The sequence below is a fragment of the Pelophylax lessonae genome, assembly GCF_965119305.1.
Source record: "Pelophylax lessonae genome assembly, chromosome: 1".
Taxonomy (NCBI): domain Eukaryota; kingdom Metazoa; phylum Chordata; class Amphibia; order Anura; family Ranidae; genus Pelophylax; species Pelophylax lessonae.
In genome coordinates, this window is record NC_138768.1 from 881,428,681 (window position 1) to 881,482,421 (window position 53,741).

General features: G+C 45.9%; 1 protein-coding gene across 2 annotated transcripts; it reads right to left on the bottom strand.

The window, feature by feature from the left end:
- Positions 1-18,294: 18,294 nt before the first annotated feature.
- On the bottom strand, positions 18,295-53,168 carry LOC309562271 (uncharacterized protein). 2 transcript variants are annotated; one of them, XM_082266391.1, is made up of 6 exons: positions 53,019-53,168; positions 41,126-41,254; positions 39,672-39,761; positions 37,985-38,410; positions 31,192-31,337; positions 18,295-18,393 (listed from the first exon to the last, which is right to left on the bottom strand). In XM_082266391.1, exons 1-5 carry the CDS (start codon positions 53,086-53,088, stop codon positions 31,243-31,245), a joined length of 810 nt encoding a protein of 269 aa, XP_082122517.1. In that variant the 5' UTR covers positions 53,089-53,168; the 3' UTR covers positions 18,295-18,393; positions 31,192-31,242. The 2 variants fall into 2 exon arrangements, with proteins under 2 accessions (XP_082122517.1, XP_082122518.1); XM_082266392.1 differs by lacking the exon at positions 39,672-39,761.
- Positions 53,169-53,741: the final 573 nt, after the last annotated feature.

The following is a 53,741-nucleotide window of genomic DNA, read 5'->3' on the forward strand; positions in this document are numbered from 1 at the left end:
TGAGTCACAAAATAAATTTACCTACACTAGTTGCACACTAGAGGATGCTACATACATAAATCGAAAACCTCCATATACAGAACCCTATGCCAACAGTGTATCCAGACGTAGGCAATAAAGAAACAGTAAAGCATGATCCAATTTGCTGCAGTTAAGGAAAAAATGAATTCCTTCCTGATCCCCTGAAGACAGTGGAATCCCGCACTCTGTTCTGTTTTATGATTGTATTCTTATAATTATTTTTTTATTATTACTCTTGTCTGTGTCACTTGTTGCAGATGTTCAGGTTTCCAGTGATTTCCAGCAGGCCTTGACCTCTCACCAGACTATGATCAGCAGTCTGACTCAGAGCCTCAGGAGTGAAGAGGAGCTCCTGGAATCAGTAAAGAAGAAGCTGGTGAGCACTAAGAGTGAGCTAGAGGAGACTCATCAAGAGCTGGAGAAGACCCAGCAGAATCTGGAGAAGGTCCACCTGGAGCTGGAGGACATGGTAGATAACATGCTGGATCTGAACAGCAGTCATACTCAGAGTGTCAGTAGGGGAGAGGAGCTCCTGACATCAATGAGGAGCAATCTGAGAGCCACCAAGACTGAGATGGAGAAGGCAGTACAGAATAGATCGGACCTGAAAGGTGTCTTCAGGATAAAAACAGATCCTCAACCGAAAGACAAAAAGCAGAAGTGACACTGAATGATGTGAAATCAAAACAGGACCAGTGTTTAGCGGAGCGGAGAGGTATTATATGTTATCATTCTAATTCTGTTCAAGGTGTTTTCTAATAATCAAGTCCTCCCTTGACCTTTCACGAGCTATAAGGCAATACTTCATTATAACACTTTAATGACCAATGGATTTATATGGAACTCCCTCCTCTAGTTAGGCTGCTAGGCTATACTGTATTCAGTTAATGGCTTCACTGTAGTGAGTGGAGCAGTGATCTATTGGTTTTGTCTGGGTTTTCTAAGCTGGGTGTTTAATTCCTCACACCTGCTTCTAGAAAAAGTTTCCAGAATATAGGGCAGATCGATTCAAATGACCAGCATTAATACTTACCATCCCCCAGCCAATCTCTGGAAGGATACATCCAGAAGGTGGCTGGGTAGGTGATAAATGATGGGGCCTTGGCAGAATGTTCTCTCCCTGCCAGGGATGGTTTCAGTTCTCTTGTTGCCACGACCCCTGGAGGCAGCTTTACTGAGATTGCAGTACGGGCCTTAGCAGGAGCTGTAGAGAGGGCCTAGAGAAGATTGCTAACAGTGGCGGCCCACCCATAGAGGGCGCAGGGGCATCCACCCCCAAACGAGGCAGAAAAAAAAAAAGATTAAATAAAAAAAAAAGTCAAGTTTTCGCCCACTATGGGCGCCGGACTGTGTGCTGGGTATGGGGGGGTGGGGTTTTTGACCCCACCCTTGCCCGGCAGAGGCGCCGATTGGCGCTCTTCTGGGGGTGTGTTGGGGCGCAGAGCAATGCTCCCTGACACACCCCACTTTAACGATGTCCGGGCTGTGATTGGTCCAGAGTCCAGCCTGGACCAATCACAGGAGGACATCGGACCTGGTGACGTGATGCCTGGGGGCGGTGCACCGCCCCGGCATCACGTTCACCTTCAGTTCCCGCCCGCTGGAGAAGAGGAGACAGGAGAGCAGCCGCTGCGCGTGATCGCACCGCATCCCGCCGCCGCCCCGGGCTGAGCACAGCACGCCGTCCATGACGAGGTAAGTGTCTGCTTTGAAGGGGGCACGCACGCTGATCTCTGCATTGGGGATGGGGACATCGCATGTACACTGGTCACTGGCTGCATTGGGGGCACGCACGCTGATCTCTGCATTGGGGACATGTACACTGGTCACTGCATTGGAAGCACGCACGCTGATCTCTGCATTGGGGACATGTACACTGGTCACTGCATTGAAGGCACGCACGCTGATCTCTGCATTGGGGACATGTACGCTGGTCACTGCATTGGAGGCACGCACGCTGATCTCTGCATTGGGGACATGTACACTGGTCACTGGCTGCATTGGAGGCACGCACGCTGATCTCTGCATTGGGGACATGTACACTGGTCACTGCATTGGAGGCACGCACGCTGATCTCTGCATTGGGGACATATACACTGGTCACTGTCTGCATTGGAGGCACGCACGCTGATCTCTGCATTGGGAGATGTACACTGGTCACTGGCTGCATTGGAAGCACGCACGCTGATCTCTGCATTGGGGACATGTACACTGGTCACTGTCTGCATTGGAAGCACGCATGCTGATCTCTGCATTGGGGACATATACACTGGTCACTGGCTGCATTGGAGGCACGCACGCTGATCTCTGCATTGGGGACATGTACACTGGTCACTGGCTGCATTGGAGGCACGCACGCTGATCTCTGCATTGGGGACATGTACACTGGTCACTGGCTGCATTGGAGGCACGCACGCTGATCTCTGCATTGGGGACATGTATGCTGGTCACTGCATTGGAAGCACGCACGCTGATCTCTGCATTGAGGACATGTACGCTGGTCACTGCATTGGAAGCACGCACGCTGATCTCTGCATTGGGGACATGTACACTGGTCACTGGCTGCATTGGAGGCACGCACGCTGATCTCTGCATTGGGGACATGTACACTGGTCACTGGCTGCATTGGAGGCACGCACGCTGATCTCTGCATTGGGGACATGTACACTGGTCACTGGCTGCATTGGAGGCACGCACGCTGATCTCTGCATTGGGGACATGTATGCTGGTCACTGCATTGGAAGCACGCACGCTGATCTCTGCATTGAGGACATGTACGCTGGTCACTGCATTGGAAGCACGCACGCTGATCTCTGCATTGGGGACATATACACTGGTCACTGCATTGGAAGCACGCACACTGATCTCTGCATTGGGGGCATGTATGCTGGTCACTGCATTGGGGACATCTACGCTGGTCACTGCATTGGAAGCACGCATGCTGATCTCTGCATTGGGGACATGTATGCTGGTCACTGCATTGGGGACATGTACGCTGGTCACTGCATTGGGGGCATGTATGCTGGTCACTGTATTGGGGGCATGTATGCTGGTCACTGCATTGGGGACATGTATGCTGGTCACTGCATTGGAGGCATGCACGCTGATCTCTGCATTGGGGACATGTACCCTGGTCACTGCATTGGGGACATGTATGCTGGTCACTGCATTGGGGACACGTACGCTGGTCACTGCATTGGGGACACGTACGCTGGTCACTGCATTGGGGACATGTATGCTGGTCACTGCATTGGGGACATGTATACTGGTCACTGCATTTGGGACATGTATGCTGGTCACTACATTGAAGGGGGCATGTACTCTGGGGTTTGTGCTAGGGGGCTTGTACTGTGGGGTTTATGCTAGGGGGTCTGTACTGTGGGATTAGTGCTAGGGGGCCTGTACTGTGGGGTTTGTGCTAGGGGGTCTGTACTCTGGGATTAGTGCTAGGGGGTCTGTACTGTGGGGTTTGTGCTAGGAGGTCTGTACTGTGGGGTTTGTGCTTGAGGGGTTTGTGCTGGGGGGCCTGTACTGTGGGGTTTGTGCTAGGAGGTCTGTACTGTGGGGTTTGTGCTAGGGGGCCTGTACTGTGGGGTTTGTGCTAGGGGGCCTGTACTGTGGGGTTTGTGCTAGGGGGTCTGTACTGTGGGGTTTGTGCTAGGAGGTCTGTACTCTGGGGTTTGTGCTTGAGGGGTTTGTGCTGGGGGGCCTGTACTGTGGGGTTTGTGCTAGGAGGTCTGTACTGTGGGGTTTGTGCTAGGGGGCCTGTACTGTGGGGTTTGTGCTAGGGGGCCTGTACTGTGGGGTTTGTGCTAGGGGGCCTGTACTGTGGGGTTTGTGCTAGGAGGTCTGTACTGTCGGGTTTGTGCTTGAGGGATTTGTGCTGGGGGGCCTGTACTGTGGGGTTTGTGCTGGGGGGGTCTGTACTGTGGGGTTTGTGCTTGAGGGGTTTGTGCTGGGGGGGTCTGTACTGTGGGGTTTATGCCACTCTCAGTCAGTGTATCCCATAATAGGGTGTCTCTCACAGTATATCCCATAATAGGGCCCCTGCTCCCTATTATGGGATATACTAGTACTGATGGACCCCTTAATATGTGATATATTGGGAGAATTTGTTCACGCAAGAAAAATACAGGGGACGAAATGGGTGGAGTCTATAAGGGGTGGGGCTTCTGATAAATGGGAGGGATCAAAATGGAAGGGCGGGGTCTTGTGCCCCCATCTTAAAACGTCACCAGCCGCCACTGATTGCTAAAGAGAATTTTTGTTACTGTCTGGAAAGACTGTTAAAGCATGTGTGTGGGAAAGCATTGCCTGAAGTCCTGGTCTGGAGAAGGATCTTTTATCTCCCTCACTGATGATCTCCTGGTGGAACCTGGGTGGTTGTCAGCTCCTGGGATGCTGTGAGTAAGACCTGATGTAGAACTTTCATGTGTGACTGCAGTGATAAGGATTTAGAGTAAATATTGTCCTCCTATTGATTGATAATTCTGTTTTGGAGTATCCTGACCCTAAACCCTTCTCCTGTTTCAAGTTCTTCAGCAACAAATAGTAAAAAAAAAACATCCCTATATGGAGCCATTGTTGCCAGTGTGGGAGAGACCGTGTCTGTGACAGACAGCCTCTGTACTAGCAAGGGAGGCCTGGGCATATTGTTAGTGGCCTCTCTGTGGGTGAGCGCTCCTACTAGGCTGCACAGGTCAATGACTTCCATTGCAGCAGTACAGCTTGTTCAAGAACATTGCTCAGAACATACCCCAGCCTATCCTCAATAATATTTACCATGCCCCAGCCTATCCCTGGAAGGATGCATCCAGAAGATGGCTGGGGAGGGGATAATTGTTTGGGAGGCCTTATCAGAGTGTTCTTTCCTATCCAGGGAAGGTTTCAGTTCTGTTGGCGCTACTACCCCTGGGGGTAGCTTTACTGATATTTCAGCATGGGCCTCAGCAGGAGTTGGACAGAGGGCCTAGAGAAGATTGCTATGGAGGATTTTTGTTACTCTCTGGGAGGAATGTTAAATAATTTGTGTGGGAAAGCACTGTCTAAAGTCCTGGTCTGGAGAAGGATCTTTTATCTCCCTCATTGATGATCTCCTGGTGGAACCTGGGTGGTGGTCAGCCCCTGAGACCCTGTGAGTAAGTCCTGATGTAGAACTTTAATGTGTGACTGCAGTGATAAAGATTTGGAGTAAATATTGTCCATATGTCCACCTGCACACCCCACGGATGCAAGGCCAGGCATGAACTAATGTCATGTTCCTTTCCCTAGCCACCGCGTACGTGTGCACGTACACATAACCACTCGACCATACCCACACTCTCATACACGTGCTAGTGTGTCAGATTATCGTGTTGACTTCCAGCTCCTCATTGAGCCCTCCTGGGGACATAGATCCAAGCGTGAAGATCCAGAATGTTTCTTGCTCGTTCAAGCTCATACAATAACATTTTAGTCTTGTCAGATATCAGGACATTATGTTAAGTTTACTGCCATAGTAGGGTGAGTAGAGCCGGACATATAATATACATATAGGCATGCTCTGGGCGTCGCCTCTGATAGATATAAATAATTGCCGTATGGAATAATTGGATTGGAGTAATGGTTGAAATTACATATAGTCTATATAGAGTAATATCCTCATATTGAATTTATTGTATTGAATTTTTTTAGAATTCTTATTTGATACAGTATACAGATGAAAATGGTCTCATATGCGAGATTATACGGAATACGGAATTATACGGAATTTTTATTTGTGGATGTTATAAGAATGTCTATTTTATTTACTATATTCATTGGTGTTTGTGGGTAGCACGAAAGGAAGAAGATGCTGATGTAGATTAAAGTCTTACAAGTTTAGAGTCCTATACATATTTATATATATATATATATATATATATATATATATATATATATATATATATATATATATACTTTTAATATATATTTTTAAGCTTAACCACTTAAGCCCCGGAAGATTTTACCCCCTTCCTGACCAGGGGGTATTTTGCGATTCGGCACTGCGTGACTTTAACGGACAATTGTGCGGTCGTGCGACGCTGTATCTAAACAAATTTGGCGCCCTTTTTGTCCCACAAACAGAGCTTTCTTTTGGTGGTATTTGATCACCTGTGCGATTTTTTGATCATGCGCTATAAACAAAAAAAGAGCGACAATTTTGCAAAAATAGCAATATTTTTCACATTTTTTTATATGAAATTCCCCCCCAAAAAAATGTAAAAATCAAAATTTTTTAACATTTTCGGCCAATTTGTTTTATGCTACCTATGTTTGGTAAAAAAAATAGCAAAAAGCATATTTTGATTGGTTTGCGCAAAAGTTATTGCGTTTACTAACAAAGGGAAAGATTTTTGTCATTTTTGTTGTTTTTTTTTAACGCGTAATGGCGGCGATCTGCGATTTTTTTTGCGGTACTGCGACATTGCGGCGGACAGATCGGACCCTTGACTGACATTTTTGCCACTTTTGGGGTTACCAGTGACATTTCTACAGTAATCAGTGCTATACATATGCACTGTTACTGTAAAAATACACTGGCAGTGAAGGGGTTAACTTTTTTTGAAAGGGAGGGGCTATGTGTGTCCCTAGGGGCGTGCTTTCTACTGTGATTGGCTGTGGCTTCAGATGTATGAAGAGTGATCAACGGTTCTACATAGTAGAACCGTATGATCATCCTTCATACACAGGGGAGAATGACAGGCAGCTTGTTTACACAAGCCGCCTGACTTTCTCCCTCTCCCCCGCCAATCGCAGAGTGACCGGCGGACATCAGGTCCGCCGGTCACACGCGCGGGGGGGTCCGTGACCACGCGGGAGCGGGAGCGCGCCTCCGGTGGCGCGCGCTCGCTCCCTAGACCCTCACAAGCTAGTGACGTAGCCCTACGTCACTTTGCCTGTGAGGGGCTGACCGCCGACGTAGATAGTCGTGCGGTGGTCGGCAAGCGGTTAATGTGTTTACAAGCAGTAGATAATTAATGCAATATATGGTATGTAATTCTTAATAATAGCTTCTAATTTGCAACAGCTTTCTATAATATCTGTGCTTGTATTGCAGTTTTAAAACGGATAGCCCCTTGCTCCTCCTCTCCTAACCGAGGTAGACAATGATAAGTGGTTACTGGCCCTTTAAGAGTGTGAAACGAATTAATTAATTAGGGGCGAAGGTATTCTGGATATATAGGGAAGGGGTGGCAGCAGGAAGCAAGGTGGGACCTGAGAAAGGAGGCTCCGCCTCCGAAACGCGTTGTCCATAGCAACAGCAGTGTACCCGTGGTTGTACCCTCCACTTTGAAGCTCCCTGCAGCTTGTGGTTTCGGCTCCGGCTTAGGCTCTCCCGAGTCGCTGTGGAAGCCGGCGGTATAGTGCGCAGGCGCACTGGTACAGGCACTCGGTGACCCGGTGGTGGAGCTGCACACAGGAAGTGGAGGAGAGCGGGGTCATAGCAGCGGTAGTGTCATCATCTGGAGGGACGGGAGGAGCGAGAAGCTCTTGTTGGAATGCCGATATGCGAATGCCAAGAAGATAAAGTGTGAGTGCATTTTAACTGTACTGTGTAATTTGTCCTTAAATAAAGCTTTATTGCCCGAGGTCTGCGTGCGCTTCCCTCTATTATAGATTGGAATTGCATATTGTTAGTGACCTCTCTGTGGGTGAGCGCTCCTACTAGGCTGCACAGCTAGGTCAATAACATCAACTGCAGCAGTACAACTTGGTCAAGAACATTGCTCAGAACATACCCCAAACTACTGACTGGACAAAGAAGCATCAGGACACTGAAGAGGCCAGCACTATGCTCTGTGCTTCTGTCTGCATGTTCACTCCTCCTAGCCATAGGTGTTCCTTTTCCAGTGCTGCTGTGCAGGTGATAACAGGAGGCTCACATTGAGGCAAATTAGGTATTTAAACTAGTTCATTCACCTCACAAACAACTATGAATAGAAGACAATTCCCCTGACTTGTGGTCATTTATTCTATGACTTCTAGAAACACACTAAATGCGTCCTATACAAATTTTAGTAACTGCAGCATGGGATTCTGGGAGATTTCTTCATTCCAGTTCTCACACTTTCTGAGGTTGTTTGATCCATTGATACTGTTACCTGAAGTATGGTTGCATACACCCACCCCAAAACCCAAACCTACCCCCCCCCCCCACCATTACTATACTCAAGGGGTGCTTCTGCCTGCAGTGTATTGTGATATATTGATCATTGCAATATAGCGCAGCTGTGCATGGCTCATGTCTGGTTGTGACCCCAATAAATGCCTACATGCAAGGCCAGGACAAGGTGTGGGCAGGAGAGGCATCTGCCCTGGGTGCAGTTGTATACTGCAGTGATGGGGGTGCCATCATTCTCACTATTGTATATGTCTGACCAGGGCCGGTGCTACCACTAGGCAAACTAGGCGCAGCCATGGCCAGTGCCCCATTCCTCCCCTGTCACCTCCTCATCCCCAGGGGAGGTCACCTCTAGAGAGGGGGGCACTTTGTATATGAAGGGGTGTGTAGGGTTACAGGGGGGCAGTGTGTGCAGGAAGGGGGGTGTAGCGTTAAAGGGGGGCAGTGTGTGCAGGAAGGGGGGTGTAGTGTTAAAGGGGGGCAGTGTGTGCAGGAAGGGGGGTGTAGTGTTAAAGGGGGGCAGTGTGTGCAGGAAGGGGGGTGTAGCGTTAAAGGGGGGCAGTGTGTGCAGGAAGGGGGTGTAGCGTTAAAGGGGGGCAGTGTGTGCAGGAAGGGGGTGTAGCATTAAAGAATGGCAGTGTGTGAAGGAAGGGGTAGTGTGTACAAGAAGAGGTGTGTAGGGTTAAGGGGGGGGGCAGTGTGTAAATGAAGGGGGTGTAGGATTAAAGGGGGGCAGTGTGCATATGAAGGGGGTGTAGGATTAAAGGGGGCAGTGTGAGCAGGAAGGGGGGGTGTAGGATTAAATGGGGCAGTGTATACAGGAAGGGGAGAAAAGGGGGAAAGGGGAGGCATTATGTACAGGAAGGGGGGCAATGTGTACAGTTTTTTGGGGGGGAGGGGGGGTGCAAGGAGCTGGTCTTGCCTAGGGTGCAAAATAGTCTAGCACCGGTGACAGCGGCATCACTACTCCTATCAGCCAAGTGCTGGGAGCAGTGAGGAGAACATTAGAGAGCCAGGAGGCTCCAGCCCTGCCACGGGGTCTCCCACCATGCACAGCTTCAGTCAAGGCCACTGATAGGGGGGGACTACTGTTTCTCCTGTAGACACACAGTGGGCCCGGACCTCATAAGGATCGGTGGAGCAGAGAAGGAACAATGCCCTCTGTGTGTCTCAACCAGCAACTAAAAGCCAATTTATCCCCTTCTCCCTCCTGTCGGCTTTCAGTTGCTTGGTGAGAGACACACATGACTGGATTTAGGGGGTGCTGGAGTAGTTCTGCCCCCCTGGCCAGCCGCCGCTGAGCTCAGGGGGGGGGCCCCGTCATGTAGGCTGTACGGGACCCTGTGATTTCTAACAGCAGCCCTTGCTTCAGTTCTTGCAATGACTCCACTCTTAATAAATATCCTCCTTTTGACAACCGAATGACTGCAGGGGGTTGGACCCCTAAGCTTGCATATAATGGGGGGGGGGGGGTGCAGTTTGGCATATTTGCCCTGGGCGTTGGATGACCTTGTCCCGACACTGACTACATGTCCCATCTATCATCTTTCATGGGGACTATGCAGAGCAACCCAGGAATCCTCCCATCCCCTGGCTCTGCAGGTGGCGCTCTCCACAGCAGCACTGTTGTTGGAGAGAAAGTCAGCAGGAACAAGGTTCCTCTATGGCTTCTGTGGTCACTGGGGAAGCTATCCTGTTGGATGCTGCCACCCGATTTGACTCTTATGGCCATCTTGGGTCAAGCAGAGCCTATTTACCAATTGCTTGCTGGGCACTTATACCCTCCTCCAGACCAATTTTCCGCTTTCAGCGCTGTCACACTTTGAATGACAATTGAGCGGTCATGCAACACTGTACCCAAATTAATTTATTATTTTTTTCACACAAATAAGAGTTTTCTTTTGGTGGTATTTGATCATTGCTGTTTTTTTTTTTTTTTTTTTTTTGCTACATAAACAAAAAAAGACAGAACATTTTGAAAAAACAAACAAAAAAAACATTTTTCATATTTTGTTATCAAGTTTTTGCAAACAGGTAAATCTTCTGCTTCAGTGATGGGCACTTATGAGGTGGCACCGATGGGCACTGATCAGGCGGCACTGATGAGGCGGCACTGATGGGCACTGATGAGGGGGCAATGATAGGTGGCACTGGAGAGGTGGCACTGATAGGCGGCACTGGTGGGCACTGATCAGGAAGCAAAACTGATAGGTGGCATGGAGAGGTGGCACTGATAGGCAGCACTGATAGGCGGCTCTGGTGGACACTGATCTGGAGGCACTGACGAGGCTGCACTGATGGATGGCACTGATAGATGGCACTGATGGGCACTGATAGGTAGAATAGAGAGGTGGCACTGATAGGCGGCACTGATGGGCACTGATAGGCGGCACTGGTGGGCACTAATCAAGAGGCACTGATGATGATGTACTGGTGGGTACTGATTAGCAGTACTGATGGGCACTGCTAGGTAGCACTGATGGGCACTGATTATCAGTACTGATGGGCACTGCTATATGGTACTGGTGGGCACTGATAGGTGGCACTGGAGGGCACTGATTGCCAGCAGCTGGAGGGCACTGATTGCCAGCACCTGGAGGGCACTGATTTTCAGCACTGGTGATCACTAAGGGGACTGATGTCCCTCTAACAGAAGCCAGTTAACAGCTTGCTTTTTTTCTGACAGCATAAGGGGAAAAAAAGTTGGAAACCGGCTTTTGTTATACCATGTGGTAAAGGGCCTGCTGTGATTGGTCCTTTACCCGATCTGTGATCAGCCATGTCCCAAGGACTCGGGAATTACAGAGAGCACCAAGCATGCACCTCCTGGGGCGTGCGGGCCGGGCAAGAATGAGAGGACGTCTATGTACGCCCTCCTGGCTGTTGCTGTCTTTTGGTTATGGCGTGGGTGCAAAGTGGTTAAGAACCTGACTCCCAGGTTTTGGCATGCACTTTGCAAGTGGACAGTGTAAGGAAAGTAGCCCCACCTGTTGGGGACAGTGCTAGCGGTAGGGAAAGGTTCCTGATGAGGAGGGAAAGCGTAGAGTTTGCAACTCCTTTGGACATCTTCCCGATTGGGCATGAGACAGCTTTTGGGATTCTGCCCTCTTTCCAGGCATGGTCAGTTTGACTGAAAACCATGAGTGCACCCAGTTGGGCGGTCTTCCCTCCGGGTTCTGTTGTGAACTGTTTCTGCATTACTTCAATACAAGCTCTTTATTGCACCCGTCTGTGTAAATTATTGCCGCCGCACCCTACCTACGAACTCTTCCTCCAGCAGGTCCTACCTCCATACAGACGTAAGGCTGGGTGAAGACAATGCTAGAGCCTGAGCATTGCACCCACACAGCCCTGATCCAGGGCGGACTGACCATTCGGGGATTAGGGCACTGCCCCGAGGGCCCAGGGTCAGTAGGGGGCCCCATAAGAGGCTACACACTACAGAAAGAAGCCAGGAACTTCCATGCAGGCTATGCTGTGGTAGATATTTAAATGCCCACTCTATGTGGCTGAGCTGCAATTTGTAGGTGGGGCTTTATGTGGCTTGAGTGTGGACACAGGTGGCCCCATGACCTCTGATTGCCCGGGGGCCCCATGAGTTGTCAGTCCACCCCTGCCCTGATCACAGGTGCAATGCTTTCCAGGCATGGTCAGTTTGGCTGAAAACCGTCTAGGGGGATCCGGTTGGGTGGTCTTCCCTCCGGGTTCTGTTGTGAAATGTTTCTGCATTACTTCAACCCAAGCTCTTTATTGCACCCCACCTACATGTTCTTCCTCCAGCAGGTCCTACCACCATACAGACTTAAGGCTGGGTGAAGACAATGCTAGAGTCTGAGTATTGCACCCACTCAGCCCCGATTACAGGTGCAATGCTCTGCAGCCTTCATTGCAAAAAGTAAGTAAATGATCATGTGATCAATGGCGCTGCATTTACTCATTTTTGCAAAGGTCGGAGTGCGCCTTTAACCCTCGCTGTTCAATGATGAATTCTCCAGACTCAGCGGATCTCCTGCCCCAGGATTGGAGTTACAGGAACGGTGGGATTTCAGATTGATGACCAGCAGGAAGTTTGCGCTGTAGTTAATATGATGTTCTTCTCACAAATCCATCTGTTCTTGTATGTGTTATAGTTGTTCAATTGTCCATTGCTGATCCTCCAGGGATTACTCCACCTGTAACGTAAAGATGGAGACAGAGGTGAAAATCATGCTATAATAGGTATTTGAAGTGGAACTTCACTCTCCCAATCATCGTTTATTGTTTTTAATCCTCATGCTGCTAGCATTAGTAAATAGATAGGAAAGTGTATCATATTTAGGGCCCTTTCACACGGGCGATCCGAATGTCTGTATATCATCCTATTTTTTTGCGGGTGATATACGGACATAATGTATGTCAATGGCATTGCGGAATACCATCCGCTGACATCCGATTTTCGCCCTTTCAGTTCTGTTCCGTTTTTTGGAACGGATGCAAAATCGGATGTCAGCGGTGTCATCCGCTGACATCCGCAATGCCCATAGACATACATTATCTCCGTATATCATCCGCAAACGGATGGGATGATAAACGGACATACGGACGGGATGACACAAATGTCATCCGCTCCATGAAAAAAAAAAAAAGTGCCGGAGCGGATCGCAATGCGGTCCGTTCCGTGTGAAAGAGCCCTTACTGGTTTTAAACTTTTTTTTTTTACATTTCTTTAGTTACTTCCTGGTTTCTTGCCAAAGCAAATGATGTCATACATCCCAGGAGTCTTCAGGAGGGGAGGAGGGGTTTTCTCGGCTAAGAAAACAAACAGAAGGCGCCTCTTAAGTGCAGAAAACAAAATACTTTTATTACCAAAGGATAAAAATGCACCTTCTAGCATTGAAATAAAGCAGGCTCAACATAGGATGTGGCAAGGAATCCAGGTGGTCCCAGGGGTGGTCCAATGTGCAGCTTGATGGTGGAGATCCCAACCGACCATTCCCCTCAGTATGTATTTTTTCACATATAAATTGTATTTAGTATTGTTCTGCATCTATATTTATTTATCTATAAAGATATTAATTAAGTCCCCGTTCACACCAAGGCGACCTGTGAGGCGACCTGGTCGCCTCACAGGTCGCCGTAGGTCGCCTTCCATAGGGAAGCTGCGGACCCGTTCTAATAGGTCGCTCCGACTTAGAAAAAGGGTCCGGAGCTTCTTTGGGGCGACCCGGAGGCGACCTGCATTGACTTCAATGATATGAAGTCTGTGCCGGCCGCTCCGAGGTCGCGGCACGCTGCTCGCACCGCGGCCTCGGAGGTCCCCCCCCCCCCCCCAAGTTGGATCACGGCAATGTGAACGGGGCCTTAAACCCGTGCTCTTTCTCAAAGAAATATATAAACAGTGAAGAAATAAATAAACTATGATATAAAAAATGGATAATCTCAATATGATGCAGCTGCTGTTACGCTAAGTAAAAACTTAGATGAGTTGTGAGATCAAAATTAAAACAGCGCTAGCATAAATACAATTGAATATTAAAAACTAAAGCATTACATTTATAACGTGCAAATAAATATATATATTTATAAATTTATAATGTGCAAATAAATATATATATATATATATATATATATATATATATATATATATATACACACGTGTATAAATCAATTTAGGTAAAAAATCACTATAATGAAAATATTTTTTTACCTAAATTGATTTATACACGTATATATATATATTTATTTGCACATTATAAATTTAATGTTTTAGTTTTTAATATTCAATTGTATATTTATTTATTGCCTATTACCTATGCCTTTTATATATAAATCTACATTCCGGGCTGCTGCTATCCCAGTTCCCACCCATAGTCCCACCTATGACCTCGCCCACAGTGGGTATATAAAGACACGGCCATGTGTCTGAATTATCGGCATGAAGAAGGAACCAATCGATGCTCCGAATTGCGTACCGCCCTTTTGACATCACTTCCTGGAATTTGTGTTCCACGCTGGTCCGGGCAGCACAGCCGTCCTTTCTGGTTCTTTCTCCTGCGTCCCCCCCTCTGGTGGTCGGTTGGGATCTCCACCAGCAAGCTGCACATTGGACCACCTGGATTCCTTGCCACATCCTATGATGAGCCCGGTTTATTTTAATGCTAGTAAGTGCATTTAATGCTAGTAAGTGCATTTTTATCCTTTGGCAATAAAAGTTTTTTGTTTTCTGCACTTAGAGGCGCCTTCTGTTTGTTTTCTTTGTACCAGAGTTTGCTTCCCTCTTGGAGTTGCTGAGACCACTGCTTGCCTGTTCTGTATCCAATCCATTGCGGACATCTCCTCTGCCCGGAATCCACTATCCAGAGCAGCCCCACATCTCCTCATCCTGGTTTTCTCAGCTAAGCACACTCTCCTGCATTGCGTACTTGAGCTAAGGGAAGGAAGTAAATGCTGCATCAATCATTTGCTCATACTTAAAGCGGAGTTCCGGCCTCAAAATCGATAAAATCGATTTTGGGCAATCCGCTTGCTAAGGGGAACCTGAAAAAGAAATGGATACTGGCGATTTATTTTTTTGGTCACTTACCTTATTATAGAAGAAAATATACTCACCTTCCTTCCACTTCCTCCCTCTGCGGCCATGGCCCGCGCCGTCACTTCCGGTTTGCGATGACTCCTGGGAGCTGAACGTCATCGCTCCCAGGAATCAATGCGCCTGCACCGGCATCGCTCGTCACTTCCGGTGCAGGCGCGGTATTCACTGCTAAACAGCTTCTGGGCATGGCCAGAAGCTGTGCAGGGATGACGCGCATGCACTGGAAGTGACGAGCGGGGCCGGTGCAGTGCATTGTGGGACTCCGACATCACGAAGAGGACGCGAAGAGGGACGCTGCGGCTTCAGCTGCCCACACCTGAGATGGCAGCGCTGGAGAAGAACTTTTCAAGGTAAGTATTTCTTCTTACAGGTAAGTTAAACAGGGGACAGTTCAGAGGCTATCCATTGTGGAATGTACTAGCCCTGACTGTCCCGGGGGTATTTTTAGCTCAAATTGACCCCCGAGGCCGGAACTCTGCTTTAAGATGGCCACAGCCAAAAAAATGCTAGGTGGAGGGGGGGGGGGAGGGGGGGATGTTTTTCAAGGTGATTTCTCACCAATATAAAATATGTGGACATGGATGGACAGGGGCGTTTGCTTTGAATATCAAAAATTAATTAAATAGCGTTTTTCGTTTGTGGTACTCAGATGCAGATCCACTTTAAAACAGATGTAAGCCCTAAGTGAGTGACATTTATCTTGCTCTGTTCATTGTTCATTTATAAACTATTGCCAAACATTTTGTCAGTAACACTAATACAGTGACCTGACCAGTGCTAAAAAAATTTGCACTGTCACTGTACTAATGACACTGGCAGGGAAGGGGTTAACACCAGGGGCGATCAAAGGGTTAAATGTGTTCCCTGGGAGTTCTTACTGTGTTGGGGATGTGCTCTGACTGGATGAAGACAGAGATTCGTGTTCCTGCTTAGCAGGAACACAAGATCTCTATCTTCTTCCCTGTCAGAACGGCGATCTGCCTCTCTCAGGACCGATCACGGGTGGCCTGCGGACACTCGGGTCCGCCGGACCCACTGATTGGCTCCCTTTCTGTCCAATCGTGCACGATCTAGTGGCTTTTGCACAAAATGACGTACAGGTATGGGATTTTGCGCAGTAGAGCCACTTTGCCGCAGTAAATGTACATTAGGCAGTCGGCAAGTGGTTACAGCAGAACTCTGGGATAAGTAAACATTTTCTAAATCTATTGGTCCTTTGTATTCTTCTTGAGCCTGGGTTCACACATATGCGATGTCAGATATTGCATGTGATTCACACCGCATTGCTGTGCAGGTTACATGTGATGTCTGTGCAAATGCAAATTCAGCCATACAGTTGTACGGCTGAACTCGCATTGGATTCACATGAAAAAGGTGCAGGAACCTTTTTTTTTTCCTGCACTGGAATTGGATTGCATGGGTCTTAATGGGTCGATTTCTGTCCGAATCGAAAGTTCGCACTGCGATCTGCGAATTGATCTGGGCGTGTCATTAACTTTGTATTGACACCTGTAGCGGTTTGCAGAGGGCAGTGGGAACTGCCTGTGGGGGAGATGCGATGCGGGAGCCCGTACTAGAATGGCGCTGGTTCCTGCATCGCACTAGTGTGAACCCAGGATAAATCTCCTTGTACAGGGTGACTGGTCTTGTCTCCACCCCCTCCTGTAGTTTTCTGTATGTAAGCTTTCTTCTTTCTCTGCAGGTGGCGCTCAAACGCATTGCAGAGGGAAAGGAAGTTGAGAGAAGCATGGTTCCTTTATGATTTCCTGGACTGGGGCAGCTATCTAATTGGATGCTGGTGGTGGCCCATGTGACTCTGGTGGCCATCTTGGTTCAGGCAGTCTACCCCAAAAAAATGCCCAAAAAAACGCCTGCAATAACACACCTGGGCAATTTTTTTGGCGCAGGCGTTTTTTTGGGCATTTTTTTGGGGTCTTTGGAGGCAGGCAAAACATCTGACCTTCTGTATAGGGGTATATATACACACACACTTATATGTATATATACACCTACACATATATAGGTGTGAAAGGAGCGGAGACATATTCCTGTTAATTATTTCATTAGCGCAAGCATAGTGTTCTGCTACTTTCACACCTATTTATGTGTATGTGTATATATTCATACATGTGTGTGTGTATATATACCCCTACACAGAAGTTCAGATGTCATGCCTGCCTCCAAAGACCCCAAAACAATGCCCAAAAAAACGCCTGCAATAACACACCTGGGCATTTTTTTTTGGCGCAGGTGTTTTTTTGGGCATTTTTTGGGGGTCTTTGGAGGCAGGCAAAACATCTGAACTTGTGTATACGGGTATATATACACACACACTTATATGTATTTATACACATACACATATATAGGTGTGATAGCAGAGAAGCCATATGGGTGTTAATAATTTCATTAGCGCAAGTATAGTGTTCTGCTACTTTCACACCTATATATGTGTATGTGTATATATACATACATGTGTGTGTGTATACATACCCCTATACAGAAGTTCTGATGTTATGCCTGACTCCAATAACCCCCAAAAAATGCCCAAAAAAACGCTTGCTACAAAACCGGCAAAGTGTGAAAATAGCGGAGCCATATCCCTGTTCTATATTAATTCTAATACAAACAAACTTTTTTTCTGGTTCTGGACATGCTACAGAGCTGAAACTTCACAGGTACACTTTTTAGACCCCCCCCCCCCCCGACACTAAATCCAAAGAAATCTCTTTTTTTTTTTTTCAATAATTTTTTCAATAATTGGCTCTCTATCAAAAATGACAATTTTTAAGAACTTTTTTTTGTGTGATTAATAGTCCCTGGGGCATGACCCAGAACCCTAGGCACTTTTTAGGGGCATTTATTGGGTTTTGGGGCTTCAAAATGGTGTTTTTTGATTACCGAAGTTCAGGTCTCATTGATTTCAATGGGGTTCTGAAATCCGGGCCGAACTTTCGGGAAGTTCGGGTGTTCTGGTCAAACCGAACTTTTGAAAAGTTTGATCATCCCTAATGACCACTTCCACTAGGGTTGCCATCTTTTCTTCAAGCCAAACCACGAACACTTTAGCGGCTTGGGACACCTTTGGGTGCCCGAAGGAAAGTAGTAATGCGGTGCACATAGGGGGCTGCAGCAAACAGTGGGTGTGGCCAAATTGCTCTTGCTGACATTATGGCCCTGCTCCCCAGTGATGCTGAAACCTGCCCCCAGACAGCCGCCTGCAGTTCCCTGATGTCATCAGATTTGTGTGTGACTATCTTGGTTACTTGGGGAACCACAGCCTGGTCTGAATAATGTGTCTGGGTTTAAGTCCACCTAATGAATCCCGGACAGGTGGCAACCCTAACTTCCACCTGCTTACAGGCCCCTCCCACTGCTCTGCTCTCTGCACAGTGATGATGCCACTGTTACTTTTACAAGGTGATATCTGGGCTTGCAAAGGCTTTTGATGCTCACAATGTGGATTATCCTTTGTGATTATTGATGAATATATTTAAATTAAAGTTTTTGTGCCAGGAGATCAAATTTAGGCATCTTACCAAAAGGAATTGTGTCATACTTGCCTGCTTGATGGATAGTCCTTGGGCCATTCCCAATCTTTATCCCGCTTATTCCATTCCATACCAACCCAGTAGCTTCGTTTTTTCTCCCCTATGAATTTCTAAAAATAAAAATGGAAGTATTAATGCAAAAATTAACAGATCAGAGCAGATACAAAGGGCTTAATTTACAAAGCACTAATGACAAGGAATATTATTTTCAGCCAAGTGACTGGTATGAATTTCCTGGGGGACCTCTCATTTTTTTTTTTGTATGAGGTACCCCTTTAAAATCCATACCCGACTCAAAGGGTATGGTATGCATTTTGGGAGGCAATCTATATCTTCTTAGAAAAAAAAAAACAATACACAGATCCCTCCAGAGGTCCCCACAATATATAATGAACCCCTAGTGCCCAACCTATGGCCCCTTAGTACTTGCTATGGGGGCCCTTTGGGGACCTCAGCAGTCAGTAATGGAAGGATTCATTTGTAAAAAGGCAATAATGACAGTGATCTAGCAGTTTCATGTAGCGTGTCTCCAGTCTTTCCCTATCTCCTGTGATGTGTCTTCAGTCTCCGACCACCACTGTTGCACGTCTGCAGCCTCTGATCACCGCCTCTAATTTTTCTGATGTCTCTGACAGTCTTCTGTCATATATTGAATATTATGTGTGGCCCTTAGGTGCTCTCAGGGGCCATAATTGAAGCCCCCTACACTTTCTTAGTTGACAGCCACTGTATAGACCCTCTGGTCCTTTTTTCCTTTGTAAATGTCAGTGCCAGTGCCATCTTAAGAGCATTACATAGTTACATAGTGAGGTTGAAAAAAGACATCAGTCCATCCAGTTCAACCTATGATATGTGTGTGTGTTTGCTGTTAACCATACATTGTATACCCCTGTATGTTGTACATTGTATACCCCTGTATGTTGTACATTGTATACCCCTGTATGTTGTACATTGTATACCCCTGTATGTTGTACATTGTATACCCCTGTATGTTGTACATTGTATACCCCCTGTATGTTGTACATTGTATACCCCTGTATGTTGTACATTGTATACCCCTGTATGTTGTACATTGTATACCCCTGTATGTTGTACATTGTATACCCCCTGTATGTTGTACATTGTATACCCCTGTATGTTGTACATTGTATACCCCTGTATGTTGTACATTGTATACCCTGTATGTTGTACATTGTATACCCCTGTATGTTGTACATTGTATACCCCTGTATGTTGTACATTGTATACCCTGTATGTTGTACATTGTATACCCCTGTATGTTGTACATTGTATACCCCTGTATGTTGTACATTGTATACCCTGTATGTTGTACATTGTATACCCCTGTATGTTGTACATTGTATACCCTGTATGTTGTACATTGTATACCCTGTATGTTGTACATTGTATACCCCTGTATGTTGTACATTGTATACCCCTGTATGTTGTACATTGTATACCCTGTATGTTGTACATTGTATACCCCTGTATGTTGTGGTCTTTAAGGTGCCCATCTAATAGTTTTTTGAAACTATCGATGCTCCCTGCTGATATGACTGCTTGTGGAAGAGAATTCCACATCCTTACCGCTCTTACAGTGAAGAACCCCCTGCGTATTTTAAGGTTAAACCGCCATTACTCTAGTTTTAGTGAGTGGCCACGTGTCTTATTGTATTCCCTTTCTCTGAATAGTTTGTTCCTTATGCTAGGGTCATCACCAGTACAGTATTTGTACATTGATATCATATCCCCCCTCAATCGTCTCTTCTCCAGAGAGAATAAGTTCAGTGCTTGTAGTCTTTCCTCATAGCTGATGTCCTCCATTCCCCTAATTATTTTTGTTGCCCTTCTCTGGACTCTCTCCAGTTCCAGCACATCCTTCCTGAGGACCGGTTCCCAGAACTGGACGGAATACTCCAGATGTGGCCGGACCAGAGTCTTGTAGAGAGGGAGTATTAAAGGGCCCCGGGCAATGCAGTGCCAGGCTAATGACCGCTTCCAAGTTGGGCGGCTGGGTCCGGTGAACACACACACGGACGAGAGTCAGACTCGGCTGTCCTGTGTGTGCCTGTTCCTGTGGAGGCAGACAGGCATTTCTGCAGTTGTGGGCTCCCCCTCCACGGCCCAAGTGGCCTGATAGCAGCATGGGGCCAACAGTCGCTTGCCACTTGCTAAGTTAGACGGCAGAAATGTACACGGGAATCGGGACTAATGGGGCTGGGTCAATAGGCAGGTGGGGCCCTCCGGGCAAGTGGGGCCCCCGGGCAACTGCCCATTGTGCCCATTCGGTAAGATGGCCTTGGTCAGTGCTATAAAAAAAAAACTACTGCTCCTGGTCACAATAATTCTTTTTCTTTTTTTTTTACATTTTTTTCCCATTAGTACATGTTCCCCAGGGCAGTGCCCAACCCCATGCTATTTTTTTAGACAACCTACCTATTATCCCAGAAAATGGGCATTTTTAATTTGATATATTTGGATCCTATTGATTATAATGGGGTTTGGGTTTGACGTCCGGACTTTTTTTGAACCTCTGCCGAACAGAACCCAGGGCAATTTGGCTTATCATCACTGTTTTATAGCCCAGATTAATATTATTATTATTTTACAGGATTTATATAGCGCCAACAGTTTTCTCAGCGCTTTACAACATGGGGGCAGACAGTACAGTTACAATACAATTCAATACAGGAGGAATCAGAGGGCTCTGCTCGTTGGAGTTTACAATCTCAGAGAGAGGGTTAAGTGATGCAAAAGGTAAAAAACTGTGGGGAATGAGCTGATGGAGAAAATAAAAGTAGAGTTGTTAAGTGTTAAGTGGGGGCCAGATAGGCTTCTATGAAGAGAAGAGTTTTCAGGGATCACAAGTGGACAGAGTAGAAGATAGCCAGACAGACTGTGGTAGAGAGTTTCAGAGGATGGGAGAGAGTCTAGAAAAGTCCTGGAGATGAGCAGGGGAAGAGGTGACAAGGGAACTAGAGAACAGGAGGACTTGGGAGGAACAAAGAGAATGGTTAGGTTGGTATTTTGTGATTAGGTTTGTGATGTAGCTGGGGAGTTGTGGATGGCTTTGAAAATTGTTGTTAGTATTTTGAATTTAATTTGTTGGGAGAGCGGAGACCAGTGGAGGGATTGGCAGAGAAGAGCAGTGGACACTGAATGGAGGCCAGTGGAGGGATTGGCAGAGATGGGTGGAGGACACTGAATAAAAGCCAGTAGAGGTATTGGGAGAGAGGGGTGGAGATCACTGAATGGAAGTCAGTGGAGGGATTAGCAAAGAGGGGTGGAGGACACTGAATGGAGGTCAGTGGAGGGATTAGCAGAGAGGAGTGGAGGACACTGAATGGAAGTCAGTGGAAGGATTAGCAGAGAGGAGTGGTGGTGGACACTAGATGGAAGCCAGTGGAGGAATTGGCAGAGAGGAGTAGTGGACACTGAATGGAAGCCAGTGGAGGGATTGGCAGAGAGGAGTAGTGGACACTGAATGGAAGCCAGTGGAGGGATTGGCAGAGAGGAGTAGTGGACACTGAATGGAAGCCAGTGGAGGGAATGGCACAGTGGGGTGGTGGACACTGAATGGAAGGCAGTGGAGGGATTGATACAGAGGGCTGGTGGACACTAAATCAAAGCCAGTGGAGGGATTGGCAGAGAGGAGTAGTGAACACTGAATGGAAGCCTGTGGAGGGATTGGTGCAGAGGGGTAGTAGACACTGAATGGAAGCCAGTGGAGGGATTGGCAGAGAGGAATAGTGGACACTGAATGGACTGAAGGGGGGACAGCCTATGTCAAGGTAAGCCAATGAGGAGTGAGAATGTCAGGGAATCCCTGTGAGACGTCTGGGGCGTGGCCATGCACAGGCTATTCCCAGAAGAATGACTAATGGGCGTGGTGCCAGACAGGCTATTTAAAGGAAGTTCATTCCTGTTTCCTGTGCTGACTGATCTTCAGCTGTTTCCTGTGACCTGATGATACCTGTATGCTTCCCTGTTGCTGACCTGGCTTGTTCTGAACTTGGACTTGGATTCTGCTTCTGCTTCTCTGCTAAACCTGACCCGGCTCCGTCCCTGACTTTGGCTCTGCTTACGATTTGGTACCCTGCTGCACCGCCTGTTGATGACCCTGGCTTTCCTACTACTCTGACTCTGTCTCTCAGAACTACCCGAGTGCTTGCCTGGCTATCTGCTGCACATGTTCCATACAGCATTGCATGTTCCAGTTTCCAGGATCCGGACAAGCAGCCTATCCTGATCCATCAACAACCACAGGCACTCGTGTCCCTCCTGGCCTTTGACACCCTCTGTCTCACCTTCAGTGGGGTCTGGGCCGGAGATATAAGAGAGGCCGACCTCGTCAACTCAGACTCCTCCCAGGTACGTGACAGTATCAGTCAGCCAACTATGGAGTCTGAAAGGGAGGTCTCTCCACTGGAGAACGTTTGCCGATCGATCTCTGCAATATCCCACATGGTACAAAGCCTGCAAGGAAAATTGGATTGCATCGAAGATCAATTATCGGCCCGCAAAAATGACTCTTCTCTGACGGAGCCCAGCACATCCTGTGCGGCAGATTTCCACCCGGAACCTCGGGTTCCCATTCCTGAACGTTTTTCTGGAAATCGAAGAAAATTTCGGACTTTTCGTAATTCTTGTGAACTATACTTTTCCCTGTTGCCTCGAACCTTCTCTTCACAAGATACCAAGGTGGGGTTCATTATCTCGCTCCTTCAGGATGAGCCCCAATCCTGGGCTTTCCATCTTCGGGAACAACACGATCCAGCCTTGACAACCATGGACTCTTTTTTTTCTGCCATGTCCCAGCTATACGCAGATCCTTTTTGTCATCGGACTGCTGAATCAAAGCTTAGCAAGTTAAAGCAAGGCCTAAGGCCTGTGGAGGATTATGTGACAGATTTCCGTGTATGGAGTGCCGATACTCTGTGGAACCATTCGGCCCTCCATCATCAGTTCCGTCTTGGTTTGTCTGATGCCCTAAAGGATGAACTTGCCAGGGTGGGGGTACCAACGGCCTTAGAAGACCTGGTGAACCTTGTCATCCAGATTGACCGGAGGCTACGTGAGAGGCAAGCCGAAAGAGCTAACAAGGCTCCTTTGGTCCGCCCGGAGTTTGGGGCTGATACTCCTCTCATTACCGTTAACCCCCCAGAGGTACCTCACTACCCTTCACGAAAGAGTTTCCAGAGATCCCCTCTGTCCACATCGGAACGTCTTCGACGGTATCGCTCCAATCTCTGCCTCTACTGTGGCGATGCCGGTCACCACATTCAGATTTGTTCTGTGAGGCCTTGCAGAACCTCCTCTAACTGGATTTCTATGATGCATCCACCCGGGACTAATCAAACACATCTCATCTTGCTTTGCCATCTGAAACTTCCTGAAAAGACTATCTCTGTTCCTGCTATTATAGACTCTGGGGCCTGTAGCTGTTTTGTGGATGTGACATTTGCAGCCCAACACAATCTACCTCTCTGTACCAAGAAACAAGGGTTTGTTGTTCACCTGGCTGATGGCTCTGGTATCAAGTCTGGTCCAGTGACACAAGAGACGGCTCCAATTTTCTGCTCTTCCTCCTCTGGTCATCAAGAATTCCTTTGCCTGGACGTTATAACATCACCCATGTTTCCTGTCATTCTTGGTATACCCTGGCTGAAGGCCCATAACCCTAGCATCAATTGGCTCACGGGTGAGATTTCCTTCTCTTCTCCCTACTGCCGGGCACACTGTGTTCCTGAGGAGTCTCTTACTGTTACCTCTCTCCTTGGTATCCACCCGGACCCCGAAGTCTTGAAACTGGTACCTACAGTTTACCACGAATACCTGGATGTTTTCAATAAAAAGAGCGCTGATTCTCTTCCTCCCCATCGTACATACGATTGCCCCATTGAACTGTTGCCAGGGGCTGAAATACCTTTTGGCCGGATCTACCCTCTCTCTGAGCTTGAATTAGAGACTCTCCGTAACTAAATTAATGAAAGCCTGGAAAAAGGATTCATCCGACCCTCCACTTCACCCGCAGGAGCGGGCATATTCTTTGTTGAGAAAAAGGACCATACCCTTAGGCCCTGTGTGGATTATCGCGATCTCAATAAGATAACTGTCAAGAATCGTTATCCTCTTCCCCTAATTCCCGAACTTTTCCAGAGGTTACGAGGGGCACAGGTGTTCTCCAAACTTGATTTGAGGGGTGCCTACAACCTAGTCAGAATTCGTGTAGGAGACGAATGGAAGACCGCGTTTCGAACGCGCTTTGGGCATTTTGAATATCTGGTCATGCCATTCGGTCTTTGTAATGCCCCAGCCACATTCCAACATCTTGTTAATGATATATTTCGGGACTATCTTGATTTGTTTGTCATCGTATACTTGGATGATATCCTTGTATTTTCCAGTTCTCTCGACCTACACAGAAACCATGTAAAGAAGGTACTGGACAGACTTCGCCAACACCGTCTTTACGCAAAGGCGGAGAAATGTGAGTTCGAAAAACAGGTTATCCAATTTCTGGGACTCATTATCTCTGCGGATGGCATTGCTATGGACCCGCAAAAGGTATCTGCCGTACTGGAATGGCCTGCCCCCGAGGACAAGAAAGCAGTACAGCGCTTTGTGGGCTTCGCTAATTTTTACAGGAAGTTTATAAAGAACTTTTCTGGCATCATATCCCCCATCACACAGCTGACCAAACAGTTTACCCCATTCAAATGGACTCCAGAGGCTCAAGCCGCCTTTGAACTATTAAAGACTCTGTTTACTTCCGCTCCCATTTTAAAACACCCAGATCCCGCTGTAGCCTATGTACTTGAAGTGGATGCCTCTGAAAATGCGGTCGGGGCTATACTATCCCAACGACAAGGAGCCAAGTCCCTACTCTAGCCTATTGCCTTTTTCTCCAGAAAATTAAGCTCCTCTGAGAGGAACTATGACGTAGGAGATCGTGAACTGTTAGCCATAAAGGCTGCCCTGGAGGAATGGCGCTACCTACTGGAGGGGGCTGCACACCCTATCTTTATTTTTACAGACCATAAGAACTTAGAATATTTAAGAACCGCGAAATGATTAAGACCTCGACAGGCAAGATGGGCACTTTTCTTCTCTCGATTTGTGTTCCATATAACTTTTCGTCCGGGCTCTAAGAATTGCAAACCTGATGCCCTTTCTCGCATGTTTCCTGAACCAGCTCCACCTCCTGAACCTGACACCATCTTGCCAGCTAAGAATTTCCTACTCTTGCAAACAGACTTGATGTCACAGATCAAGGGGACAGTTGCAAACTCCCCACCTCCTCTGAACTTGCATCTCCAGCAGAGGGATGGACTTTATTTCCATAAGGAACAAATTTTTATTCCCGAACAACTGAGGGTCACCATTCTTAAGAAGTGTCATGATCATCTTCTGGCTGGACACTTTGGTATCCATAAAACCTCTGATTTGGTCTCCCGTTCCTTTTGGTGGCCAGATTGGTTAAAGGACTGTAAAAACTATGTCAGATCCTGCTCTGTGTGTCTCAGAAACAAGTCTGATCGGGCCAAGACCTGGGGCCTATTGGAATCCCTCCCCGTACCTGAAAAACCATGGAGTATGATCTCTATGGACTTTATTGTGGAACTTCCTCCATCTGAAGGGTTTACAACTACCTTTGCCGTAGTTGATCGTCTTTCCAAGGTGGCACACTTTATACCTCTGAAAGGAACTCCCTCTGCCTCCGAAACTGCCTCCACGTTTATCAAAGAAGTGGTGAGATTGCATGGCATTCCAGCCAGCATTGTCTCTGATCGTGGGGTGCAGTTCACTTCCAAGTTTTGGAAAGCTTTATGTGAAGCATTAAACATTGAACTTTGTTTGTCTTCTGCCTTCCACCCACAAACAAACGGACAGACCGAGAGGACAAACCAAACTCTTGAACAATATTTAAGGTGCTTCTCTTCTTTTTCTCAAGACGACTGGGTGTTACTCCTCCCTTTAGCGGAATTTGCTTATAATAACTCCGTTCATTCCGCCACCAAGCAGTCTCCTTTCTATGCCAATTATGGATATCACCCCTCCTTCCTACCTGAGTTACCTATGGAATCTGCTGTACCAGCTGTACAAGAAAGACTAAATTTTCTTAATGCCAACAGTCAGCTTTTGCGGGAAACCATTTTGAAGGCACAGGCTGGTAATAAAAAATTTTTTGATAGAAGAAGGAGAGGGAATTTGAATTTAAAACCGGGGGATAAGGTCTGGCTATCTACAGCAAACCTGAGACTAAAGTGTCCCTCAAAAAAGCTTGGCCCAAGATACCTAGGTCCATTTTCTATCAGGAAGAAGATCAATTCTGTGGCATTCGAATTAATCTTACCAGGTAATCTGAAGATCCATCCCGTGTTCCACGTTTCTTTACTGAAGTCAGCAGTTCCCAACCCCTTTCCAGATCGTGGTCCTGAAGTTCCTGCTCCCCTTTTGATCGAAGGTAATGAAGAATTTGAGGTGGAGTCTATTCTGGACTGTAGAAGAAGGGGTGGTCGGACACAGCTTCTTATCAAGTGGAAGGGCTATGGCCCTGAGGATAATTCCTGGGAACCTGCTTCAAACGTCCATGCTCCTCGATTGTTACGAGCCTACCTTCTAAAACATCCGGAAAAACGGTCTATGTTGGGCATCCGGAGGCTGCCCTTAAGGGGGGGGGGCAATGTCAGGGAATCCCTGTGAGACGTCTGGGGCGTGGCCATGCACAGGCTATTCCCAGAAGAATGACTAATGGGCGTGGTGCCAGACAGGCTATTTAAAGGAAGTTCATTCCTGTTTCCTGTGCTGACTGATCTTCAGCTGTTTCCTGTGACCTGATGATACCTGTATGCTTCCCTGTTGCTGACCTGGCTTATTCTGAACTTGGACTTGGATTCTGCTTCTGCTTCTCTGCTAAACCTGACCCGGCTCCTTCCCTGACTTTTGCTCTGCTTACGATTTGGTACCCTGCTGCACCGCCTGTTGATGACCCTGGCTTTCCTACTACTCTGACTCTGTCTCTCAGAACTACCCGAGTGCTTGCCTGGCTATCTGCTGCACATGTTCCATACAGCATTGCATGTTCCAGTTTCCAGGATCCAGACAAGCAGCCTATCCTGATCCATCAACAACCACAGGCACTCGTGTCCCTCCTGGCCTTTGACACCCTCTGTCTCACCTTCAGTGGGGTCTGGGCCGGAGATATAAGAGAGGCCGACCTCGTCAACTCAGACTCCTCCCAGGTACGTGACAGAGTTGCAGTAGTCGAGGCAGGAGATGGCCAGGAAGTAAATTAGGAGCTTTGTGGTATCATTGGTTAGGAAGGGACTTATCTTGGAGATGTTGCAAAGGTTGAGGCGGCGGGCTTTGGACAGCGATTGGATGTGGGGATGAAAAGACAGTAACAGTGCATATTTCTAGCACTGATTACTGCAGTAATGTCACTGGTAACCCCAAAAGTGTATAAAATGTCAGTCAGGGGTCCGATCTGTCCGCTGCAATGTCGCAGTCCCGCAAAAAAAAAATTGGAGATCACTGCCATTACTAGTTAAAAAAAAAAAAAGCAATAAAAATGACAAAAATATTTCCCTTAGTTTGTAGACGCGATAACTTTTGAGCAAACCAATCAAAATACGCTTATTGCTATTTTTTTTTACCAAACATAGGTAGCAGAAAACAAATTGGCCTAAAATGTTAAAAAATTTAGATTTTTACATTTTTTTTTTTAGAATTTCATATAAAAAAATGTGAAAAATATTGTTATTTTTTCAAAATTGTCGCTCTTTTTTTGTTTATAGTGCAAAAAATAAAAATCGCACAGGTGATCAAATACCACCAAAAGAAAGCTCTATTTGTGGAAAAAAAAAGGACTTCAATTTTGTTTAGGTACAGCGTCGCACGACCGCGCAATTGTCCGTTAAAATCACGCAGTGCCGAACCTCAAAATAGGGCCAGGTCTTTGAGCAGCCAAATCCTCCGGGGCTTAAATGGTTAAAGGATAAACTTCGGTAAAGTTTATTTCTGTTTTTATCCCTTTTATTTTCATAGTAAATAGCCAATTGTGTGTCTTTTTGTCTTTTTTGTAATTGCTTTGTATATATTTTATGCACTGCCCACTTTCGGGATATTAACCACTTCCGGAAGGTTTTACCCCTTAATGACCAGGCCATTTTTTTGAGATTCGGCACTGCGTTATTTTAACTGACAATTGGGCAGTTGTGCGATGCTGTACCCAAAAAAAAAATGATGTCCCCACGAATAGAGCTTTCTTTTAGTGGTATCGGATTACCTCTGCGGTTTTTATTTTTTGCGCTATAAATTAAAAAAAACAGCAGCAATTTTGAAAAAAACAACATTTTTTACTTTCTGCTATAAAACATCCAATACATTTTTTTAAAAAACAATCTAATTTTTTCATTAATTTAATCTGATATGTATTCTGCTACATATTTTTGGTAAAAAAAATCCCAATAAGTGTTTATTGATTGGTTTGCACAAAAGTTATTGTGTCTACAAACTAGGGGAAAGATTTATGGCATTTTCATTTATTTATTTATTTTTTTACTAGCAATGGCGGCGATCTGCGATTTTTAGCGGGACTGCGACATTGCGGTGAACAAATCGGACCCCTGACTGACATTTTTTGGGGGCCAGCGACACAAGTACAGTGATCAGTGCTAAAAACAAATACACTGTTACTGTACTAAAGAAACTGGCAGGGAAGGGGTTAACATCAGGGGTGATCAAAGGGTTAAATGTGTTCCCTATGAGAGCTTTCGGCCTGTGGGGGGGGGGGGGATGCACTGATTTGAGGAAGACAGAGATCTGGGTTACTGCTTAGCAGGAACACCAGATCTCCATCTTGTCCCTTTTGCAGAACGCCGATCTGCCTTGTTTACATAGGTGGACTGCCATTCTGCCTCTCCCGGGGATGATCGCGGGTGCCCAGTGGGCATTGGGTCCACCAGACCCGCTGATTGACATCCCCCCTAGCCAATCACGGCACAATCATGCTTCTGGCTGCAGGAGCGCGCCATCTAGTGGTTTTAGAATGAAACAACGTACAGGTACACCGTTTCGTGCAATAGAGCCACACTGCCGCAGTAAATGCATGGCAGCCGATCGGCAAGTGGTTAGAGTGGATGTGAACCTTCACATATACCCAGTGAAGTGAACAGCCTCAGATAATACACAGAGATTAAACAAATCTCCCTACATAAGTTTTACATGTATATCTACATCCCTTTCTTCTGTACACCCCTTCAAAGTAATAACATCCTTCTGAATCTGTGAGGAAGTGGAGAACTGCAGTTACAGCTCTGAGACACTGTGTGAGAGCTGATTGGAGGAAAGGGTCACCCCCCCCCCCTCCACATAGGCAAAGGAATGAAGGAACATGCAGAGATGTATTCTGAATAGACAAGCTCAGTGCTTATCTCCCTCCCCGACACAAATTTTTAGCTCATGTTATTTCAAGTGTCGGAAAACTTCTCTGATAACAGAGGAATGAAGCACCAGAGAGAAACCACGCTTCGATCCTTGGAGAGAGACAAGTCAACACGATATATATATATATATATATATATATATATATATATATATATATATATATATATGTGCTCTGGTCAAATTTAATGATTGAGGTTTACAACCACTTTAAATTATAAAATTAATAAGTGACTTCTGTGTACTAAGCTAGGACTTATATCTCTGGAGAGATTGTTACATTTTGGTGTTTACAGTATGTGCTTGGTCTAAGCTCATTGCCAATCTGTACGCATTTTGCACTGTGTGTTGGCAGATTGCATGCAGATTGTAAACGAGCCGATCTGCCAGTTGGAGATCTGTGTGTGTGTGTGTGTGTGGTGGCCCAGCAGACCAGTCTGCTGACAAACTGCTGGGTGGTGCAGGCTATTGTTTGTTGTGTGTCTGGTGTGTGGACAGTGGGAAGGATGTGGACCCTGATGTAGGTGGGGCTTTGGGATCCTAATGAAAGGGGAGGAACTCTGGGGACCCTGGTTTAAAGAGAGGGGACTCTTAGGACCCTGATGTAAGGGGGGTATTGACTCTGGGGACACTAATGAATGGAGGGGGGACTCTTAGGACCCTGATGTAAGGGGGGAATTGACTCTGGGGACACTAATGAATGGAGGGGGGACTCTTAGGACCCTGATGTAAGGGGGGAATTGACTCTGGGGACACTAATGAATGGAGGGGGGACTCTTAGGACCCTGATGTAAGGGGGGTATTGACTCTGGGGACACTAATGAAAGGAGGGGGGACTCTGGAGACCCTGATGAAAGGGTGGGGACTTTGGGGATCCTAATGAAAGGGATAATCTATGATGTAAGGGGGGTCATGTCCAGGGGGGCCCCGGCCTAAAGCAGTCTAAGGGGCCCCAAAATTTCTGATGGCTGCCCTGTTCCCCACACACTGCGCCAACATCCCACATACAGCTGCAGGATTGGATGATGTTAGCTGGAGAGGAAGCCATCTCCTGCAAACTTCAGCCAATCAATGAGAAGAGGTATCCAGCCAATGAGGTGCCATGCAAGCCATGCTGCGCACAACATCACATCCTCCCAGCTCCCCAGTCTCCACATAGTGTTAATGTTGGCAAGGAAGTAAGAAAGCATCCCTGCACAGGCTGCATTTGCAGCCTTTATTTTTTGGGAGGGGGTGCAAGTAGCTGGTTTTTCCTAGGGAGCAAAAAGGTCTAGCACCGGCCCTGGATACATCCTAAATATAGAGCCATTCACACATCTTGTATAAGCCCTTCAGGTTTGTTGTCCAGATGAAGGTCTGGAAACAATGGTTACATTTTGTGACATAGGAAAACTGTTACATTTTTGAGAACATTGTCATAGATGGAATCACTGATTCCCATTGTATTGTATGGTCCTTACCTGGAGATCGGTGTCAGAATACGGCACAATGACGAGGTTGGAATCTCTCCTTTAACAATCTAAGTCACTTTTTCCCCAGTATTCTTCTTCTTCAGAAAACCAGAAACATTTCTTTCTATAGAGGACCCATCCTTCAAAACAAACATCTGAAAGACAAGAAGCAGAGACTGAGGACCGGGGTACACAATGTGATGGACCATGTTTTATATCAGGGACTTCTCCAGTAGGTGACATATCCATCAATCTTTTCTGTTCAGGCTTTGGTAGCACCGTCTCCCTACAGCAGTAAAAGCTAAAACCTGCTCTGTGTAATGGTTTTGCACAGAGCAACCCCGATCCTCCTCTTCCCGGGTCCCCCGCTGGCGCTCTTAGCTCCTCCTACCTTCCCAGTAGCCACCCCCCTGCCCAGAAGACCGCTTGCTAAGGGGGATACTGGTGCAGGCTCACTCCCTAGCCTCACTGTCTGTGTTCATAGAACACCACGGGGCAAAAGGGGCAGCTGCCCCGGGCCCAGTCATTGTTGTGGGGCCCAAAGCAGCTGCCTCTTGAGCCTGCACTTACTGCAAACAGTTGATAAGTGCATTTGGGAGGGCCCAAGAAAATGTTTGCCCAGGGTCCAATCAATATTAAAGACGGCCCTGACCCAATCCCGCACTACTCCTGTGTCACAGGATTTGATTGACAGCAGCAGAAGCCAATGGCTCCTTCTGCTATTATTCTGTCCAGTGAGGAGAGAGAACAGAGGGAGATGCTGCTTTTAGGGACAGCACTGGATCGAGATCAGGCTCAGGTAAGTGTAAATGGAGTAACTGGTTCTAAAGGCAAACATTTTTTTTCTTTTACTTTAATGCATTCTCTGCAAAATGTTTCAATACCCTCCCTTAAAAACTTACTTGAGTCTTTTCTCAATCCAGCACTGCCCTGTCTGCAGCAGCTTCTTTAAATCAAATCCTATAAGGAGGGAGCAGGGGGAGTGGGGCAGGGCTAAGCTGCACTGTTTGTGTCTACAGACATACACAGCCCGGCTCAGGAGCGAGCCCCCAAATGTGCCCCCCCCAATAGCAAGCAGCTTGCTATGGGGGCACAGACAGAAAAGGAGGAGCAGGCAGTGCTGGCAGGGGACCAGTAAGGGGCTGCTCTTTGCTTTAATATCATAGGGTGAAAAAATGAACACTTTTCTAAATGAAAACCTCCAGTATTTGGATCACTGTTCAGAGGGCATTTAACAGGCAGTGGGACACCATTATAGCTCCTCCTCACCACTCTTTTAACCCCTTAAACCCCACACTAGTGTACCGCAACCGCATGCATTGCACATGGTTTTAGCCCACCTCTATTTAGTTAAATGGGTCATGTTCAGAGGGCGATACTTCCCCCTTGGGGGGGTCAGCCTGTCAGTGGTCAGACCATACGCCGTATGCTGCATCAAATTGGTCTGCATGGCTGTCGTCCCAGAAGGAAGCCTCTTCGAAAGATGATGCAAAAGAAAACCCGAAAAAAGTTTGCTGATGATAAGGAGACTAAGGACATGGATTACTGGAACCATCTCCTGTGGTCTGATGAGACCAAGATAAACTTATTTGGTTCAGATGGTGTCAGGCGTGTGTGGCGGCAACCAGGTGAGGAGTACAAAGACAAGTGTGCCTTGCCTACAGTCAAGCATGGGGGTGGGAGTGTCATGGTCTGGGGCTGTATGAGTGCTGCCGGCACTGGGGAGGTACAGTTCATTGAGGGAACCATGAATGCCAACATGTACTGTGACATACTGAAGCAGAGCATGATCCCCTCCCTTCAGAGACTGGGCCACAGGGCAGTATTCCAACATGATAACGACCCCAAAAACACCTCCAAGTCGACCACTGCATTGCTAAAGAAGCTGAGGGTAAAGGTGATGGACTGGCCAAGCATGTCTCCAGACCTAAACCCTATTGAGCATCGGTGGGGCATCCTCAAATGAAAGGTGGAGGAGCGCAAGATCTCTAACATTCACCAGCTCTGTGATGTCATCATGGAGGAGTGGAAGAGGACTCCAGTGGCAACCTGTGAAGCTCTGGTGAACTCCATGCCCAAGAGGGTTAAGGCAGTGCTGGAAAATAATGGTGGCCACACAAAATATTCACACCTTGGGCCCAATTTGGAGATTGTCACTTAGGGGTGTACTCACTTTTGTTGCCAGCGGTTTAGACATTAATGGCTGTGTGTTGAGTTATTTTGAGGGGACAGCAAATTTACACTGTTATACAAGCTGTACACTCACTACTTTACATTGTAGCAAAGTGTCATTTCTTCAGTGTTGTCACATGAAAAGATAGAATAAAATGTTTGCTAAGATGTGAGGGGCGTACTTACTTTTTTGAGATACTGTATATATATTATCAAATCAGACAGATTTGAATTGTAAGGATTCAATATTTCCGTACTCTAATCCAACCCACCAGAGAAAATAGCATGAGCTGATTAGACAATATCAGCTGACGTCATGTGCTTTCGAATTACCAAATGGAACAAAATTCATATCCATTTATTATCCGAATCCGAATTATCAAACAAATTTGAAAAATGTAATTAATTTTCCCATGGGCCTGAACCATGATGTGAATGAAACAAATGCATTTGTTAATTTTGTTATACCTTTTTTTGGATTTGTTGGGATTCGTTTCTTTGTCCATGGAATAAAATAAATGAAAAAATAAATAAAAATTTTGTCCAAAAAAACAAATCCTAATGAAACGAAACACGCATGTCTACTGCCAACACAGAATCTGAACACACCCTAAAAATACCGCCACAACTCCTGTACCAATAAGACAACCTTAGGGTTCCAGAACTACTTTTCTCTGTTGGTCTAGTCTTTATTTTCAATAGCGGAAACCAAGAATAGAGGCCAAACCTATTGAAGGAAGATGACCAGCGAGGTGCTTAGATCAGACTCTCCTCTATCCAGTCATAGCACAAAATGACCCAATAACAAGACTGGAAAAGCACAAAGCCATAGACTGTGCTTATGTAACGGCCCCCTGAAACCCCTTAGGGCCTGGTGGTGACACTCAGGGGTAGAGAGGGCCTACATACCTCCTTTGGGTGTGGATTGCCAGGCATGGTGGGTAATGATAAAAGTAGAAGAAACGATGGGCGCCAGTCACTTTTATGCTGAAGTAACAGAAGAGTTTATTTCTTCTCAACAGGACAAGAATAAATTGAGGAAAAGAGGGGTAGGGCCAAGGACACCCTTGGAGAACAGTCAATTTGGCAGACTCCGATTACAAAAAGACAGGTACTCAGACAGCGGTACAGGATAACAGAACTTGAGGTTCATTCAGTATCCATAAAGCTTCAGATTGATCTGGGAGGCAACTCCTCTCCACCAGATTCAATCTCTTTTGCGGTCTGTACTGGCTGGACAGCTGTCTTCCATATGAAACAGGCAGGTAACTCACACAGATTACTGGATCTCTGTGGATGCTATCTTTCAAGCAGGTCGCTGGCTCTCATCAGCAGAGTCCCAGACATGTGGCTAGGCCCCAGGCTTTAGGCCTAGCCAGCAGAAGCATAGCAGCACACACCCTTTCCGAAGGGGGTCCGGGCGGGAAGTGAGAGCGATTATTGGACCTCCCCTCAGTTAAATAGACTCTCCCAGCATGCCGCAGCCACACTGTAATTGGCTAAGAGAGACATGGATATTAACCACTTTAACACTAGCCACTGTGCTGCTACTGCGGCAAAGTGGCTCGTTATCGTCTAGCGACGTAGACCTACGTCGCTAGACTCCTACCCCTGTAGGCGGCGCTCGCGCGCCGCCGGAGGCACGCTCCCGCTGTTTTCATTCACAGCGGGAGTCAGGCCAGGGGAGGAGCTGCGGCGATCGCCGCTGCTCTGCCCCGATTGTCGGGGAATCCAGTTTGGAGATCCGCCCGCTTGTGTAAACAGAGCGGGCGGATCTCCTAAGTGACAGGGAGTGACAGATCGGAGTGTTCAGCATAGCTGAACATGCGATCTGTCCCTGGCTCACGCAGTCACCTCCCCCCCCCACACGTTAGCAAGCGCCAGGCATACATTAACCCCTCCCTCTCCAATAAAATTAACCCCTTCCCTGCCAGTGTCATTTTTACAGTAACAGTGCATATGTATAGCACTGATTACTGTAGTAATGTCACTGGTACCCCCAAAAGTGTCAAAAATGTCAGTCAAGGGTCCGATATGTCCGCCGCAATGTCGCAGTCCCGCAAAAAAAAATCGCAGATCGCCGCCCTTACTCGTTAAAAATAAAAACACCAAAAATGACAGAAATCTTTCCCGTAGTTAGTAAACGCAATAACTTTTGCGCAAACCAATCAAAATACGCTTATTGCGATTTTTTTTTTACCAAACATGGGTAGCAGAAAACAAATTGGCCAAAAATTTAAAAAAAATTGGTTTTTACATCTTTTTTGGGGGGAATTTCATATAAAAAAATGTTAAAAATATTGTTATTTTTTCAAAATAAACGCTCTTTTTTTGTTTATAGCGCAAAAAGTAAAAATCGCACAGGTGATCAAATACCACCAAAAGAAAGCTCTGTTTGTGGGAAAAAAAGGACGTAAATTTCGTTTGGGTACGGCGTTGCATGACCGTGCAATTGTCAGTTAAAGTCGCACAGCACCGAATCACAAAAAGTGGCCTGGACGTAAGACAGCAAAATGCTCTAGTGGTAAAGTGGTTAAAGCGGAGTTCCACCCAAAAGTGGAACTTCCACTTTAAATAGTCCTAACCCCCTGACATGCCACATTTGGCATGTCATTTTTTTGGGGGGGGAGCGGGTACCTAGTTTTGACAGGTACCCGCTCCCACGTCCGCTCGGAGCGCCGCGGCGCCCTGAGCGGAAGTTCTCCTCTCTCCCTCCCTCCCTGCAATCTTCTGGGACATGTCAGAGGTCCCAGAAGATTGCCGGGCAATCACGACGCATATCGCAACTCGCGCATGCGCAGTGCGTACCCGGCTGTGAAGCAGCAAACTGTCACAGCCGGGTGCCCACATCAGTGATGCCGGTGCCGCAGAGCAGAGAGGGAGAAGGCGGCGCATCGCTGGACCGTGGGACAGGTGAGTGTGCGGTTAGGCTGGAACTCCGCTTTAACAGTTTGTTTAACTGTAATTCTCACTCTAGTGTCAGAGGCAACAGTACCACCTACTGACGGAAGGGAGAACCGCAGCCAAACCCAGATTAAGAGGAATTCCAATTTACCACAGTATTAATATAGCCAAGCTAGTTACTGCCCAGCAAACTAAATTTAATATCAACCCTGCTTTAAGACAAGGGTGCTACACTTATAAACGTCAATTCCACCCCACAGTGATAAACCCATTATATGTAATTGTACATAGAGGCTTAACAAGCTTGTAAGGAGTTGCAAGATTGATTAAGATCCAGGAACCCATTTTGTCATTGCTGTCACCAGCGTTAAATGCTAACTGGCTTTGTCTCACCTGACTGCCTTAGGCTTGGCAGTGATGCAGGGTATAAAGTCATTAAAGCCACCCTCTAATGATATAATACAAGCTGGCTGGGTAATCACAGGCCAATGCTACCAAGACCAATGAAAGAAGGTCTTTCTGTAACTCATTCCAAGCCCGATGCAAGGGGCAAACATCTATACTCTGTGGTGGCCAATACTAGTCTTCTACTTAACCACTTGCCGACTGCCTAACGACGATTTACGTCGGCAGTCAGCCCCTCACAGGCAAAGCGACGTAGATCTACGTCGCTAGCCTGTGAGGGTCTAGGGAGCGAGCGCGTGCCGCCGGATGCGCGCTCCCACTCCCGCGTGGTCACGGACCCCCCCGCACGTGTGACCAGCAGACCCGATGTCCGCCGGTCACTCTGCGATCGCCACTGCAGAGGGAGAAAGGCAGGCGGCTGATGTAAACAAGCCGCCTGTCATTCTCCCCTGTGTAGAAACTGTGATCACACGGTTCTACTATGTAGGACCGTTGATTATTGTTTCTACAGCTCAACCCACAGCCAATCACAGTTAGAATCACGCCCCTAGGGACACACACAGCCCCTCCCTCTCAAATAAAGTTAACCCCTTCACTACCAGTGTCATTTTGCAGTAACAGTGCATATGTATAGCACTGATTACTGTAGAAATGTCACTGGTAACCCCAAAAGTGTCAAAAATGTCAGTCAAGGGTCCGATCTGTCCGCTGCAATGTCGCAGTACCGCAAAAAAAACGCAGATCGCCGCCATTACGCGTTAAAAAAAAAACAACAAAAATGACAAAAATCTTTCCCTTTGTTAGTAAACGCGATATCTTTTGCGCAAACCAATCAAAATATGCTTTTTGTGATTTTTTTTTACCAAACATATGTAGCATAAAACAAATTGGCCGAAAATGTTAAAAAATTTTGATTTTTACATTTTTTTGGGGGGGAATTTCATATAAAAAAATTTGAAAAATATTGCTATTTTTGCTAAATTGACGCTCTTTTTTTGTTTATAGTGCATGATCAAAAAATCGCACAGGTGATCAAATACCACCAAAAGAAAGCCCTGTTTGTGGGAAAAAAAGGACGTCAAATTCGTTTAGGTACAGCGCCGCACGACCGCGCAATTGTCCGTTAAAGTCACGCAGTGCCGAATCGCAAAATACCCCCTGGTCAGGAAGGGGGTAAAATCTTCCGGGGCTTAAGTGGTTAAGACTGCCTTATGATCACAATGGCCGTCAATCTCAATAAGACCTCTGTCTTTTCTTTTAACTTTTAAGAAGTGAAAGTACTTGAAAATGATTTGGAAAAAATAAAGATTTGGATGAATACCTCTAATATCTTGGTTGCACTTGTCCAGTTTTGAACTTGTTTCCTCTGCTATTTGTCTATGCTCTGTAGACTCCTGTTCCTCCTGCTGGCACTGCAACAGAGCATTGTTCACATCTGTATTACCCTGTTCTGCCTTCTCTAGGTCCAAGCGGGTCTTCTCCAGCTGAGTCTTGGTGGCCATCAGATCTTTGTTCAACGACTCCAGGTGATCCTCCTTGCTCTTCAGACTATTGTCCAGAAACCGATTGTCCTGTGACACTTTCCTCAGCTCCTGATGGGTCTTCTCCAACTCAGTCTTGGTGGCCTCTAACTGTCTTCTAATTGATTCCAGGAGGTCCTCTCTGCTCCTGAGGGTCTGAGTCAAACTGCTGCTCATTGTACGGTGATCAGTCACCAACGTTTGTAAATCACCAGACACCTGGACATCTGCGAGATGTAAAACAGACATATTAAACCAGATCAAAGTGTTCAGTAGGCAATCAATAAGGATTCAGTTCACTATTGTCTAATTTAGGAAATTGAGTATTCTACACTGCCCTGAGGAAGTCACGTGTGGCCGTGACGTAACGCGTAGGATTACCCAGAAGTGACGTATCGGAACGGAACGGAGATCCCGGAACAAGACCTGACAGATGATTGAGCGCGATTTTAAATGTGAGTTGGCTATAAATTTTGTAATAAAAACCTTGAACTACTACACTATGTTGGCCCCTATTATTTACATGAGCCCCAAGGAGTAAAGAGAAACATTATGGAATCGAGAGTGGGAGGAATATAGGCAACCCCCATAAGAAAGATAAAGACACCCAGGAGAAGGTACCAAACACTAACCAGGAGGGAAGGAAATCACCCCAAAAGGAGACGAACGACGCTGAGATAAAAGGAACCAAAAGGAACCAGAGGCACTGAGGGCTGAGTGATACAGGCGTATTGCTTACCTCATTAAGGTGAGCATTTAGGACACCTAGAAGTGTATGCACTGAAGAAATCCAAAACACTGGAAATAAAGGTGGAGGAAGATAGAAAGCACTACGGATCACTTTGAATTTATGCTATTTCAGTTTTTTCGGACACTTATATATTATTTAGCACCAAAAGGAGTGTACTGTTATATTTTAAAATTTATATAGAAGCACTGTGTATGGTATATTTATATACTGGCGCACTTGGTCACTTTATGAATTAAGCACTTTATATGTTAAATTGGATGAAAGGCACTCCATAATTATTGATTATTTATCAGCACGGATTGATTTTTTATATATATGCTAAAGCACTGTAGGTTTAATATACCGTCGTCACCGTTACTTGAAGCACACCAGCACTTTATATTTTTTTAATAGAGTGTTACAGGAATATAGTATTTATATATGAATTTTAATTGGAAGAAAAGTGTATATATATGTATGAAGAAGAACTGGTTTAAAAACACCCTAAAGCGCATTACAACCCCCTACACATATTTTGCAGCAGCTGTTTACTTAGTATCAGTTTGAGTATATGCAGCATTTTATGGTGATTATTTGCCTCTCTCTGTGTTAGCGCAGGAACCATACCTATAAATTCTACACTGTATCATACTGTATGTACAGCAGATTAAATGTTGGGTAAGATTGGGTCTTCTGATTGGGTTGAGCTGGAGGAAAATGTTGTCCTCACCACATACTAGATTTGTGGAATTACTTACATTTCACTGTCAGTCCAATCACAGCCACAGACAAAATTAGGCACAGCAGAAGGAAGACCAGGGAAAGGTGCAGAGAGCACCTACGGAGGCCTAAAACACAGAAATGTCAAAGTTATTTCATAGACTAAGACATGGACTATACCAGAATCACGCGAGGTGAGATATGAGCTACCTCCAAATCATTTCCATCACTGCTAAGTCTCTAGGTGTCCTAATGTCATGATAAACCAGAGCTGGCCCGGGACAGAGGGGGAGGGAGGAGGGGAAGCTGTACTTTTCCCAATTATTATTTCTCCTAGGGGGGTAGGAGTAACGCGAGGAAATCTACTAGAGGATGTGTAGCACTGCTCCCGTAGGAGCTGCTGAGAATAGAACTACCTTCGGTCTCCCTCTGATTATCCTGTTGCCAGATACCAGGTATTTTCACACGTTGCCAGGTGCACACACACTTTTTCGCTCATTGTCACCAGTGACCAGTCTAGTGGATCTGTTTTTGGTGTTTTATTTGAAGAACTTGGATAGGGGAAGGGATTAGTGGGATACTCCAAATTCAACTTTGTACAGGTGAGGACAACTCTCACTTGGCCTCACTTTAGTGGAACTGAATAGCAGATCTTCTGCTGAACCATACAGGACTTGCATGGGAAGAAGAAGTCCTTTGCTTGTGTTGGCAGCAGACTTAGTGAACTTTGTATATTCCGGACACCATCCAGTGTTCCCTTTAGCTTACACCCAACCTGCTGACTTTCTAGCACCAAGTGGGGGATTCTAACAGCAACAGTCTCTAGGATCCCTGTAGGAAGTCTGTACTCACAAGGCCCTGGTTGCAGGTCACCTTCCTCTGTGATATTAGATGAGATCCATGAATATCCTCCCTCAGTCAGCCATCAAAAGAGTTCCTGGGTTTCAGCATCTGTTTCTGGCCCTCAGGTTGACCACCTGAGGCTGCATGGCAGCCTGTGCTGGGGAGAGGCGACAGCCCCCTTCCTACCTGGACTCCGCTCTGCAGCTGAATACCAGGAGCCAAATGTGCACCTCAGGTATAAGTACAGTTACCTAGCATGCACCGGGGCCCCGCCCATGCCTATTGGGCAGGGCTGTAAAGACATCCCCTGCTCTCACTGTCCAATACACTGTATCACTATTAGATCAGTGTGAAACATCAAGCCAGGATGAGCAACATCAGAGTACACTGGGCAGGTTCTATCCACCAATCACAGCTCTCTATTCAGCAGACAGCTCCTAGATTTACCTGGCTGTCTCCCTACTAAGCAGAGAAACCAAAAACTCTACACACCTACACTATCACCTACCTAGGAGGGTGCTACATATGGAACCAACTAAACAATACTGCTGGGATCATAAAGTTTAGTGCTACAAATGCTCTCTCTCGCTTTCCGCTGTCAGTTTCACATTGACTTATCATGAATATATGATCCAGTGTCACCCCCTACCTGCCATCAGCTGATGGCCCCTTCCCATAGGGGGCGTTGGAGGCGGTCTATGCTCTCTGGCTGGCTGCAGACCAGTTACATTCTCATACATAACATCACCGTCCTCATTGAGATCCTCCAGGGTGGAGCCTGAAATAAAAACAAAGTCATTGGATGAAGGAAATAAAAGAGTGTGAGAGGATGTCATATGTTGTAGATTATCCCACATTGTGACCGGAATATTTAATATAGATTCTGGGTCATATCCCAAACAGAGCAAGTAGTGACTTCACCAGTAACTGAATTTTACTGGGGTAGAGGCCACTGGTAAAACCTCTGCAGAGTCACAGCTGAGACAAATTATAAAAAAATGTCACTCTGCGCTATCGGTACTGTGACTGTTGACTTCTGAGGAACAGATACTTACCAGCTGCTGGAGTCCAGCATTGTCTTCTATGCTGCTGAATCTCTGCAGGGCTTCTGCTCCTTCATGACGCTATCTTAGATTTGGGAGTCAGCTGTGACTTCCTGATATCCTATAGCTGGCTCCCCTACTGCACATGCATGAGCCGCAGCCTACAGTGGGACTTTGGAACAACTTCAGGAACAACTCCTAGTATATACAGTCTATATTCAGTTCCTTTCCTTCCTCCAGCATTTCACTTGCTTGCAGAATCACCAATGGTGTCACTATGCAAAGGTCTGAAGCACTGGCCCATTACAGGCAGGGACCCCAGGCCCCTACAGTATACTTGTAGGATGTAGAGTGACAGCACAAACACATTTACTGCACTTCCTCCTGTGGTCACTGGTCCCAGCACCACCTCTTCAGGCCCTGTGAGCCCTCCTGGCTGCAGAAGCCCCTTTTACTAGCCCTCCTGGCTACTTCACCACCTTCCTGACTGACTCTCCCCAGTCCTCCAGACTGACACTCAGGAGATCTCCTGGACGTACTGACTCTCTCTCCTGCTGTCCTCACACCTGCTCCCATGCATCCAAGAAGGATGTTGTAGAGGGTCCCTCCTGCACCTAAGCCCCAGGCTGAGGTCGCCCCCCCCCCAGACTAGGGGGCACCTTCAAGCGCCATTGACATCCTCTACAGCACTCCATCTCCATCTTTCACCCAACTGTCCCTGCTGGCATGACCCAAAAGTATTTAAGAGGTGACCGACCCCGTCCAGCCCATTTACTGAGGATTGGCTGGGGCCCTCCTCAAAACTCCAAGCAGATCCTCCTAGACCCCACCCTCTACTTTTGAAAGCTTCTCCAAGGTTCCAGAGAGAAGGGGGTGATTACCAGAGATGCTGCTTGATGAGTTATCCAGCCCCCCTGAGTTACTCATTATAACGGTACTCACCATCACTGGGAGTGAAAGACAGATACTTAATGGTTTGGATTGCTTCAAGTGGGACAGTAATATTCGTCAGCAATATCTCTCAAGGAGTATGAAGATTTAATCCCACTTTACACTGTGAGAACTATAGCCTGTTGCCATGAAGTCTGTTTCATAGATAATCATAGCCAAACGTAGATGTGTATTCCATGTACTTAAATGAAGGAGACGGACAGACTGACATTACCTATTGTCTATTTATTGAGATGGAATGCGGATTGTGTTAAATCTGCCTGTCCCATTGTTAAATGTTAATGAGCCCACATTGTTCTGTCCAGATGGCTAGATAATTAGTTCAGGTTAATTCTGTTTCTGTATACAATTTAATTTGCATATGATGTAATCAGGCAACCCCTGACCGGTGTGTAGTAATCTGATTAGGAGGGGGAGGTCCATGCTGTATATAAATTCTGTGTGACTGTTAAAAAAAGAGAGATTCCAGTACAAGCTAAGTTGTTGGCTAGCTTTGTATGGGGGCGGCTAGGATTTGATATATATGTTCAGTACTGCAAGGAAGCTGTATACTGACGGAAGACCACAAGTACAGTGTGGGTCGGCGGTTCTGTTACACTCATCCCTGACCCAGATTCAACCTAGGCCTGGCTGACAGCCAAGACAAATTTACCTACACTAACATCTCTAGCACGCTAGAGGGTGCTACACTATAATGAGCGGGTACCCGCTTGTAGGCAGGTGAAGTCCACTTTATCCACTGCAGATAGCGTTCTTCTGCAGCGGCACTGTAGTTAAAGAGGAAGTCAAGAGGAATATGGCTTCCTGGGCCACTGGGGTTGCAATTTTACTGTATGCTGCCACTCCATGTGACTCTAGCAGCCATCTTGGCAGAGCCTTTTTGAAGGCCCTGGCTTCCAGGTTTGGCAAGCATTTTGCAAGGTAGTAGAGTAGGGACACCCTGCCTGATAGGGACAGAACTAGCAGCAAGGAAAGGTTCCTGAAAAGGAGTGATAGAGTAGTGCTCATAACCTTACTGGACATCTTCCTGTTTGGGCACAAGATGGCCAGGCCACATTCTTACCCTCTCAACAGTTTTCCTGAAACCTGCTGGGGTAACCTGCACAGATATACAGAGTGCCCAACTAATAGAACAAAATGCCATTATGGTGGATGGAAAAATCATTTTGCAAAGTTCTATAGAATCAAAATGAATAAATAAATAACCTCCTGTTGCTCGTTATGACTCCTGAGGCTGCCATGTCTCTGAGAAGATAAGCAAGAATACAACTACTGCTTATACAGAGGAGCAGAATGCCACACACAGACGTTACAAAAAAAGAGGAAGCTTTATATGGGGAAGTGGTTCACTTTATATTAAATATATAACTAAAAACTCCCGAACTGTTAAAAAGAAGAAACACAAAGTGATGTCAGTTATGCAGCTGCATAAACAAAGGCGATTATTTGGAAAAAGCAGTTCCTCCAAATTGACTCTGTCAAAAAAAAAAGATACAAAGCAGGGCAGCAGAGTATACCGTTACTTAACATGCTCATATACAGACACAGGCTCCTTCAATTCCTTTCCCTACAATTACCCAGATTCCCACAACACCCTAGGCTCCTGGAATCACCCAGGAAATATACATTTCTCTGTTTACTGCCCTCAGCAGGGCAGCTGGGCATGTGATCTGCAGCCACGTGTAAGCTCCTCCACCTTTGGTCCTGGTATGCTGGCAGCCAAATTGCAGCCCAATAGCTTGCAGCCTCTACAGAAAACACAGTCACTGCAGAGATGACTTGTTTTACTTGTTATCAGAGTAATTCACTACAAGTGGGGTGTCCCTGTATCTCTAGCCACTCCTCCAGTCATTTACCTGTGTTACCAGCCCTCAGACTCTTCCAGCCACTTGCCTGTGTTACCAGCCCTCAGACTCCTCCAGCCACTTGCCTGTGTTACCAGCACTCAGACTACTTCAGCCACTTGCCTGTGAAACCAGCCCTGAGATTCCTTCATCTGTTCACATGTGGTACCATCCCCAAGATCCCTTCATCTATTACCCTGTGGTACCAATCCTGAGATCCCTTCATCCTTTCACCTGTTGTACCAGCTCTGAGATCCCCTCATTTGCTCACCTGTGGTACAAGCCCTGAGACTCCTCCAGTCATTCACCTGGGTTGCATTCCTTGAGATCCCTTTGAATATTCACCGGTGGTAACATCCCTAAGATCCCTTAATCTGTTCATATGGGGTACCAGACCTGAGATTTCTTCATTTGTTCACCTGTGGTATCAGTCCAAAGACTCCTCCAGTCATTCACCTGTAATACCAGTCCTGAAACTCCTCCAGCGACTCCCCGGTAGTATCATCCCTGATATTTCTTCATCTGTTCACCTGTGGTACTATTCCTGAGATTTATTCATCTGTTCACCTGTGGTATCAGTCCTAAGACTCCTCCAGTCACTCCTCCAGTCATTCATCTGTGTTACCAGTTCTGAGACACCTCCAGCCACTCACCTGTGATGTCACTCTTGAGATTCTTTCATCTGTTCACCTGTGGTATCATCCCCGAGACTCCTTCAGTCATTCACCTGTGGTACCAGACCTGAGATTTCTTCATCTGTTCACCTGTGGTATCAGTTCTAAGACTCCTCCAGTCATTTACCTGTGATACCAGTCCTGAGACTCCTACAACCACTGGCCTGTGATACCAACCCTGAGATTCCTTTATCTGTTTACCTGTGGTACCATCCCTGAGACTCCTCCAGTCATTCACCTGTGGTAGCAGACCTGATATTTCTTCATCTGTTCACCTATGGTACCAGTCCTAAGACTCCTCCAGTCATTTACCTGTGATACCAGTCTTGAGACTCCTACAGTCACTGGCCTGTTATACCAACCCTAAGGTTCCTTCATCTGTTTACCTGTGGTACCATCCCTGAGACTCCTCCAGTCATTCACCTGTGGTACCAGACCTGAGATTTCTTCATCTGTTCACCTGTGATATCAGTCCTAAGACTCCTCCAGTCATTTACCTGTGATACCAGTCCTGAGACTCCCACAACCACTGGCCTATGATACCAACCCTGAGATTCCTTTATCTGTTTACCTGTGTTATCATTCCTGAGACTCCTCCAGTCATTCACCTGTGGTACCAGACCTGAGATTTCTTTATCTGTTCACCTGTGGTATGGGTCATAAGACTCCTCCAGTCATTCACCTGTGATACCAGTCCTGAGACTCTCACAGCCACTCGCCTGTGACACCAACCCTGAGATTCCTTCATCTTTTCACCTGTGGTACCATCCCTGAAATGTCTTCATCTGTTCACCTGTGGTATCAGTCCTGAGATTCCTCCAGTCATTCACCTGTGTTACCAGCTCTGAGATTCCATCATCTGTTCACCTGTGGTATCAGTCCTAAGACTCCTCCAGTCACTCCTCCAGTCATTCACCTGTGTTACCAGTCCTGAGACTCCTCCAGCCACTCACCTGTGATACCAACCCTGAGATTCCTTCATCTGTTCACCTGTGGTACAATCCCTGAGACTCCTCGTGTCATTCACCTGTGGTAGCAGACCTGAGATTTCTTCATCTGTTCACCAGTGGTATGGGTCATAAGACTCCTCCAGTCATTCACCTGTGATATCAGTCCTGAGACTCTCACAGCCACTCGCCTGTGACACCAACCCTGAGATTCCTTCATCTGTTCACCTGTGGTACCATCCCTGAAATGTCTTCATCTGTTCACCTGTGGTATCAATCCTGAGACTCCTCCAGTCATTCACCTGTGTTACCAGCTCTTAGATTCCATCATCTGTTCACCTGTGGTATCAGTCATAAGACTCCTCCAGTCACTCCTCCAGTCATTCACCTGTGTTACCAGCTCTGAGATTCCATCATCTGTTCACCTGTGGTATCAGTCCTGAGACTCATCCAGTCATTCACCTGTGTTACAAGCCCTGAGATTCCATCATCTGTTCTTCTTTGGCACCAGCCCTGAGACTCCTCCAGTCATCCACCTGTGTTACCAGCCTGGAGATCCCTTTATCTGTTCACCTGTGATGCCTAGTGACCTGATTGAGCCACCCAGACATCGCTTTGAGCAGCACCTGTTTGCACAGCTTCATCATCTTTTTAAAACTGTTCTGTACTGTATGTACGCAATTTACCATCCTGACCCTGTATGCACTGGTAACCCTACTCTGCATCTATTTAGTTAACTTCTGTTACATTTGCCCACTTTTTGATCATTTGGTCCATTCCTTTTACCATTACAACTGAGAGCAGCTTTGGATAGCAGGCACCCCAAGGTGCTCATACCTATAATGGCTTTCCTTGTCCCTGCTATGAGCAGACTCTGAAATGTTCTGCGCAAGCTCCCACACTTCTGCCTGATCCCTACAGCTCTTCACAGATTTCAACTGACCCAATGCTATGATTGGCTGAATCACTAGATAGAAGGAACATGTAGGAAAGGGAACAGGTGGGTAAACTCCATTACTATCAGAAACTGGTATCGATGGCCATTCTGAACAGTGCAAAATTGGAGCACAACTGAGAAAAGCGGTGCTGCTAAAGGTATGTGCATGGACCTTGGAGTACCTGCAGTACATTTTAGCAACTTTATTATTTATTTAATCACTATTGAAGCAGCTTTAAAGTGCTAAAAGGATACAAATCTAAACTTCTAAGGAAGCTACACACACAACCTTAAGTCATTCAGCACTACAAAGCAAGAGTGACCATGACCTTGTGTTCAAATGTCCATTGAGTAAATGGTGGAGTATTTAAAAGTTTAAGAAGATAACAAGCCAGACACCCAGAATAAAGGTGTTGACATGTGCTATATAATAAACATAGTGGCAAAGCTAGCCATGGATATATGACACAGCGGACTGACATTTTTGCTGGAAATTTATTATAATTCCCAATATTCATATTAATTACTAGCTGCAATTACATAGTTAGTCTGGTTGAAAAAAGACACAAGTCCATCAAATTCAACCAATAAAAGGAGGAAAAAAATCTTACAATCCCATATACACAATCCTATACCCGCAGTTGATCCAGAGGAAGGCAAAAAACCCCAGCAATTTGCTCCAGCAGGGGAAAAAAACCCTTCCTGATTCCCCGTGAGTCAATCAGACATTCCCTGGATCAACTTTACCTATAATAATTACTACCCATTTATATTATGTACATTTAGGGAAGAATCCAGGCCTTTTTTAAAGTAATCCACTGAGCTGGCCAGATTTAGCTCTTGGGGGAGGTTATTCCATACTTTCACTGCTCTTACTGTGAAGAAACCTTTCTGTATTTGAGGATTAAATCTCTTTCTTTTCCCCCAGACGTAAAGAGCGCCCCCTTGTCCTCTGTGGTGAAGAACTCAACGCCAAGTTCACTATATGGACCACTTATCTATTTATTCATGGAGATCATATCCCCCCTTATGTATTTATACATGGAGATCATATCCCCCTTATGTATTTATACATGGAGATCATATCCCCCCTTATGTATTTATACATGGAGATCATATCCCCCCTTATATATTTATACATGGAGATCATATCCCCCCTTATATATTTATACATGGAGATCATATCCCCCTTATGTATTTATACATGAAGATCATATCCCCCCTTATGTATTTATTCATGGAGATCATATCCCCCCTTATATATTTATACATGGAGATCATATCCCCCTTATGTATTTATACATGAAGATCATATCCCCCCTTATATATTTATACATGGAGATCATATCCCCCCTTATGTATTTATACATGAAGATCATATCCCCCCTTATGTATTTATTCATGGAGATCATATCCCCCCTTATGTATTTATACATGGTGATCATATCCCCCCTTATGTATTTATACATGGAGAACATATCCCCCCTTATATATTTATACATGGAGATCATATCCCCCCTTATGTATTTATACATGGAGATCATATCCCCCTTATGTATTTACACATGGTGATCATATACCCCCCTTATGTATTTATACATGGAGATCATATCCCCCCTTATGTATTTATACATGAAGATCATATCCCCCCTTATGTATTTATTCATGGAGATCATATCCCCCCTTATATATTTATACATGGAGATCATATCCCCCCTTATGTATTTATACATGAAGATCATATCCCCCCTTATGTATTTATACATGGAGATCATATCCCCCCTTATATATTTATACATGGAGATCATATCCCCCCTTATGTATTGATACATGGAGATCATATCCCCCCTTATGTATTTATACATGGTGATCATATCCCCCTTATGTATTATACATGGAGATCATATCCCCCCTTATGTATTTATACATGGTGATCATATCCCCCTTATGTATTATACATGGAGATCATATCCCCCTTATATATTTATACATGGTGATCATATCCCCCTTATGTATTATACATGGAGATCATATCCCCCTTATGTATTATACATGGAGATCATATCCCCCCTTATGTATGTATACATGGAGATCATATCCCCCCTTATGTATTTATACATGGTGATCATATACCCCCTTATGTATTTATACATGGTGATCATATCCCCCTTATGTATTATACATGGAGATCATATCCCCCTTATGTATTTATACATGGTGATCATACCCCCCCTTATGTATTTATACATGGAGATCATATCCCCCCCTATGTATTTATACATGGAGATTATATCCCCCCTTATGTATTTATACATGGAGATCATATACCCCCTTATGTATTTACACATGGAGATCATATCCCCCCTTATGTATTTATACATGGAGATCATATCCCCCCTTATGTATTTATACATGGAGATCATACCCCCCCCCTTATGTATTTACACATGGAGATCATATCCCCCCTTATGTATTTACACATGGAGATCATATCCCCCCCTGGAGATCATATCCCCCCTTATGTATTTACACATGGAGATCATATCCCCCCTTATGTATTTACACATCGTGATCATATCCATTCTTATATATTTATACATGTTCATCAAATCCCCACCCCCATGTATTATAAATGGCAATCATACCTCCCCTTTTATATATTTATACATGTTGATCATATCCCCTCCTTATCTCCTCTTCCCAAGAGTGAATACATTCAGTTCCTCTAATCTTTTCTCATAGCAGATCTCCTCCATGCCTCTTATCAGTTTGGTTGCCCTTCTCTGAGCTTTCTCCAGTTCTCCGATATTCTTTTTTAAGAACTGGAGCCCAAAATTGAACTGCATATTACAGATTAAGTCTTACTAATGATTTGTACAGGGGCAAAATGATGTCTCTCTCTCTGGAGTCCATGCCTCTGTTAATACAAGAAAGGACTTTGCTTGCTTTGGAAACCACAGCTTGGCATTGCATGCTATTTTTACGTTTATGATCTACCAGAACACCCAGATCCTTCTCCGCTATGGATTCCCCCAGATCCTTCTCCGCTATTGATTCCCCCAGATCCTTCTCCGCTATGGATTCCCCCAGATCCTTCTCCGCCATGGACTCCCCCAGATCCTTCTCCGCCATGGACTCCCCCAGATCCTTCTCTGCTATGGATTCACCCAGATCCTTCTCCGCTATGGATTCTCCCAGATCCTTCTCCGCTATGGATTCCCCCAGATCCTTCTCCGCTATGGACCCCCCCCAGATCCTTCTCTGCTATGGATTCACCCAGATCCTTCTCCGCTATGGATTCCCCCAGATCCTTCTCCACCATTGACTCCCCCAGATCCTTCTTCGCTATGGATTCCCCAGATCCTTCTCCCCTATGGACTCCCTCAGATCCTTCTCCACTATGGATTCCCCCAGATCCTTCTCCGCTATGGACTCCCCCAGATCCTTCTCCACTATGGATTCCCCCAGATCCTTCTCCATTATGGATTCCCCCAGATCCTTCTCCGCTATGGATTCCCCCAGATCCTTCTCCGCTATGGACTCCCCCAGATCCTTCTAGGCTATGGACTCTCCCAGATCCTTCTCTGCTATGGATTCACCCAGATCCTTCTCCGCTATGGATTCCCCCAGATCCTTCTCCACCATTGACTCCCCCAGATCCTTCTTCGCTATGGATTCCCCAGATCCTTCTCCACTATGGACTCCCCCAGATCCTTCTCCACTATGGATTCCCCCAGATCCTTCTCCGCTATGGACTCCCCCAGATCCTTCTCCACTATGGATTCCCCCAGATCCTTCTCCGCTATGGATTGCCCCAGATCCTTCTCCGCTATGGATTCCCCCAGATCCTTCTCCGCTATGGATTCCCCCAGATCCTTCTCCGCTATGGATTCCCCCAGATCCTTCTCCGCTATGGACTCCCCCAGATCCTTCTAGGCTATGGACTCCCCCAGATCCTTCTCCGCTATGGATTCCCCCAGATCCTTCTCCGCTATGGATTGCCCCAGATCCTTCTCCGCTATGGATTCCCCCAGATCCTTCTCCGCTATGGATTCCCCCAGATCCTTCTCCGCTATGGACTCCCCCAGATCCTTCTAGGCTATGGACTCCCCCAGATCCTTCTCCTCTATGGATTCTCCGAGATCCTTCTCCACTATGGATTCCCCCAGTTCTACTCCCCCTAGTATGTATGATGCATGCATATTCTTAGCCCCCAAGTGCATAACTTTACATTTATCAACATTAAACCTCATTTGCCACATAGTTGCCCAATGAGATCAGCTTGTAAGTTGGAGACATCCTGTAAGGAAGTTATTCCACTGCAAAGCTTGGTGTCATCTGCAAAGACGGAAATCCCCGACTCAATATAATTTATAAATATATTAAAAAGTTGGGGTCCAAATTACCATCTTAAAAAAGTGTACAGCTGGAAGCCATGGTGTTCTAATGGTGATTTTGTCAGATAATGGGGTTGATGGGGGGGGGGGTTTAAAGTTGGGAAAAAGAAATAGAAAGCAAGCGTTGCTGATTGATTTACCTGTACAGCTTTCTTTGCAATATCGCCATGCTTTCCAATTCTGGAATACATTCACTTTTGCTAATAGGAATGAAAGCTGAGCATTTTAAACACCCCTTACATTGTAGTATGGTTTGTTCCAACCCCTGGGACTTTTGCCACTTTCATTGGACAGCTTGTCCCGCATGTACAATACATGTAGAAAAGAGTTAATAGGTATGTAAAATAATACAAGAAATTGATGGAGTAAATACTCTCATTGCAAGGGTTAGGCACATACAAGAACCAAAATACAATATGTTTCTCTGTATTGGGTCTTTACTACCCAACAGCTTTTCAAAAAGTGGTCATCACCAGAAAGATTTGAATTCTGATTGGCTGCTCCGCTTACACATTGTTACATTATTAGATAAACAGGTTTATTTGAATATTAAAAAAGAATAGCGCAACCATGCAAAAGAAATGACTATCAAATATGGAGACCATCCATAAATAAAAATGGGGATTTAGTTCCACCATATGGCCATATCGTGCTCAAGCCCACCACTGCATCAAAGTACCCCATTATCAGTGGGTCCTACACTATCCATAAAAAAGGGGTGAATCCAGCCTCTCTAACCCTTGGAGATAACACTCCTTGCTGGGAGAGATGTGCTAATGCACTGCAGGGGACTCCTCCTATATCTACTTGATAGAGGACACCAATAGAGTACAGGTGTGTGTGGGGGATGGGATGCTCAACCCCATAAGTCTGGTCAGACCGAATACATAATAAACAAGCAAAAAATTGGGGGAGCAAACCCTGAACATGTATATCTAAAGCCGGTGCAGCTATGGACCAAGCAACATGTATATTAAAAAAGAATAGCGCAACCATGCAAAAGAAATGACTATCAAATATGGAGACAATTTTTATGGATAGTGTAGGACCCACTGATAATGGGGTACTTTGACACAGTGGTGGGCTTGAGCACGATATGGCCATATGGTGGAACTAAACCCCATTTTTATTTATGGATTGCCTCCATATTTGATAGTCATTTCTTTTGCATGGTTGCGCTATTCTTTTTTAATATACATGTTGCTTGGTCCATAGCTGCACCGGCTTTAGATATACATGTTCAGGTTTTGCTCCCCCAATTTTTTGCAGGTTTATTTGAATGTGTAATTATAAATCTGTGGATTTCTCAGGACATCGGGAAGGAAGTATGTAGCTCCCTTGTTACCTCCTCCCATGCTTGCCTCCTAAACTTCTCCAGAGCCTCTCCCATCCTCTGGAGCCCCCTGACCCCAAATATGTCTGATCAGCTCCTACCATGTCTGCCTTCAGGCGATCCTTGAAAACGAATTTATTGAGGAAAGCCTAACCCACCTCCACCTAAGAACTGTACTTTATCCACCTCCATCAGATCATCTCCTGCAGCTTTTACTTTTTGTACCACCTCCCCCTCCCTTTAGATTGTAAGCTCCATGAGCAGAGCCCTTCTATTCCTTCTATATTGAACTTTATTGTAACTGTACTGTCCCCCTTCATATTGTAAAGTGCTGCATAAACCATTGGCGCTATATAAATCCCCTTTGATAATAATAATCAAAGTAAGAAGAAATAAATAAAGTAGCAAACAATTACCGCTGTGCTTGGTGTCCATCGGGGCGATGCCAGTGAATTTCAGGTCAGCGTAGATAACGGGGTTCGTCATCAGAGAGATAATAGAGATATCAGAGAGATAATAGAGATATTTGAGAGATAATAGAGATATTTGAGAGATAATAGAGATAGCAGAGATAGCAGAGAGATAATAGAAATAACAGAGAGATAATAGAGATAGCAGAGAGATAATAGAGATAGCAGAGAGATAATAGAGATAGCAGGGAAATAATAGAGATAGCAGAGAGATAATATAGATAGCAGAGAGATAATAGAGATAGCAGAGAGATAATAGAGATAGCAGAGAGATATTAGATGAGAGACAACGATGATAACTGTAATAAAAGAGGAAGAAAGAAGAAGCTGACTTTTAATATAGATGAGAGTGTGCGAGGAGGAATCGCACTTCAATGAGTAATCAGTTAGAAATCTCGCCCACCAACTTACCATGTCGGAAAAATAAGTTTTACATCAGAAGTAATTTTTTCTATAATGGTTGAAGTTAACCATGAACAGAGAAAGATATGATGTACATCGGGGTGGGGCAATTCATTCTCCCAAGGGCCACATGAGAAACTGGGGTTGTTAAGGACAGTGTGGGGACAACGTCATTCAGAGCCCCGGGCAAACAAGCCAAACTGCACCCCCTAGGATGTATAAGCATTATATGTCTGCAAAAATCCCCCCCCCCCCAAAAAAAATATA

Coding starts and splice junctions, on each gene's coding strand:
- LOC309562271 (XM_082266391.1), bottom strand. CDS start 53,088: ATGACGAACCCCGTTATCTACGCTGACCTGAAATTCACTGGCATCGCC. Junction 39,762..41,125: donor GGGCCATCAGCTGATGGCAG/GTAGGGGGTGAC, acceptor TCTGTGTTTTAG/GCCTCCGTAGGTGCTCTCTG. Junction 38,411..39,671: donor GATTGGACTGACAGTGAAAT/GTAAGTAATTCC, acceptor TACATCTCGCAG/ATGTCCAGGTGTCTGGTGAT.